Raw genomic sequence first — 63049 nt, forward strand, 5'->3', positions numbered from 1 at the left:
AAAACTTTAAATTTTGAAAAAATAAATAAATAAGTCAATAACATTAGGTATCGCCCTGTGCAGCACACCATGTAAGCAAAAAAATAAAATAATATATATTAATATAATAAATAATAAAAATAAACTAAAAAAATAAGTAGTGCTGATTTTTGGTCACATCACACCCCAGGAAAAAATATAAAATAGGAAAAGAATGTAGGATCATAACCCTGCTCACTGTGCTTGCTGACAAGTGGTTGAAAATAAGTGGAGTTTAAAAAAGGAGTTGTTGGTGATTCTGTGGGTTTGGAGTGACTGATATATTGTTGTTTTTGTGCAATTGTGTGGTGTGCATTGCTGCAGTGCATAGATAGCTAGTGCCATAGTTGCTTAGTTAAACAGGTCCAAACAGTTTTTTTTTTCTCTGGTCTGCTCTGCACCTGGGGGTGGGGTTAATTGATCTCAGGTGCTTAAATCAAGGCTCAGCACTCACTGTGTGTGCTTGCTCACTGTGCTTGCTGACAAGTGGTTGAAAATAAGTGGAGTTTAAAAAAGGAGTTGTTGGTGATTCTGTGGGTTTGGAGTGACTGATATATTGTTGTTTTTGTGCAATTGTGTGGTGTGCATTGCTGCAGTGCATAGATAGCTAGTGCCATAGTTGCTTAGTTAAACAGGTCCAAACAGTTTTTTTTTTCTCTGGTCTGCTCTGCACCTGGGGGTGGGGTTAATTGATCTCAGGTGCTTAAATCAAGGCTCAGCACTCACTGTGTGTGCTTGCTCACTGTGCTTGCTGACAAGTGGTTGAAAATAAGTGGAGTTTAAAAAAGGAGTTGTTGGTGATTCTGTGGGTTTGGAGTGACTGATATATTGTTGTTTTTGTGCAATTGTGTGGTGTGCATTGCTGCAGTGCATAGATAGCTAGTGCCATAGTTGCTTAGTTAAACAGGTCCAAACAGTTTTTTTTTTCTCTGGTCTGCTCTGCACCTGGGGGTGGGGTTAATTGATCTCAGGTGCTTAAATCAAGGCTCAGCACTCACTGTGTGTGCTTGCTCACTGTGCTTGCTGACAAGTGGTTGAAAATAAGTGGAGTTTAAAAAAGGAGTTGTTGGTGATTCTGTGGGTTTGGAGTGACTGATATATTGTTGTTTTTGTGCAATTGTGTGGTGTGCATTGCTGCAGTGCATAGATAGCTAGTGCCATAGTTGCTTAGTTAAACAGGTCCAAACAGTTTTTTTTTTCTCTGGTCTGCTCTGCACCTGGGGGTGGGGTTAATTGATCTCAGGTGCTTAAATCAAGGCTCAGCACTCACTGTGTGTGCTTGCTCACTGTGCTTGCTGACAAGTGGTTGAAAATAAGTGGAGTTTAAAAAAGGAGTTGAAAGAAGGAGTTACAAGTTCTGGTAAGTGCTGAATCTCTTTCTTTTTCACTGTTTTTGTTGCACTGAGGATGATGGCTAGCAGGATGGAAGGATTCATTCAGTGCGCAGTCTGCTGCATGTACGCACAACTGGAGCAGGTGTTCCAGGGTGAGTACCGCTGTGACAGATGTGAGCATGTTGCCCATCTAGAAGCTCGAGTTAGAGATCTGGAGAAGCATATTGCAACACTGAGGGAACTTGGCCACCTTGAGAGGGAACTTCGGCTCACTGAGCAGGAAGTTAGTGGGTTAGAGATGGAGGGTGGTGATATAGATCAGGAGGCCCAAGTAAGTAGCTGGGTTAATGTAGTTAGAGGGACCAGTAAGGGATCCAAGAAAAGGAAGGCCACTTCTCCTACTATATGCCCAAGCAAAATTGCCAAGTTAGGTGATGATGCAAGGGCATCCGTGTCAGAAATGGCAGCTCTAGTGGAACCTGTTCTCCCTAACAGCCGGGGGAACAGTCCAACTAGTAGTGGGCGGGATGGTATTGTAGGTAGGCCTAGACAGCTAGTGGTTGTAGGGGATTCTATAATCAGGAAGACGGATAGAATAATTTGTCGCCAAGACCGCCTCAACCGAATGGTTTGCTGTCTCCCTGGTGCCAGGGTTCGGCATGTGGTGGAAAGGGTGGATAAATTACTTGGGGGGGCTGGGGATGACCCAGCTGTCGTGGTCCATGTGGGAACCAATGACAGGATACAAGGTAGGTGGAGGTCTATTAAAAATAATTTTAGAGAAATAGGTGCTAAGTTGAAGGGAAGGACCTCCAAGGTGGTATTCTCTGGAATACTGCCTGTGCCATGCGCATCGCAGGAAAGACAGCGGGAGCTTAGGGAGTTAAATGCATGGCTCAAGTCATGGTGTAGAGGAGAAGGGTTTGGGTTTTTAGAGCACTGGGCTGACTTTTCATTGGGGTACAATCTGTTTTCCGCAGATAATTTGCACCTTAATGGAAGGGGGTCCGCTGTGCTGGGGGAGAGAATCCTAGAAGGGGTGGAGGGGTTTTTAAACTAGGGATGTGGAGGGAGGACAATGTAGTATGTAATGTAGTAGCAGATAGGTTAAAGAGGGGACAGAACAATGAGGAGGGAGGAGAAGGGTCCTGTGGGGGGAGGATAAGAGCAGTGGATAGGGAGATCCATATGTTGCGGATGAACAGTGAGGATGATTGTAGCCACAGCACAGTAATAAATCCCATTTCTTATAATGAAGCGGTTAAACTCGATGGTAATATAAAGTGTATGGTTACTAATGCCAGAAGTCTAGCCAGCAAGATGGGGGAGCTAGAGGCCTTGGTTCTGGAGGAGTCCATTGATGTGGTTGGTGTGACTGAGACATGGCTGGACTCCTCACATGACTGGGCTGTCAATATTCAGGGATTTACGTTGTTCAGAAGGGACCGGGTGGGCAGAAGGGGAGGAGGAGTATGTCTGTATGTCAGAAATGATATTAAAGTGAGTGTAATAGATGCAATAGTGGGAGATGACTGTGATGATGTGGAAGCATTGTGGGTAGAACTACAGAAGGAGGAAAAGAGGGAAAAAATTATTCTTGGTGTAATCTATAGACCCCCCAACATTACTGAGGAGGTAGATGGCCAGTTGAATAGACAAATAGAGCGGGCTGCCCGGGAGGGAACAGTAGTGATAATGGGGGACCTCAACTACCCAGATATAGATTGGGGTCACGGTTCAGCTAAAACCACAAAGGGGAGGGAATTTCTTAACCTCCTGCAGGATAATTTTCTGGGCCAGTTTGTGGAGGAGCCAACTAGAAGTGATGCCTTGTTGGATCTGGTTATTTCTAAGGCTACGTTCACACAGAGCAAAAGGAGCGGATTACGCAAGGAAATATTTCCGCCTGAAATCAACTGACGCTGAATTCCGAGCAGAATATAAGCAGAATGCAAGCAGAATCCCTGCGTATTCTGCTAGGAAAGTGTTCAGCTCGTAATCAGCTCTTGACAAATTCAGCGCGGAATACTCGAGGAATCCGCGCTGAATCCGCATGCATTCAGCGCTGAAATTCAGCGAGTATTTGGTGAGTAAACTAGACTATACCAGAACATATACTAGAATCCTCCTCCCCCCCCCTTTTCCCCATTTCCGCGCTGATTCAGCGAGTAATTTCCGCTTGTATTCCGCTTGTATTCCGCGCTGAATCCGCGCTGAATCCGCGCTGAAACAGAAAATCAGAGCCCCATTGATTTGTATAGGCTTCCGCTAGCGGAAGAATGAACATGTTCATTCTTCTGGCGGAAAGCGGATTAGTTCAGTGTGGAAATTCCACTGTGTGAACTGCAGAGCAGAATTTCCATTCAACACAATGGAAATTAGCTCTGCACCTATTTTAACGGCTGAAATTTCAGCGCTGATTCAGCGCAGAAATTCAGCTGCTTTTGCTCAGTGGGAACGAGCCCTAACAACGCTGAGCTGGTTGGGGATGTCACTGTCCATGAACACCTGGGTAATAGTGACCACAATATAGTGACTTTTAGCTTAAAGTGTAGAAAAGAAAAGCATGTTGGGAGGGCAAAAACTCTTAATTTTAAAAGGGCCAATTTTCCTGGGTTAAGGGCAGAACTTCAGGGCATAGACTGGGAGCGGCTGCTGTCGCATACTGATACAGCTAATAAATGGGAAATCTTCAAATCCACATTAAATAACTGTACTGCCAAATATATTCCTATGGGTAACAAATATAAACGGTTAAAATCCAATCCCACATGGCTTACAACCGAGGTTAGAAGGGCTATAAATGAGAAAAAAGGGGCATTCAAAAAATATAAATCAGAGGGGTCAGCTGTAGCATTTAAACATTACAAAGAAGTCAACAAAACCTGTAAAAATGTAATAAAAGCAGCAAAAATTCACAATGAAAGGCAGGTAGCTATAGAAAGCAAAAGAAACCCCAAAAAATTCTTCAAATATATTAATGCAAAAAAACCAAGGTCAGAGCATGTAGGACCCCTAAATAATGGCGACGGGGAATTAATAACTGGGGATCAGGAGAAAGCTGAGTTACTTAATGGGTTCTTCAGTTCTGTATATACAAAAGAGGATGGAGCTGTGGTGGGTGGGGCCAGTACTGAGGTGGGTGGGGCCAGTGCTGCTAACACATGTAATGTACTGAACTGGTTTACTATAGATATGGTCCAAGATAAATTAAACAAACTCAATGTAACCAAAGCTCCAGGGCCTGATGGATTGCACCCCAGAGTTCTTAGGGAACTCAGTTCTGTAATTTCACTTCCCTTGTATGAAATATTCCGTGATTCTTTGCTTACTGGTATTGTGCCGAGGGACTGGCGTAAGGCAAATGTAGTGCCGATCTTCAAAAAGGGCTCTCGAACTTCCCCAGGTAACTATAGACCCGTAAGCTTAACGTCCATTGTGGGGAAACTATTTGAGGGGCTTATAAGGGACTACATCCAGGAATATGTGGTGGCTAATAGTATTATAAGTGATAACCAGCATGGTTTTACTAAGGACAGAAGCTGTCAAACCAACCTAATATGTTTCTATGAAGAGGTAAGTAGAAGCCTGGATGGCGGCGCGGCTGTGGATATAGTGTACCTGGATTTTGCAAAAGCGTTTGACACAGTTCCTCATGGACGTCTGATGGGTAAGTTAAAGTCTATTGGTTTGGAAAATTTAATGTGTAACTGGATTGAAAACTGGCTTAATAATCGTACCCAGAGAGTGGTGGTCAATGATTCCTACTCCGAATGGTCCCCGGTAATAAGTGGTGTACCCCAAGGGTCAGTACTGGGCCCTCTTCTGTTTAACTTGTTTATTAATGATATTGAGAATGGAATTAACAGCAATGTTTCTATCTTTGCAGATGACACCAAGCTTTGTAGTACAGTACAGTCTATGGAGGATGTGCAGATGTTACAGGATGACTTAGACACACTGAGTGTTTGGGCGTCCACTTGGCAAATGAGGTTCAATGTGGATAAATGTAAAGTTATGCACCTGGGTACTAATAACCCACATGCATCATATGTCCTGGGGGGAGTTATTCTGGGAGAGTCACTGATGGAGAAGGATCTGGGTGTACTTGTAGATAATAGACTACAGAACAGCACACAATGTCAGTCAGCTGCTTCTAAGGCCAGCAGGATATTGTCATGCATTAAAACAGGCATGGACTCTCGGGACAGGGATATAATATTACCGCTTTATAAAGCTTTGGTGCGGCCTCATCTGGAGTATGCTGTCCAGTTTTGGAACCCGATTCATAAAAAGGATGTTCTAAAGCTGGAGAGGGTACAAAGACGGGCAACTAAACTAATAAGGGGAATGGAGCATCTTAGTTATGAGGAGAGATTAAAAGAATTACATTTGTTTAGTCTGGAGAAGAGACGTTTAAGGGGAGATATGATTAACTTATTTAAATATATAAATGGCCCCTACAAGAGATATGGGGAAAAGATGTTCCAGGTAAAACCCCCTCAAAGGACAAGAGGCCACTGCCTCCGCCTGGAGAAAAAAAGGTTCAATCTCCGGAGGCGACAAGCCTTCTTTACCATGAGAACTGTGAATCTGTGGAACAGTCTACCACAGGATCTGGTCACAGCAAAAACAGTAGAGGGCTTCAAAACCGGCCTAGACAAGTTCTTAGAGCAAAATAATATAAATGCATATGTATAGAACCTATCACCCCTCCCCCTTCCCTGTATCCATCCCCTCCTTGGTTGAACTTGATGGACATGTGTCTTTTTTCAACCGTATTAACTATGTAACTATGTAACTATGTAACCTCATTTCACACTAAGAATTGACAGTGTGTATATGAGATATATGTCAGGGGGCTCATAAACAAGCAGGAGGTCAGGTAACGAGTCAGGGTATGAAGCCTAATTGCAAGCAATCAGGAAATGACCGCTGGCCCTTTAAATACAGGACCAGGAGCCCGGACCAGAACACAATTGGTCCAGACTCCTGAGTCCTGATCACAAACACATGTAGCGCTGCAGGCTGGGTGGCAGCAGCGTCTGCAAACGGAGCTTAGCTAAGTAGTGAGCGGAGCCCGCGGCATCCCTGATTACCAGGGACACCATTGGGTATCCGTGATGTCACCCGGGAGGAAGCTGGGAGGCGGTGCTGCACTCTGGGAGCTGAGAGTGGCGCTGGATACTGACACATATATGGTATATGACCAGGTGGTCCGCTGCATCACACACCCCAATGGAGCCTGACAGACCCCTGACAAAGCAGTTGTGGAAGGAGCAGAAGATGGCTAAAGCCCTCTGTTCCCTGCCCCCACTGTGCTTCCAGTATACATACAGAAGGGGGTGGCTGTATATCCTGATCATCATGTATGGACTAAACCTCTTATGCATGCGATGACAATACCTGCAGAATGTCACCGATGCTACTGCTAGAGCGGTCTTTTGTTCCCCAGAGCCAAACTAGCGCCTACCCTCAACCCCCGCCTACCCCCTGTTTGATGCACTGTTAATGCGGGTCTCTATCCTATCACGAATTCCCCCATTCCAACCAGCCCCACGATTACCAAAGAAGAAGAAAAAGACAACCCGTTAAGGTCCCTAACCGATCCATTACACATTTTCCCGATCCAGCCAATCATTAACCACCCATGCAGAGCGAAAGAAGTACTTTCTATCGTTGTGTGTTACCCTAAGACAAGTGGGGAAGAGAAGCGAGAATTGGATCTTGGAATTATATCATCTCCTTTTAACCTCTCTAAATGACTCTTTCTGCTTCTGAGTGGCCCAGGAAAAATCAGAATACCATTATATGTTGCATCCAGGGACTCTCTCATCTTTTGAGAATAATATCTTTGTCTTTAGAGATGACAATTTTAACCAGAGCGGTACAAGGAGGGGCTCCAGGTGGGGGAGCCCGCCCAGGTACTCTATGTCCACTTTCAATATCAAAATTCCTGGATAAACTTTCACCACCTATCCTATTCAAGATCCAATACTGCCAAAAAGTAACCGCATTCTTTCCTCCAGCTCCCTCTGGGAGCCCCACTATGACGAGAGCGATCTTCCAAATTGTTAATTTTATCCTGCAGGGCCCCATTTTCAATTGCTAATGCATCAAGTTTATCTACCACAGTATTCATCTATACTTCCAAAGCAGGCACTGTTTTCTCCATTCCTCCTACCCGCTCCCAGATTTTGTTCAAATCAATCCATGTAAGTGATGTATCCACTGCCAAACCACCAATCTGGTTTTGGACTTCCAATAAGCCAATGTTGCCTTTCTGTACTTCTAAGAGTATTTGATCAAGCACCGAGGCTGATTCACCCTCCAGCTCCACCCCCTCTCCTGCCCCCTCCTCCTCCATTACTAAAGAGCTGGAACCAGCTGCCAATTCAGCTATAGCTAAATTATTAGACCTTCTTACTTGGGATTTGGCGGTTGGTAGTATACTAGGGGATTTCAGATACTTATCTATTTTAGAGGGTGTAGTGGCTTCCAAAGTAGTAGTAGACGATTGCACAGCAGATTTTTTTAGTGCTTTTAACTGGCGGTCGCCCTCCTCCCATATTGAGTTTATCAATTTAGAGTGCTATGTCACCAGCCCTTCAGCCACAATTTTAGTTTACTTTCCCCTACCCTATTAACACCACAGACGGAAGGCAATTAATGCACATTTCAGTACAATACTTATCGCCTTGAATTAGAACTTACAACCAAATACAAACACCTGCAAATATAGTACAAAAGAGATCAGTGTCAGACTAGCCCACCAGAATACCAGAGGATCCTACGGTAGACCCCAGCTTTAGAACCTGCACTAGCACTGACTGACATGTCGTTTCTCACTGGTTTTTCATTGGTTGGCCCCCAGGATCATTTCCTCTGGTGGGCCCCAGATACCCCAGTCCGACACTGAAAGAGATCTCAAATAGCATCTCACAAAGCGGCCATATAGCTCCAGTGAGAGGTTCCAAATCTGCATTTCACAGTTTCATATACACAGTTCATGCATTTTCTTAGCTGTTAGCAGGGTCCCCAAAGTGTTGGAGTTGGAAAGATCTGCGGCCCAGCTGGATGCGTAGGACCAATAGATGTTCATACAGCATGTTACTGCTATATAAAAGAGAATAAAATGTGCACATCAATTCATTGCTTTGTAGGGAGCTAAAAGACATGAGCCGTAATTTGAAGCGCTCTTCACATGACTCCGAGACATGCCGAGCGCCCATCAGAGTCGGCCCAGAGAGCCTTCGGAGGCCTCTCCATAAACAATCCCGCCCCAAAGTCCGAGGCCCGGGGCCCTAATGAATCCGGGATACCCTCCATCAGGTTGGCCGAAGAGACGCGGCAAGGCTGTCGTGTGGAGGCGGAGAGCCGATGGCCGCATGATCACCGTCACATGATCCCCCAGAGCGGTCTTTAGTTCTCTGCATAATCCCTTTATCTGCAGGGCCGCTTCTCCAATAAGATATTCTCTGGTCACTGAGGGGGCGGCAACTTCTTCCCTGTAATTTTGGTAAGTCAGTCAAACTTAGCTAAGTGACTGGGCCCAAATGACTTAATGGAACCTTTGCAATGGCGCCCTCACTTTGGCCAGCCTCATAGCTGAGGTTGATCTGGTTCAGGACCTTTGTGTGAGATGAATGCCTCTCACACCCTGCTCCAGAATCAGACTAATAGCCCAGCCACTGCGGGTCCTGTATTCTGCTGGGCTTACTGGCAAGCGGACAGTGACACAGGAAGGAACCGCAAGAGGCCTCACTTCCGTAACTGTGCACTCCTGCTGATAGCTCTCCCACACCTGCTGACAGCTCTCCCACACCTGCTGACAGCTCTCCCACACCTGCTGACAGCTCTCCTACACCTGCTGACAGCTCTCCCACACCTGCTGACAGCTCTCCCAACCAACACACACAAGCTGCAGTAAGGTACTACTAGCTCTGTTAGGGATCCCTGAGGTGGCCACTGTCAGGGCTGGCATTAGGTAGGGGGGCAAATGTCCTGGGCCCCCAACCCCAAAGAGTAACCCTAGAACTGCTCTGGCACCTCTTCTACATTATTGCAGTTTGCTGAATTTGTGCAAAATCGCAGTAATTTTAATTTTGCACAAATTCAGCAGACTGCAACAATGTAGATGAGGGGCCAGAGCTGATTCCCCTGCTCAGAGACCATAGAGGGATCTTTATCTGAAAAAAAAAGGAAAAAATTGGTCAGCTCTCCTAGAACACTGTTCACACTAGGCAGGAGCACGTTGCCATGGCTGAAATTGCAAACACACAGAGGCCATAGTGTACATACAGTGTAGGGTCTGCCTCGATATGAGTCCACCTTATCGTGGTGAGGCAGTTTACGCTGTTTGCAAATAGTAACCAAGAGACTCATTATTTTTGTGGGAATTTTTTGGGCAGTTGGGGGGGCTGCTTTTAATTATTTTCATGTCTATGGTGGGTCTGTATCTTGCTGTTGCGGTGAGCTGTTGCATTTTTCTGTGTTTTTGAGGGATCTTTATCTACCTGCAAGGATCTGAAGTGACCTTCTTCATGATATCATCAGCTCCTTGCACGCAGGACACAGTATGAGGAAAAAGGTAATAGGGAAAGGGTGGTGGTGGTGGTGCTGGGGGGGTTTAGTATATAGGAAGAATTATATGTGAGACTAGAGGGCCATAGGGGCTCTATATTAGTAAGCAGGAACTGTATGTTATCAGAGAGCAGGGCTATGGGAGCAGTAAAAATGGGAGAGAAGCCATGGGAGCAGTGTATGGCTTTCCAAGACTATTCCTGTAAATGGACAGTGGGATTATTCCTATAAAATTATGTCTTTTGTTATATCTGTTATTAAATGGCTTGTTAGGCTAGTTTCACACTACTGCGAGTTCTGCAGCGAAATCCACTGTGATACTCTGTAGTGTGATGGTCTATGGCGCTACATACTAGTTCCTGCCCATTTAACCCTGTGCTGCCGGGCTAATATATTACCTGCCCGCTCTCCACCTGTTTCTCTGGCTCCCGACTCCCTGACGTCCCGCTCAGTCATCAGTGGCTGCGGTGGGAGAGCGAACTGATTGGCTGAACGAAATGCTGCAAAAGTTCCACAGCAGAAAAAAAACATCAAATTGTGCAGACTGCAGATTTTGTTGTTATTGTATTTAATTCTTCTAACACCAGGCCACAGTGTTTTGAGCCAGCTTTGAATAATATGCATACCTCCCAACCGTCCCGGATCTAGCGGGATGGTCCCGATTTCGGGGTCAAGTCCCGCTGTCCCGGAACGGGCCCCAAGTGTCCCGCTTCCCAAAACGTACCTGGCCCTTTAATTGCGAGCGCGCCTGATGAGCAGATACGGGCTGTGCACAGCTCCCTCTAGTGGCCGGAAGCTGCATTCTGCCTCCGGTCACTAGAGGTCTCTCTCATCCCCTGCTTTCCCGCGCGGAGCAGGGGAGTGACGTCACCGGCAGAGCTGAGAGAAGAAGGAGACGCTGGAGCCGGCAGAAGCACAGAACCTGAGTGAGTATGTGCTTATTCTTATTTTTAATCAAACGAGGGATGGTGGGGGGAGGTGTTCATCATGAGAGTGCTGGGGGAGGGGGTCTTCATCTCTCTGCAGTCTGACTACTCTGCATTCCGGCCGGGGACGGAGGGGGGAGGCGGTGCAGTCACACAGCAGAGTGATCAGCAGTGACCAGGGGTAGGGGGCCGCAGTTACAAGCAGGAGAGGGGGGGAGGGGGGGAGGGGGGGAGGGTGGTGCCGCTGCTGCCACACACTGACCACTGACTGACACTGAAGGCCATCTGACACTCAGCAGCTGCGGCCTTCAGTATCAGTCAGTGGCCGCTGACAGGTCACATGCTCTGTCCCTTTCAAAGCCCTGAGCTCACATACCTCCCAGCCCCCGAAGCTCTTATCTCCAGCCCCGCGGCACTGGCATTCATCTTCCCCACTGCTGCTGATGACGTCACATGTCTGGGACAGACAGGAGTGAAGAGAGTGCAGGGGCCGCGGGACTGGAGATAGGAGCTGCGGGGGCTGGGAGCTGTGTGTGAGGCTGTGCACATAGCCACTACTGGGGAGAAAGCCACTGCTGTGCTGCCATGTCAGTATGCTTTTTTATTTTTCTGGTACACATCTATCTATCTATCTATCTATCTACCTATCTATCTCCTATCTATCTATTATCTATCTATCTATCTCCTATCTATCTATCTATCTATCTATCTATCTATCTATCTATCTCCTATCTATCATCTATCTCCTATCTATCATCTATCTCCTATCTATCTATCTATCTATCTATCTATCTATCTCCTATCTATCTATCTATCTATCTATCTATCTATCTATCTATCTATCTATCTCCTATCTATCTATCTATCTATCTATTATCTATCTATCTATCTATCTATCTTCTATCTATCTATCTATCTATCTATCTATCTATCTATCTAGTAGATAGATAAATACATGATTGCTAGATAGATAGATAGATAGATAGATAGATAGATAGATAGATAGGAGATAGATGATAGATAGATAGATAGATAGATAGATAGATGGATAGATGGATAGATAGATGGATAGATAGATAGATAGGAGATGGATAGATAGATAGATAGATAGATAGATAGGTAGGAGATAGATAGATAGATAGATAGGAGATAGATAGATAGGAGATAGATAGATAGATAGATAGATAGGAGATAGATAGATAGATAGATAGATAGATAGATAGATAGACAACAAATGTCAGCAGCACAAGCCATGATGTTGGTGCCAGCAAATTAAATCTTCACCAGAGATAGATGTCTATACTATACGGATACTTCACGGCACTCCAACTTCTATATTGCAAAAGAAGTGTTTATTCCATCAACGTGCAAAGCATTAACAAATAGTGCAGCACAGCAAACAGTCACAAACGCGAGGTTTCGGTGAGTCAATCACCATTTTGAAGCGTGAAAATGGCGATCGACTCGCTAAAACGGCGCGTTTATGACCGATTTAGGGGCGTGTCTTGGGTTTAGGGGTGTGTCGTTGGGTGGGGTTAGGGGCGTGTCCATGTCCCTCTTTCCTCTCAGCTAAAGTTGGGAGGTATGAATATGTGCCTCTCCGGTTTGGCGCCTCTTTCTCCTTTTCCTTGTGCCAGACTTACAAATCCCTTCCAGTTCATTACTGGGGTAACTGAGACATTACAGCCCCCTCCCACTAAACTCCACACATACAGATCAATTATGACCAGCACAGCCTTAAAAATCATGGGGTTAGATACTGTACATTATAGAGTAGCACTATCCGGAATATTTTTGGATTAGATACACGGGTGTCACAATAACAATCAGACTGTAAGCTGTGACCCTGGTGCTGTGACTGCAGTGCACACAAACCTGGAATTCTTGAGCACACAAGCTTGGGATTCTGGTGGGTACTAAGTGCCTCAGTTATACTGGATATAACGCTATTAACCCTTTGAAATTAGTTACTATGTTGGGTGGGGGCATATGCTGTTGTTTATTGGGCTATTGTTTAGGATTGCAAAAGGACGCTGGTTGACCTCAGGGAGATCAACCAAAACACAGCAGAGACACCATCACGTGTCTCAACATCAGTGTATTCTAGAACATTCCCCCCTGGGAAATCAAATATGCAAAAGAACACTGCAGAGACACCATCACGTCTCAATGTCAGTGAACCAGCCAGACCTTCCCTCCGGGAAGGAACAACCAAGCCAAAGGCGTTCTCCAGTCAAGGAAACCACCTCAGCAAAGTATCCATCCACAGACAGCTGTTTCAGGGTTTTTGCCCCTCTAGCCAGAAACCTACTCCACACTGATGAGGGGCAAAAACCCTGAAACAGCTGTCTGTGGATGGATACTTTGCTGAGGTGGTTTCCTTGACTGGAGAACGCCTTTGGCTTGGTTGTTCCTTCCCGGAGGGAAGGTCTGGCTAGTTCACTGACATTGAGACATGTGATGGTGTCTCTGCAGTGTTCTTTTGCATATTTGATTTCCCAGGGGGCAATGTTCTAGAATACACTGATGTTGAGACATGTGATAGTGTCTCTGCGGTGTTTTGGTTGATCTCCCTGAGGTCAAAAAGCGTCCTTTTGCATGCACTTACTAGTCATTGCTCCCACTAGCCAGAAACCTACTCCACACTGATGAGGGGCAAAAACCCTGAAGCAGCTGTCTGTGGATGGATACCTTGCTGAGGTGGTTTCCTTGACTGGAGAACGCCTTTGGCTTGGTTGTTCCTTCCCGGAGGGAAGGTCTGGCTAGTTCACTGACGTCGAGACATGTGATGGTGTCTCTGCAGTGTTCTTTTGCATTGTTTGGGATTGGGCGCATACAGGCTCAGTCAGGCAGAGGAGTCCCGGTTTTTTGTTTGCCCCAGCCTATAGGCTTCTGGTTATGTCTCCTCTGTGGATGATTCTCTGCCAGACTGAAGGGATTGTACTATAGTTGTGTCTATGACGTCTGTACAAGTAACAATCGGCAGGAACACACAATGTATCTCCAAAGTGTTCAGGAGATTTTATAATGAGCGACACCACACAGTAAAGAAGACACCGACACAATGAATGGGATTAAATACATTTATTACTAGTGATAAGAAAATCCCAAATCTCCCCATCCAGTCGAATTTATGGGATTTACTGCAATAAAAGGTGTGAACCAGAGGAAGGCGAAACAACCCCCATGCAAGGGGGAAAAATTCCTTCCTGACCCCAAGAGCTGGCGATCGGCTACTCCCTGGTTCACTGCAGTGATGACACTGGATGGGGCCCTATCCCCCCCACACAGTATATATTTATATATCTATAAAGTCTCTATAATATCTTATGCATACTTACAGTATTTATAGCTATACTTATACTATTCTTTTTTTTTCTTTTTGTATATAGCTTATCTCTTATGTCTATGATCCTATATTTATACTATTCTTTTTTTTTCTTTTTGTATATAGCTTATCTCTTATATCTATGATCCTATACTTATACTATTCTTTTTTTTCTTTTTGTATATAGCTTATCTCTTATATCTACGATCCTATACTTATACTATTCTTTTTTTTCTTTTTGTATATAGCTTATCTCTTATGTTTATGATCCTATCCTATACTATACCTTTACTCTCTTAGAGACCTCCACCCCAAATTTCTTTAAAAATGTGGTCTTATAGGGGGGGGGGGGGGCTTCTCAAGGAAGATAGCCAGTATGTGTAATATATGATGGAACATTGCCAGAGAAAAGCTGGTCTGGCTAAGAAAAGATTCTCCTTTAAGAGGTTTTACTGTAAAGATTTTTCTTGAAAAAAGTTTTTTTTTTTTTTTTTTACTACTTATAGGCACTATACCTACAGTATACTATTATTTGATTCCCCCCTCTCTTATCTAACATGTAAGTTAAGTACTATTCCTACTACATTACTTATGTTACATTCCTACTCTTTTTTTAATTTTTTCAATTGTTTTTTAATTTTTTTTTTATTTTTTTTTTTAGTTCTATACCTATATTATAATTTTATTTCTTATCAATCCTATAACAAATACATATACTCTAGCATTTTTAAGCCTCTATAAGTTTTAAAGTTTTTTTTTTTTTTTACCACTCATTACCTTATCGATATTATTTAATCTTATTACTAATCTAGCTTACATATATCTTAAAGCTTTCTGTCACCCCTCCCGCTCCTCAACCCTTAACTATCTTTAATACTTACCTTAACTTACATCAACTTACCTAAATACTGAATGAATGAAGGAGGCGATCCTGGCCCTGACTCTTCTTGGTATGCAGCACCAGATGCAGCAAGATGTTTCCTCCTCCTCTGCTGCTTCTTCTCCTGTCTCCTCTGGTATCTCTGAGGTCTCTTCTGAAATTTCTTCCGTCGCTGTTTCCTTATCTTTAATTTCTTCCTTCTCCTTTGCCTCTTCTTGCTCTTCTCTTTCCTCTTCCTCTCGATCTTCCTCTTCCTTTTCCACACACTCTTCTACCTTTTCCTCCTCCTTTTCTTCATTTTCTTCCTCCTCTTTCTCCTCTTCTACTTCTTCCTCCTCTTCTTCTTTCTCTGCTTTTTCCTCCTCTTTCTCCACTTCCTCATCTTCATATTCTCCATAGTAGAAATCGTCTTCCTGCAAATATAATGATATCCCTCCATCAGTAATGTAATATCATACAGTATGCCAGGTAGGGTTGGTCTGGACCACCACAGCACCAGTTTATCCTATGAATGGCCATGGTACATGTTCTGTATATATGGAGGGTGGGTCCTTAGTATAATCCTCTGGTAGGACCACCATCCTGAGAACCGTCACCCAACACTGATACCAGGAAACTACCGCACTGATAATGATATCTGTAATACTGTTCACCTCTCACTTAACTATTCAACATCATAGTTCTCCATCATCCTATGGATTATTGTAAAGGATGTTTCTGTATGAGCAAAATATATATCATCAGCCTTTCACTAAGGGAATATTTTATAACATTATATTTCCGTAATATAAGACAATGGAGGCTGATATAGGGATGGATATTATAATATTGCAGTGTCCATTGTCTTATATTCAGGAAATAAGGTTCTGTAATAGGAGATTTCAATGTTTCACGCAGCATTTCCCATCACTTACGTCGTCCGTCCACAATTCGTCATCCAGCTTCATGAAGATGGGCTACAATAAAACACAGAAGAATAAGTTTCTCCCTTATTGCCATTGCCGATCCTTGTTAGAAATAATTCACAATGGAGAAAATAAATAAGTCTCTTACTCCGTCCTCAGAATCCTCTTCCCCATATTCATCCTAGAATATATAAAGGAATGAGAATAAAGTTATATATTATATATACGGAGGGGTCCAGGTCTTTGCTGTGTATTTTCTACAGTTTATCAGATTTAGTACATACAGTAGTACAATATTACATTTTCCCATAAATCACTTTAATATGGGTATTTGTGATATCACTTACGTAGTATGCGACGATCCTCAGTCCTTGTTCTCTGCTCTGTCCACACAGAATATCACAAAGGAGAAATAAAGAAGCAATAAGTCACAGTCACCTCCATCTAGTGCAGGTATCCAGGACAGGAGAATGATAACCTTGTCAGCTGTCACAGAAATGACTTGTGTATTGGAGGGGAGATGTAATGAGTAATATAGCTGTAATAACTGAGCCCATGTAGTAGCTGCCTCTTCCTACAATACTGGAGCATTCTGGGCTATTCCATTCAGTATACTGGAAACCTGATGAGATGTGATAAGACAATAAGGTCTGATACAGAATGTTTTATAACAAATCCTTCTTATCCATCATGTCTGATTTCTGTAAGTTATGGAGCAGACACAACTTTAGGCTCACACCATCACTGCACCATAATAACATGGACCAACCTGGAAGCATTGGAATATTATTATAGTGGAGTAGGAAGGGGTTAAATGCTGTTCATAATAATGGATTGTGCTCAGAAGAAGAACAGCAGCGGGATGAGGACTGAAGGTTCTTCTACCTTGGACAGCTCCTTATTCCCCAGGAGGGAAGGAGGGGCGTCCGGTGCCAGTATCAGTGATGGAGACAATGGGGCAGGCAGTCACCTATACTATCTGTGTCCAGGGACATTGGGGTATACTGGTTATATCCACATAGACATCAGATCGCTGACACATCCCATCAACACTGGTGGTAACAGTGAAACTATGTCCTACTGTGCTATAACTCTGACTGCTGACTCTGCTACATCTGTATATGTATACTATTATGTAACAGATGTGATTATCTGCCGACACCACTTACTTCTTCATGGAACGTCAGAATTATGTCTATGGCCTCCGTCATGGTGTAAATCTAGAACAGAAAAGATTAGACTTGGTGATACTCTGTTCATAAAGAATATTTTGGTGCTGAGTAATTTATTTTATTTATATCCTATAAAATATAATTATATTGTCATATTTGTTTTGTTTATAACATGAAATGTTAAATGTTAAACAAGATCATGGGTGGTCTAAAGGTTACAACCATGTAATCATTCCCTATCCTGTGCATAGTATATGAGCCTTAATGGAGGGATGAAACCTTAAAGGGGTATTCCGGCAAAAATATTTTTCTTTTAAATCAACTGTTATCAGAAAGTTATATAGATTTGTAATTTACTTCTATTTAAAAAAGAAATCTCCAGTCTTCCAGTACTTATCAGCTGCTGTATGTCCTGCACGAAGTCATGTTGTCTCTCCACTCTGAAACAGTGCTCTCTGCTGCCACCTCTGTCTGAGAAAGAAACTGACCAAAGCAGCAGAAAATCCCTTTCCTGCTCTGGACAGCTCCTGTTTCGGACAGAGATGTCAGCAGAGAGCACTGTGTCAGACATTTCCTGCAGGACATACAGCAGCTGATAAGTATTGGAAGACTGAACTTTTTTAAATAGAAGTAAATTTCAAATCCATATGAGTTTCTGGAACCAGTTGATTTAAAAGAAAACGATTTTTGCCATAGTACCTTTTTAATGCGTCATCCCTCCATTAACGCCCATATACTATGCACAGGATAGAGGATAATTACATGGTTCTAACCTTTAGACCCCCCATGATCTGAAGAATGGAGCAGCGGTCACATGTACACAATGCGTCTCCATTCATTGACTATTCACTGGGAAGCTGCTAGGTTTGGTTTACATTAGGGGATTAATAGGGAAATCTGTATTTCCAGACCTTAATAGAAGAATTATTATTTGCAGCTATAGGAGGAATGACAGTCAGGCGTGGGATTTACCTCTTCATCCGTGAAGTCAGGTGATGGCATCCTCTGCAACGGGGCGCTGTGGTTCTCCATCGCTAAACATGCAGAGAGATACAGGTCGGTTTCTGGTTTCTTCTTTATACACTACAGACATTGTGTACAGTAACAGAGACCCCTGTACAAGAACAGCATAGGTGCCCGTGCTCAGCTATAGCTCATCATAGAGCTGCCCCTTAATGTTGCAATCCAATAGTATCTGCAAGTTATTACATTTATTATTACATGTAATCTAATGGACAGTATGAAGCTGTTGTTAAAGCCAATGTAGCACTAGGCACACCGCTTTGGCGGTTTTACATGAATAGAGCGGCACCGGTGCGGGGATGCTGGTGGCGTGGTCCTTTTTTTTGAACCACTGTCCTTTTTCCACGCACGGCGCCAGTCTATTCCCGACCACCAGCCGGGCATGAAGCACTGGTGGCTGGTCCGCCGCCCCCCAGGGTGACGAACTCCCCTCTGTGTAAGCGACTCTATTGATTCTAAAGGAGCCACATCACAGAGGGGAGCGGGTTTTGGCGTGAATTTTTGGAGGATTTTCAGACCAGAGTAAACTCACCTACTTACCCCTATACCTGAGCAGCAAGTGGCCACTATATCCCCCCCCCCCCCCTTTCCATTGTGTAATTGTGCGTTTACACAGACAGATTAATCTGGCAAATTATTGAAGCCAAAGCCAGGAATGGATTTGAAAAGAGGAAAAATCTCAGTCATTCCTTTGTGACCTGTTCTCTGTCTATAGTCTGGCTTTGGCTTCAATAATCTGTCAGATAAATCTGCCTGTGTAAACACACCTAAGAAACAGTTTCAACCTAATGTGTGTGTATATGGCTATGTTCACATTAACGTTTTTTTTTTTTTTTTTTTAATCCCAGCCATCATTTTGAGTTAAAGAAAAGTGTTAGATTTCTATATTACTTGTTCAGGAGGGATAGCTGTTGGTCTGACAAGCATTTGGCTGACAATGACCTATAGCTGTGATCTTACATTTGTGCCCCCCATATGGCTGATACCACACACGCCCCCATGTGGGCACCAGGAGCTGCACAGTACTGGGATTAATGTGTGCGGGGACCTCAATGTGGGAACCTGGCCTGAGGTAGATTTCACAGGGGAAATACTCCAATTTCTGGAGATTTTACTATGGGCTTTTTTATATTCCGCAGCATAAAGTCACATAATCCGGCCTTACTGTCAGCATCACAGGTCAGTTCTCACAGGTTACAGGCAGGTTTTGTCTTCACATCTCATTCACATTACCGGTGTTGTAATACGCTGCTGATTTTATACATGGAAGCTGGTTACAGAAATTACTCCGTATCTGAACTGTGGGAAAGTGTTTCTAAAGTATATGGGCTTCATTTACCTGGACTTATATATCAGGGATATGAGCACTTAAAGTGCCTGGGGGGAAATTAAAGGGGTTATCCAGCTCTACAAAAACATGGTGACTTTCTTCCAGAGACAGCACCATTCTTGTCTCCAGTTTGGGTGCAGGTTTTGCTGCTCAGTTCCATTGAAGTGAACGGAGCTTAATTGCAAACTGCACCTGAACTGGGGACAAGAGTCGTGTTGTCTTTGAAAGAAAGTGACCATGTTTTTGTAGCACTGGATAACACCTTTAGGTCTAAATCCATCCCTGCCCATTCTCCATTTTGAACTCCATTGCTTTCTATTAGAAAACTTTTGGGGATCCCATATACATTTTACCATAAGAAGAATCCAATGTTGTTTCCCACAAATAAATGCTAATAAAGCTATAAGATAAATCTCTTATATATGATCGGTCCCTGTAGAATGAGGAAGGAGAAGACTCATTGGTGAACAATAATCTGGCTATTGTGCAGGTCTCATGGAAAGACTACTAGGCGGCAACAAGTAACACTGCGTCCTCCTCCTTCACCTCTCCTGCCTGCACCCCTAATAGCAGTGCCTCTAATACTGGCCTGATGGTGGCGCTCTTCTTATTACTGTCCAACAAATAACGCTACAAAGTAAATGAAACACCAAATACCATATAACAGTTTATTGTATATTATACACAAGGACATTGGTTATGGTTTTTACAAATTAAAGTATTTCAATAAATTATACATTCAGATTTGTTAGATTCTGTATGAGGAACATGTGAGGTGAGAATGTACCTTATAAAAGCTTATTATATGGTGTAAGTGGTGTTCTGTGATATGTATTATACCAGTGATCTCCTGCACAATGTAACCTCATACATTACTGGGGTTAGGAAAATCTGACACTAATTTGGTAAAAAGTTGATAAAAGTTCAATAGAAATCAGAGCTGAAAACTAAAATTATTAACTTTCTTGACGCTCAAGTTCAACATTGTAAGAAATGTTTCCTGAAGTCTTTGCAGTGATTTCTAGTTATATAATCCGGGCAGATAGTATATAGGAACCAGTTCTAATAAGAATAAGATGACATGTGCCAGTCAGTGCCCAGTAACTGCCCATCACATGCCAGTCTCAGCTTTAGCCAACTAGTATCTCAGGAATATATATTACAAATGGAGCAACATACAGCTATAATATACATGGGATGTGTAACTGAGCAAAAATAATCAGACTTGGTATAACTTACCACTAGATGTCCTGGATGGTGTAACCTGCAAGAAAAAGAGACAGACACACACACACACACACACACACACACACAATAAGACACACAAACTCACACACGCAGAGAGTCACACAACAAGAACTGACACCAGAACAAGATATAACACAGAACAGATAACAATAATTTGCCTATGCGGCTCCGAAATCACCAAGTTGCTCCTCGTATAGCACGAGATGCTGCGATCGCTCCAATCTCCACTGACTGGCAGTTGGTTGAAGGGTAAACAACTACGAATCAAAATATTCTGTGCAGCGATGAACCGGCCAATCACAGGCCAGCTTACATGTATACAGCTGGTTGCTAGGATACATATTGGAGGCACACATATGATACACATATATATATATATATATATATATATATATATATATATATATATATATATATAGTATTATCAATAAATGTCCTTGGTGAAGATATATTTTCTGGGTAAATGAGTATAAATGACCAGTGATTTTAATAGAGCAAACACATTCTAGTAATAACTACGTTAGGACACTTGTAATTGTGTACAGTTTTTTGATGGAGCTCAAAAGTGTGTCCGCATGTCCATTTATCTCCTGCAAAAAAAACTATATACATTGTGGAACGTGGTCACTGCTCGGCTATGCTCAGTCTGTTAAAATCAATTGATCCAGCCCTGATATGCTGTGGTGTACGCTGACTTATCCTTATAGCAGTTGTCCATTGTATTCCACAAGCATAGGATAGTTTACTGCTATAAACTAGTAAGAGCTATGCTGCCTCGGTATACAGCATTACGCACATTTATGTCTCCTCTCTATTATCCATTTCTTCCTCATTAATCCTCGTATATTGCCCAAATATCACATTGCCTCTATTATCAGGGCCTTGTGGGATAGGGAGCTCTGCATTCATAGTGTCCTTCCCAGTAATAATCATATATATGTATACATGAATGTATGTAGTGAGGGTGTATGTGCTAGAATATATATGTAATTGCTCATGTGGGAGCGTATATGTATGAAGGGATCATATGTGTATATAATGACTATGGGGAACAGACTGACCATCTATACAGCGGGTGGAGTTGCACAGGGGCCGCAAGATTGTAGACAGGGCCAGAAAAACAGGCAGGAGAGGGTATGTGACTCTGCCTAGATCACGACCATTCACTCACCCAAGGAATAGGGGTTAGTGATGACTAGTACAAGGAGTCAAGGGCACTTACCCCTGATTCCCAGACAAGCAAGCACAAGTTCCAATAGCAAGCTCATCCTTAGGAACACTGATGGAACAATGGGGCATTGGCTTCCCATTTCATCACTTATCCTGTAGGTGCGGGCTATACTAAGCCTTTATTCTACAGGGGGCCGGGGGCCGTGCAGGAGTTCTGGGCCTTGCTTGCTGTGAGTCACACACATGTGTCTTGCAGTACAGCAGAGTTGGGGAAGAGGAGCAGACCTGTCACCCTGCCAGCAAGGGAATGGAGTGGAGGTATCAAATGTACAGGTAATATTTGCATTCTTACAATAGGGTGTTTTATGGATGCACTTTCAGGGCAAGGGAAGTAAGGAGCGGAAACTGTATCACACAAAGCAGTAGGAAATCTAGTATTGCTGGGTTGTATATTACATGTCTTTATGTCTATGGATGTGGTAAGCAGCTTGAATTTGTTAGGACTGTATAAATGAATCAGCAAGTGAAGGTGTTCTGCATTAGAACAGTATGAACCTGTAATCCAGGGGTGCCATTTTCAGAAATGTCATTGCATTTGTAGTGTTGCAGGTCTAGCATTCTTAGGCTCCTTTTACAGTAAAAGATTTGTCGGCCACGGGCTGCTGCAAACACACACCATTCAGCGAGATGCAGAGCCTTTACATGGCATAAAGTGGCAGGGCTGCATGAATGATCCTTCTAACCTTCATGGGGCCGTATGCATATATCCATGCTGTCAGTCTCTAGATCACAAGCAGTGCATACTTACCTTTTTTGCTGCTTGTAATTCGGCATCCTGCTTTTTCGGGTCTCCCCTCCTGCATTATCAGTCCCTGCCTCCCCTGGCTGTCAATGATTCTGGAGGAGGTGTGGCGGCCTAAAGATAATGCAGTGGCGGGAGGACAGGAGAGACCGGTGCCAAATCACAAGAAGCACTGATGGTAAGTATGCAATGCTTGTGATCTGTAAACTGACAGCAAGGATATATACATGTCTGTGCTGTCAGTTTCCCTTTACTGTTATCAGCAGCACATCCCGTTTACACAAGAAGATGTGCGACCCATAACAATAAATTTGGAAGTCTGCTCTAAAGACATGATCAGCCGACAATTGGGTGCATTGCCGGTCCTCAGCTGATCGCTGTCACTTTTACTCTTTATCTCGCAATGTTCCTGTGTAAAAGACCCTTTAGGCGTGCAGGAGTTACTGGCTGAGGATTTCTTGGATGTGAGGTTGGGTCCTTGATACCCAATATCTAAGATTTGCTTCAGTGACATCAGTATAGGGCCACTAGAGTCCAACACAGGGTGGGAGAAGGTTCCAAGCCTAACAGTAATGACCTGTGTCTGGGATGAGTGTACAGTCCCTGTTGGTGAGATAGTACATTGTGTCCCACAGTGGGTGTATGAGTGGGCAGTTCCATGTGAGGTAATGTACCAGGTTGGCCACATCTCTTCCAGTAGTACGGTGAGGTTGAGGAAAACATTAGATGGAGTCTAGAGGGGTGTAGTACCACCTCAGGCCTTCTTAGAGGAAGTGTACCTGAAGTTCTTGTAGATACCGACAAGTTCTGATCCCCATTGCTCATGTGAGAAGTTTACATTCTATACAACATACACGGTAAACCTGACATAAGTTTATTTTTAATAAGTTATGTTAATGTTTAGGAAAAACATCCATCATTACGCTTTATACTTTATTTACACAGTGTGAATAAAGTGCAAATCCATCTGCATTCCTGATTTTTGTTTTTCTGATTTCTCTTATGTGACGGTTGTGGAGATGCTGGTAGGAGCAGAGAGGCTGATCGTGTCAGGTCTGATGTTTGGGAAGCTCCGCCTCCTTCAGCATCTGAAATTAATACTTCCTTTTATACTCATGTGCTTGTCTCTTGGCTTCTTAGTCTTCTACCAGAGATAAAAAATAAGTGCAGTGATAAGATGCAGTGCAGATTCCCATCTGAGTCAGGGATTGGTCTTGGTGAAGGTCTTCTTGTCTCTGATAGTATGGCAGAAAAAAAACAGCATTTTGTTTTTTAGTTATAAGGAGTACTCTGAGCATTCATGTTGTACAGAAAATAAAAACCAACTCATACTCACCTAACACACTGCCTTGGCGGTCTTCCTGTCACGTTTGGGTCCTCTTCTAAATACTCTGCCCACCACATCAGAGATGGACTCGTTCCAGCAGTTACAGCCCGCTCAGCCAATCATTGCCACCGTGTTCTCCCACTTTAGTCAGTGATTGGCCGAGCAGACTGTCACTGCTTGATGAGATACGTTTGTCTAGAATGTAGTGGCCTGAGCGTTCAGCAGGGAACCAAAAGATGTCACTATACAGTGTATATACAGTATATATATATATACACACACATAGAACCCTGAGTGGTGGATGAACACTCCCACTGAATGTCTTACTACAGTTCCTATTACATGATTACATTTTTTGGAAGGCTGTTCCAGAACCGAGCTGTAAGTTCCTGTAATATACACAGGGCCGATTCTGGGGTCTGTGCCGCCTGAGGCAAACCTCAGGCCGCCGCCCCCCTCTCTGGCACCCGAACCCCCCCCCCCCCCCCCCCCCCGCGAGCGCGGCAAGCCCAACAACCACCATACATTACCAGCCCTACTCGCGCCCCCACCTCCCTGGAACACCCAGGGGCCGCGGCCGCCGGAGCTCTTCAAGGCTGCTCTGCCCCTTTAAAAGCAGGGGGCTCCGCTACCACTAGCTGTTCTAACCAGTCTACTGAGCTTCCGGGACAGGTCACCTGATGCACGCTGGCCCCGGAAGCTGCAGTCCCGCGCACCACATCAGGTGACCTGTCCCGGAAGCTCAGTGGACTGGTTAGAACAGCTAATGATAGCGGAGCTCCTTGCTTTTAAAGGGGTAGAGCGGCCTTGAAGAGCTCTGGCGGCCGTGGCCCCTGGGTGTTAAAGGGAGGTGGGGGCGCGAGTGTATGTTCCGGAGGGGCCCAGGCTGGCAGAGTGGCAGGCAGCCCTTCAACTGATAATCTGGGCGGCCCAGCGGGCATTTGCCTGGACCGTCAGATTATCAGTCCGGGCATGATTATGCCGCCCCCTGCAGGACCGCAAAATCTGCTGCCTGAGGCGGAGTACTCATTACGCCTCATGGCAGAAGCGGGCCTGAATATAAATCTTATTACTTAGTTTTTGCACTCCATGGGTCACCCTGCTCACAGAGCATGAAAACTAGCAGTAAGTAGCCATGCATCTTACACAACTACTTACTGTAAAGAGAGGGGATTCCCTTCATTATGACGGGATTATGTTCCCAGCAACAGGGAGAGAGGCAGGAGCAGGCGGCTATTTAAACTTGCCGTCCTCATTATGATAGGAATCCCCGCTTCTTTACAAGGTGTCCCCTGTAGCTGAGAGAAGCAGGAGCAGGGCAGCACGTTTAAAAAGCCACCCGCTCCTGCCTCTCTATCAGGAACACCTTATAAAGAAGGGGGATTCCCATCAATACGATGGGAATCCCCCTTCTTTACAAGGGGATCCCCAGAGAACCCCTGCTGACTTGCACTGCTCAACTATCATATTCCCCTGCTCCCTGCCAGCAGTTACCTGTTTCCCCAGATCCCCCACGCAGAGCACCTCCCCCACTCTTCGCCAGCCTCCTGGCACCCATGCTGTTGCATTGGCAGCCCCGCTCACCAACTCCTCAGTTGCTCCTGCTGCTCCCGGCTGCATCTGCGGGGTGTTGGGGAGTCTGCAGAGGCGGCAGGGAGCAGCAGGAGCAAGCAGCTTAGGAGTTGTTGAGCGGGGCTGCCGGTGCCTGTGCTGTTGTGCTGGGAAATGGTGCGGGAGATGCTCTGGGCCTGCAGGAGGGATCCAGGGAGAGAGGTCACTGCTGGCAGGGAACAGGGGAAGATGATAGGGGAGCAGTGCAGGTCGGCAGTGCAGGGAATTCTTATCAGTATGATGGGAATCCCCCTTCTTTACAAGGGGTTCCCCAGAGAGAGGCTGGAGCAGGCGGCTATTTAAATTTGCCGCCTTGCTCCTGCTTCTCTCAGCTGCGGGGAATACCCCATAAAGAAGCAAATATTCCCATTATAATGAGGGGAGTCCCCGCTTCTTTACAGGGTGTCCCCCGCAGCAGCGAGAAGCAGGAGCAGGGTGGCAAGTTTAAACAGCCGCCTGCTCCGGCCTCTCTCTGTATTGCAGGGAACGTGGAGCGGGGATTCCCATCATTATGACGGGAATCGCTGCTACTGTCCCGAACATCTCTGTCAGCTGAACAATAGTTGAATATGGGCTACCTCTCCACACTTCCCCGGAGTCCTGTCGTGGTTCCTCCGCTGTCCCTGCTGAGAAGTATATTACTGGATAGTCAGAGTATATCATTGGCTACTGGCATTTAGGAGCCAGTGACAGATTAAATGTACCCGGGTCCCCGGGCTGTATTACATTCAAGTTGATATCTGCATCAGTTATTAGGACAATCCACTTCCAATGCAAGTGCATATATTTTCTCATCCTCTTTTATATGCATTGGAACTGTTCATTGTGAATTTCAAAGAAGCTTTTTTCCCACTTGTATAGCACATTATAGGCTATTCTCAGAGACTAATGTAGAGGTTATTGTGTATACCGTGTACTTAGCTGTTTTAGCTGATGTAGCCGGCATGCTTTTTTGAGCAGATTTTCACACTGCATGCAGGTTAATCTAGTTTAACACCATTGTGTGATATAAATCCTCTCACACCCTGCTCCAGAATCAGACTGAAGGCCCAGCCACTGCGGGTCCTGTATTCTGCTGGTCTTACTGCCTCCTCTCTCCCCTGCCAAGCGGACAGTGACATAGGCAGGAACTGCAAGAGGCCTCACTTCTGTGACTGTGCACTCCTGCTGACAGCTCTCCCACACCTGCTGACAGCTCTCCCACACCTGCTGACAGCTCTCCCACACAGCCCCCAACCCCAAAGAGTAACCCTAGAACAGCTCTGACACCTCATCTACATTATTGCATTAGATGGCCGAATGCATGTGGGATCAGTATTACTATTATATAACAGTGTAATATAGTGTAGTGTCCCACTATGTGTTTTCTTCTTATCTATACACCTAGACAAAAGTGTCTCTATCATTTGTCACAGTAAGTGCTGTGACGTGTTGTGCCCTACTCCAGCCACTAGGTGTCACACTCCCATAGAGCACAGCTGTAGTTCACCAGGAAGGTTTAGCTACACACACCCTCTCTCCTACACTCCACTTGCTATAGTTAGTTACAGTATATAACAGTGTAGTATAGGCTTCTCTATCATGTATGGGATCAGTATTACCTCAGGGATCCCTGCAGTCACCAGGTCTCCTCATGGCTCTGCTCCCATTTATCTTACACACTTCAGCCGGAACTGTGTACAAACGCCCTGCAAGTATGGCTGATAGATCACTGCTTGTACAGATATCTGCTATTACTGTGCTCTAAGAGGAAGTTGGGGAGATCACATGTAGTGGGGACCCTGAGGAGTGGTAGTGTATCAATGAGGTAGGTTTAAGATTTAGGGCCCATTCACACTGAGGAAAAGTGGCAGAATGTCAAGCAGAGCCTGCACCGCCGACGCCATTTGGAATTCCACCTGTCTCATTGATTCAATGAAATTTCTCACCTGCCTCTACTCTCCGCCCAAAGAACGGACATGTCATTTCTATGGGCGGAGAGCAGAGGCGCATGAGAAATCCCATTAAAACAATGGGACAGGCGGGGAGTAAGAGCAGGTGACACGGGTCCATCAGAAGGATAACCCTGGAAATGGCCTGGTGAGTACGGCGGAGGGCAAGGGCGAGATCTGAGTTGGAGTGATGGGCTGTATATAACACATATATTCGATCTGTGTATCCTTAGGTCAGGCATGTGTGGCTAAAGGTAAAAGGATATCCGCTACACTGAACGTGATTGATGGGTGGAGCAACGTATTGCGTTCCAAGACTATTCCTGTACATGGACAGTGGGATTATTCTCATAAAATTATGTCATTTGTTTTATCTGTTATTGAATGGCTTGTTAGGCCAGTTACACACTACCGCATCGCATCGGATTTGACGCTGAATCCCGCGGCGAAATCCACTGCGATACTCTGTAGTGTGATGGTCTATGGCGCTATATACTAGCTCCTGCCCGCACTCCACCTGTTTCTCTGGCTCCCGGCTCCTTGACGTCCCGCTCAGTCATCAGTGGCTGCGGTGGGAAAGCGAACTGATTGGCTGAACGAAATGCTGCAAAAGTTCCACAGCAGAAAATACACATCAAATTGTGCAGAGTGAATTGCAATACGTTTTAATTTAATTATTATTTTTTTCCATACACCAAAGCAGAAACAGTGACAGGCTTCCCTCACACACAGATTTTGCACATTTTTCAGTGCAAGTCATGTGATTCTTTATTATGTGATTCCAGGATTTCTATGAAAAATTGGGCTAAAAATGCCAGAAAAAATTCCAATAGACATAAAGTCCCCCTCCCCCCACCATAGACTTCGATGGGAGGGTGCCACCAAAACTGCCCTGCTGTGACACAAAACTACAAACACGCAGAAAACATCATGTGGGTGTTGTATTTCATTCTTCTAACACCAGGCCACAGCGTTTTGAGACAGCTTTGAGTAATATGTGCCTCTCCGGTTTGGCACCTCTTTCTTCTTTTCCTTGTGTCAGACTTACAAATCCCTTCCAGTTCATTACTGGGGTAAGATATGTTAAGGCCACCGGGACATTACAACCCCCCCCCCCCCACACACACACACACACACACACACACACACACACAACCACACTAAACTCCACTCATACAGATGAATGATCACCAGTACAGCCTTAAAAATCATAATTTCGTAATTTATAGTATGTTTAGCTAAAATTACCTCCTCCCTAATATAAGCTAATGTGCCTGATGGTGATAGGGCCTCTTGGTGGATACTAAGTGCCTCAGTTATACTGGGTATAACTCTTATTAACCCTATAAAATTAGTTACTGTATTGAGTGGGGGCATATGCTGTTGTTTATTGGGCTATTGTTTGGGATTGGGCGCCTACAGGGTTAGTCAGGCAGAGGAGCCCCGGTTTTATGTTTGCCCCGGCCTATAGGATTCTGGTTATGTCTCCTCTGTGGATGATTCTCTGCCAGACTGAAGGGATTGTATTATAGTTGTGTCTATGACGTCTGTACAAGTAACAATCGGCAGGAACACACAATGTATCTCCAAAGTGTTCAGGAGATTTTATAATGAGCGACACCACACAGTAAAGAAGACACTGACACAATGAATGGGATTAAATACATTTATTACTAGTGATAAGAAAATCCTAATTCTCCCCATCCAGTCTAATTTATGGGATTTACTGCAATAAAAGGTGTGAACCAGAGGAAGGCGAAACAACCCCCATGCAAGGGGGAAAAATTCCTTCCTGACCCCAAGAGCTGGCGATCGGCTACTCCCTGGTTCACTGCAGTGATGACACTGGATGGGGCCCTATCCCCCCCACACAGTATATATTTATATATCTATAAAGTCTCTATAATATCTTATGCATACTTACAGTATTTATAGCTATACTTATACTATTCTTTTTTTTTTGCATATAGCTTATCTCTTATGTCTATGATCCTATACTTATACTATTCTTTTTTTTTTGCATATAGCTTATCTCTTATGTCTATGATGCTATATTTATACTATTCTTTTTTTTCTTTTTGTATATAGCTTATCTCTTATGTCTATGATCCTATACTTATACTATTCTTTTTTTTTCTTTTTGTATATAGCTTATCTCTTATATCTATGATCCTATATTTATACTATTCTTTTTTTTTCTTTTTGTATATAGCTTATCTCTTATATCTATGATCCTATACTTATACTATTCTTTTTTTTCTTTTTGTATATAGCTTATCTCTTATGTCTATGATCCTATCCTATACTATACCTTTACTCTCTTAGAGACCTCCACCCCAAATTTCTTTAAAAATGTGGTCTTATAGGGGGGGGGGGGGCTTCTCAAGGAAGATAGCCAGTATGTGTAATATATGATGGAACATTGCCAGAGAAAAGCTGGTCTGGCTAAGAAAAGATTCTCCTTTAAGAGGTTTTACTGTAAAGATTTTTCTTGAAAAAAGTTTTTTTTTTTTTTTTTTTTTACTACTTATAGGCACTATACCTACAGTATACTATTATTTGATTCCCCCCTCTCTTATCTAACATGTAAGTTAAGTACTATTCCTACTACATTACTTATGTTACATTCCTACTCTTTTTTTAATTTTTTCAATTGTTTTTTAATTTTTTTTTAATTTTTTTTTTAGTTCTATACCTATATTATAATTTTATTTCTTATCAATCCTATAACAAATACATATACTCTAGCATTTTTAAGCCTCTATAAGTTTTTTGTTTTTCTTTACCACTCATTACCTTATCGATATTATTTAATCTTATAACTAAACCAGCTTACATATATCTTAAAGCTTTCTGTCACCCCTCCCCCTCCTTAACCCTTAACTATCCTTAGTACTTACCTTAACTTACATCAACTTACCTAAATACTGAATGAATGAAGGAGGCAATCCTGGCCCTGACTCTTCTTGGTATGCAGCACCAGATGCAGCAAGATGTTTCCTCCTCCTCTGCTGCTTCTTCTCCTGTCTCCTCTGGTGTCTCTGAGGTCTCTTCTGAAATTTCTTCCATCGCTGTTTCCTTATTTTCAATTTCTTCCTTCTCCTTAGCCTCTTCTTGCTCTTCTCTTTCCTCTTCTTCTTCCTTTTCCACACGCTCTTCTACCTTTTCCTCCTCCTTTTCTTCATTTTCTTCCTCCTCCTGCTCCTCTTCTACTTCTTCCTCCTCTTCTTCTTTCTCTGCTTTTTCCTCCTCTTTCTCCACTTCCTTATCTTCATATTCTCCATAGTAGAAATCGTCTTCCTGCAAATATAATGATATCCCTCCATCAGTAATGTAATATCATACAGTATGCCAGGTAGGGTTGGTCTGGACCACCATAGCACCAGTTTATCCTATGAATGGCCATGGTACATGTTCTGTATATGTGGAGGGTGGGTCCTTAGTATCATCCTCTGGTAGGACCACCATCCTGAGAACCGTCACCCAACACTGATACCAGGAAACTACCGCACTGATAATGACATCTGTAATACTGTTCACCTCTCACTTAACTATTCAACATAATAGTTCTCCTTCATCCTATGGATTATTGTAAAGGATGTTTCTGTATGAGCAAAATATATATCACCAGCCTTTCACTAAGGGAATATTTTATAACATTATATTTCCGTAATATAAGACAATGGAGGCTGATATAGGGATGGATATTATAATATTGCAATGTCCATTGTCTTATATTCAGGAAATAAGGCTCTGTAATAGGAGATTTCAATGTTTCACGCAGCATTTCCCATCACTTACGTCGTCCGTCCACAATTCGTCATCCAGCTTCATGAAGATGGGCTACAATAAAACACAGAAGAATTAGTTTCTCCCTTATTGCCATTGCCGATCCTTGTTAGAAATAATTCACAATGGAGAAAATAAATAAGTCTCTTACTCCGTCCTCAGAATCCTCTTCCCCATATTCATCCTAGAATATATAAAGGAATGAGAATAAAGTTATATATTATATACACGGAGAGGTCCAGGTCTTTGCTGTGTATTTTCTACAGTTTATCAGATTTAGTACATACAGTAGTACAATATTACATTTTCCCATAAATCACTTTAATATGGGTATTTGTGATATCACTTACGTAGTATGCGACGATCCTCAGTCCTTGTTCTCTGCTCTGTCCACACAGAATATCACAAAGGAGAAATAAAGAAGCAATAAGTCACAGTCACCTCCATCTAGTGCAGGTATCCAGGACAGGAGAATGATAACCTTGTCAGCTGTCACAGAAATGACTTGTGTATTGGAGGGGAGATGTAATGAGTAATATAGCTGTAATAACTGAGCCCATGTAGTAGCTGCCGCCTCCTACAATACTGGAGCATTCTGGGCTATTCCATTCAGTATACTGGAAACCTGATGAGATGTGATAAGACAATAAGGTCTGATACAGAATGTTTTATAACAAATCCTTCTTATCCATCATGTCTGATTTCTGTAAGTTATGGAGCAGACACAACTTTAGGCTCACACCATCACTGCACCATAATAACATGGACCAACCTGGAAGCATTGGAATATTATTATAGTGGAGTGGGAAGGGGTTAAATGCTGTTCATAATAATGGATTGTGCTCAGAACAAGAACAGCAGCTGGATGAGGACTGAAGGTTCTTCTACCTTGGACAGCTCCTTATTCCCCAGGAGGGAAGGAGGGGCGTCCGGTGCCAGTATCAGTGATGGAGACAATGGGGCAGGCAGTCACCTATACTATCTGTGTCCTGGGACATTGGGGTATACTGGTTATATCCACATAGACATCAGATCGCTGACACATCCCATCAACACTGGTGGTAACAGTGAGACTATGTCCTACTGTGCTATAACTCTGACTGCTGACTCTGCTACATCTGTAAATGTATACTATTATGTAACAGATGTGATTATCTGCCGACACCACTTACTTCTTCATGGAACGTCAGAATTATGTCTATGGCCTCCGTCATGGTGTAAATCTAGAACAGAAAAGATTACACTTACTTATACTCTGTTCATAAAGAATATTTTGGTGCTGAGTAATGTATTTTATTTATATCCTATAAAATATAATTATATTGTCATTTTTGTTTTGTTTATAACATGAGATGTTAAATGTTAAACAAGATCATGGGTGGTCTAAAGGTTACAACCATGTAATCATTCCCTATCCTGTGCATAGTATATGAGCCTTAATGGAGGGATGAAACTTTAAAGGGGTATTCCGGCAAAAATATTTTTCTTTCAAATCAACTGTTATCAGAAAGTTATTTAGATTTGTAATTTACTTCTATTTAAAAATGTCCAGTCTTCCAGTACTTATCAGCTGCTGTGTGTCCTGCAGGAAGTGGTGTTTTCTTTCCAGTCTGACACAGTGCTCACTGCCGCCACCTCTGTCTAAGAAAGAAACTGTCCAAAGCAGCAGCAAATCCACTTCCTGCTCTGCATAGTTTCTGTCTCGGACAGAGATGTCAGCAGAGAGCACTGTGTCAGACTGTTAAGAATACAGCATTTCCCTCAGGACATACAGCATCTGATAAGTATTGGAAGACTGGGCATTTTTAAGTAGAATTAAATTTCAAATCTATACAACTTTCTGGAACCAGTTGATTTAAAAGAAAAAGATTTTTGCCGAAGTACCACTTTAAGGCTTCATCCCTCCATTAACGCCCATATACTATGCACAGGATAGGGGATAATTACATGGTTCTAACCTTTAGACCACCCATTGTCTGAAGAATGGAGCAGCGGTCGCATGTACACAATGCGTCTCCATTCATTGACTATTGACTGGGAAGGTGCTAGGTTTGGTTTATATTAGGGGATTAATATGGAAATCTGTATTTCCAGACCTTAATAGAAGAATTATTATTTGCAGCTATAGGAGGAATGACAGTCAGGCGTGGGATTTACCTCTTCATCCGTGAAGTCAGGTGACGGCATCCTCTGCAACGGGGCGCTGTGGTTCTCCATCGCTAAACATGCAGAGAGATACAGGTCGGTTTCTGGTTTCTTCTTTATACACTACAGACATTGTGTACAGTATTCCCATAACCTGACTCCTTAGTCCCTGACATACACCGTCCTCCTCTATATATCTGCTACATTGAGAGGGATCACACTTCAGTCTGTCAGATGGGAACTAACAAGACGTCTTCATCTGGTGTCCACACATATAGGTGATTGTTTGTGTAATGAGAAGTTATAGGACATTTTCCCATGTGTTCTGCCCCAATTCCTCCTGGATTTCTGCTGCTACTTATCATCAATAGAAACCTTCAGGGGTGGCCATAGACAGCAGAGACCCCTGTACAAGAACAGCATAGGTGCCCATGCTCAGCTATAGCTTATCATAGAGCTGCCCCTTTATGTTGGCATCCAATAGTATCTGCAAGTTATGACATTTATTATTACATGTAATCGAATGGACAGTATGAAGCTGTTGTTAAAGCGAATGTAGCACTAGGTACATTGTTTTGGGGTTTTTACATGAATAGACCTGCACCGGTGCGGGGATGCCGGTGGCATGGTCCTTTTTTTTGAACCATCGTTTGGTTTCCACGCACGGCGGCAGTCTATTCCCGAGCACCAGCCAGGAATTAAGCACTGAGGGTTGGCCCCCCCGGCCCCCAGGGTGACGATCTACCTTCTGTGAAGCGACTCTACTGATTCTAAAGGAGCAACATCACAGAGGGGAGTGGGTTTCATTGTGAATTTTTGGAGGATTTTCAGACCAGAGTAAACTCCCCTACTTACCCCTATACCTGAGCAGCAAGTGGCTCTAGTAGAGCGAGTGGTGATAGTTGCCAGGCTCTGGTATAATGTTGGATAGCCACCATATCCCCCCCCCCCCCCTTTCTGGTGTGTAATGGTGCGTTTACACAGACAGATTAATCTGGCAAATTATTGAAGCCAAAGCCAGGAATGGATTTGAAAAGAGGAAAAATCTCAGTCATTCCTTTATGACCTGTTCTCTGTCTATAGTCTGGCTTTTGCTTTAACAATCTGTCAGATAAATCTGCCTGTGTAAACACACCTAAAAACAGTTTCAACCGAATGTGTGTGTATATGTTGTTGTTTTTTTTTTTTTTTTAAATCCAATTCCTCATTTTGAGTTAAAGAAAAGTGTTTCCATATTACTTGTTCAGGAGAGATAGCTGTTGGTCTGACAAGCATTTGGCTGACAATGACCTATAGCTGTGATCTTACATTTGTGCCCCCCATATGGCTGATACCACACACGCCCCCATGTGGTCACCAGGAGCTGCACAGTACTGGGATTAATGTGTGCGGGGACCTCAATGTGGGAACCTGGCCTGAGGAAGATTTCACAGGGGAAATACTCCAATTTCTGCAGATTTTACTATGTGCTTTTTATATTCCGCAGCATAAAGTCACATAATCCGGCCTTACTGTCAGTATCACAGGTCAGTTCTCACAGGTTACAGGCAGGTTTTGTCTTCACATCTCATTCACATTGCTGGTGTTGTAATACGCTGCTGATTTTATACATGGAAGCTGGTTACAGAAATTACTCCGTATCTGAACTGTGGGAAAGTGTTTCTAAAGTATATGGGCTTCATTTACCTGGATTTATATATCAGGGATATGAGCACTTAAAGTGCCTGGGGGGAAATTAAAGGGGTTATCCAGCTCTACAAAAACATGGTGACTTTCTTCCAGAGACAGCACCACTCTTGTCTCCAGTTTGGGTGCAGGTTTTGCTGCTCAGTTCCATTGAAGTGAACGGAGCTTAATTGCAAACTGCACCTGAACTGGAGACAAGAGTCGTGTTGTCTTTGAAAGAAAGTGACCATGTTTTTATAGCACTGGATAACACCTTTAGGTCTAAATCCATCCCTGCCCATTCTCCATTTTGAACTCCATTGCTTTCTATTAGAAAACTTTTGGGGATCCCATATACATTTTACCATAAGAAGAGCCTAATGTTGTTTCCCACAACTAAATGCTAATAAAGCTATAAGATAAATCTCTTATATATGGTCGGTCCCTGTAGAATGAGGAAGGAGAAGACTCATTGGTGAACAATAATCTGGCTATTGTGCAGGTCTCATGGAAAGACTACTAGGCGGCAACAAGTAACACTGCGTCCTCCTCCTTCACCTCTCCTGCCTGCACCCCTAATAGCAGTGCCTCTAATACTGGCCTGATGGTGGCGCTCTTCTTACTACTGTCCAACAAATAACGCTACAAAGTAAATGAAACACCAAATACCATATAACAGTTTATTGTATATTATACACAAGGACATTGGTTATGGTTTTTACAAATTAAAGTATTTCAATAAATTATACATTAAGATTTGTTAGATTCTGTATGAGGAACATGTGAGGTGAGAATGTACCTTATAAAAGCTTATTATATGGTGTAAGTGGTGTTCTGTGATATGTATTATACCAGTGATCTCCTGCACAATGTAACCTCATACATTACTGGGGTTAGGAAAATCTGACACTAATTTGGTAAAAAGTTGATAAAAGTTCAATAGAAATCAGAGCTGAAAACTAAAATTATCAACTTTCTTGACGCTCAAGTTCAACATTGTCATAAATTCTCCCTGAAGTCTTTGCAGTGATTTCTAGTTATATAATCCGGGCGGATATTATATAGGAACCAGTTCTAATAAGAATAAGATGACATGTGCCAGTCAGTGCCCAGTAACTGCCCATCACATGCCAGTCTCAGCTTTAGCCAACTAGTATCTCAGGAATATATATTACAAATGGAGCAACATACAGCTATAATATACATGGGATGTGTAACTGAGCAAAAATAATCAGACTTGGTATAACTTACCACTAGATGTCCTGGATGGTGTAACCTGCAAGAAAAAGAGACAGACAGACAGACACACACACACACACACACACACACAATAAGACACACAAACTCACACACGCAGAGAGTCACACAACAAGAACTGACACAAGAACAAGATATAACACAGAACAGATAACAATAATTCGCCTATGCGGCTCCGAAATCACCAAGTTGCTCCTCGTATAGCACGAGATGCTGCGATCGCTCCAATCTCCACTGACTGGCAGTTGGTTGAAGGGTAAACAACTACGAATCAAAATATTCTGTGCAGCGATGAACCGGCCAATCACAGGCCAGCTTACATGTATACAGCTGGTTGCTAGGATACATATTGGAGGCACACATATGATACATATATATATATATATATATATATATATATATATATATATATATATATAGTGTTATCAATAAATGTCCTTGGTGAAGATATATTTTCTGGGTAAATGAGTATAAATGACCAGTGATTTTAATAGAGCAAACACATTCTAGTAATAACTACGTTAGGACACTTGTAATTGTGTACAGTTTTTTGATGGAGCTCAAAAGTGTGTCCGCATGTCCATTTATCTCCTGCAAAAAAACTATATACATTGTGGAACGTGGTCACTGCTCGGCTATGCTCAGTCTGTTGAAATCAATTGATCCAGCCCTGATATGTTATGGTGTACGCTGACTTATCCTTATAGCAGTTGTCCATTGTATTCCACAAGCATAGGATAGTTTACTGCTATAAACTAGTAAGAGCTATGCTGCCTCGGTATACAGCATCACACACATTTATGTCTCCTATCTAATATCCAATTCTTCTTCAATAATCCTCGTATATTGCCCAAATATCACATTGCCTCTATTATCAGGGCCTTGTGGGATAGGGAGCTCTGCATTCATAGTGTCCTTCCCAGTAATAATCATATATATGTATACATGAATGTATGTAGTGAGGGTGTATGTGCTAGAATATATATGTAATTGCTCATGTGTTAGGGTATATGTATGAAGGGATCATATGTGTATATAATGACTATGGGGAACAGACTGACCATCTATACAGCGGGTGGAGTTGCACAGGGGCCGCAAGATTGTAGACAGGGCCAGAAAAACAGGCAGGAGAGGGTATGTGACTCTGCCTAGATCACGACCATTCACTCACCCAAGGAATAGGGGTTAGTGATGACTAGTACATGGAGTCAAGGGCACTTAGCCCTGATTCACAGACAAGCAAGCACAAGTTCCAATAGCAAGCTCATCCTTAGGAACACTGATGGAACAATGGGGCATTGGCTTCCAATGTCATCACTTATCCTGTAGGTGCGGGCTATACTAAGCCTTTATTCTACAGGGGGCCGGGGGCCGTGCAGGAGTTCTGGGCCTTGCTTGCTGTGAGTCACACACATGTGTCTTGCAGTACAGCAGAGTTGGGGAAGAGGAGCAGACCTGTCACCCTGCCAGCAAGGGAATGGAGTGGAGGTATCAAATGTACAGGTAATATTTGCATTCTTACAATAGGGTGTTTTATGGATGCACTTTCAGGGCAAGGGAAGTAAGGAGCGGAAACTGTATCACACAAAGCAGTAGGAAATCTAGTATTGCTGGGTTGTATGTTACATGTCTTTATGTCTATGGATGTGGTAAGCAGCTTGGGGTGAATTTGTTAGGACTGTATAAATGAATCAGCAAGTGAAGGTGTTCTGCATTAGAACAGTATGAACCTGTAATCCAGGGGTGCCATTTTCAGAAATGTCATTGCATTTGTAGTGTTGCAGGTCTAGCATTCTTAGGCTCCTTTTACAGTAAAAGATTTGTCGGCCACGGGCTGCTGCAAACACACACCATTTAGCGAGATGCAGAGCCTTTACATGGCATAAAGTGGCAGGGCTTCATGAATGTTCCTTCTAACCTTCATGGGGCTGTATGCATATATCCATGCTGTCAGTCTCTAGATCACAAGCAGTGCATACTTACCTTTTTTGCTGCTTGTAATTCGGCATCCTGCTTTTTCGGGTCTCCCCTCCTGCATTATCAGTCCCTGCCTCCCCTGGCTGTCAATGATTCTGGAGGAGGTGTGGCGGCCTAAAGATAATGCAGTGGCGGGAGGACAGGAGAGACCGGTGCCAAATCACAAGAAGCACTGATGGTAAGTATGCAATGCTTGTGATCTGTAAACTGACAGCAAGGATATATACATGTCTGTGCTGTCAGTTTCCCTTTACTGTTATCAGCAGCACATCCCGTTTACACAAGAAGATGTGCGACCCATAACAATAAATTTGGAAGTCTGCTCTAAAGACATGATCAGCCGACAATTGGGTGCATTGCCGGTCCTCAGCTGATCTCTGTCACTTTTACTCTTTATCTCGCAATGTTCCTGTGTAAAAGGCCCTTTAGGCGTGCAGGAGTTACTGGCTGAGGATTTCTTGGATGTGAGGTTGGGTCCTTGATACCCAATATCTAAGATTTGCTTCAGTGACATCAGTATAGGGCCACTAGAGTCCAACACAGGGTGGGAGAAGGTTCCAAGCCTAACAGTAATGACCTGTGTCTGGGATGAGTGTACAGTCCCTGTTGGTGAGATAGTACATTGTGCTCCACAGTGGGTGTATGAGTGGGCAGTTCCATGTGAGGTAATGTAGCAGGTTGACCACATCTCTTCCAGTAGTACGGTGAGGTTGAGGAAAACATTAGATGGAGTCTAGAGGGGTGTAGTACCACCTCAGGCCTTCTTAGAGGAAGTGTACCTGAAGTTCTTGTAGATACCGACAAGTTCTGATCCCCATTGCTCATGTGAGAAGTTTACATTCTATACAACATACACGGTAAACCTGACATAAGTTTATTTTTAATAAGTTATGTTAATGTTTAGGAAAAACATCCATCATTACGCTTTATACTTTATTTACACAGTGTGAATAAAGTGCAAATCCATCTGCATTCCTGATTTTTGTTTTTCTGATTTCTCTTATGTGACGGTTGTGGAGATGCTGGTAGGAGCAGAGAGGCTGATCGTGCCAGGTCTGATGTTTGGGAAGCTCCGCCTCCTTCAGCATCTGAAATTAATACTTCCTTTTATACTCATGTGCTTGTCTCTTGGCTTCTTAGTCTTCTACCAGAGATAAAAAATAAGTGCAGTGATAAGATGCAGTGCAGATTCCCATCTGAGTCAGGGATTGGTCTTGGTGAAGGTCGTCTTGTCTCTGATAGTATGGCAGAAAAAAAACAGCATTTTGTTTTTTAGTTATAAGGAGTACTCTGAGCATTCATGTTGTACAGAAAATAAAAACCAACTCATACTCACCTAACACACTGCCTTGGCGGTCTTTCTGTCACGTTTGGGTCCTCTTCTAAATACTCTGCCCACCACATCAGAGATGGACTCGTTCCAGCAGTTACAGCCCGCTCAGCCAATCATTGCCACCGTGTTCTCCCACTTTAGTCAGTGATTGGCCGAGCAGACTGTCACTGCTTGATGAGATACGTTTGTCTAGAATGTAGTGGCCTGAGCGTTCAGCAGGGAACCAAAAGATGTCACTATACAGTGTATATACAGTATATATATATATATATATATATATATACACACATAGAACCCTGAGTGGTGGATGAACACTCCCACTGAATGTCTTACTACAGTTCCTATTACATGATTACATTTTTTGTAAGGCTGTTCCAGAACCGAGCTGTAAGTTCCTGTAATATACACAGGGCTGATTCTGGGGTCTGTGCCGCCTGAGGCAAACCTCAGGCCGCCGCCCCCCTCTCTGGCACCCGAACCCCCCCCCCCCCCCCCGCGAGCGCGGCAAGCCCAACAACCACCATACATTACCAGCCCCACTCGCGCCCCCACCTCCCTGGAACACCCAGGGGCCGCGGCCGCCGGAGCTCTTCAAGGCTGCTCTGCCCCTTTAAAAGCAGGGGGCTCCGCTACCACTAGCTGTTCTAACCAGTCCACTGAGCTTCCGGGACAGGTCACCTGATGCACGCTGGCCCCGAAAGCTCCAGTCCCGCGCACCACATCAGGTGACCTGTCCCGGAAGCTCAGTGGACTGGTTAGAACAGCTAATGATAGCGGAGCTCCTTGCTTTTAAAGGGGCAGAGCGGCCTTGAAGAGCTCTGGCGGCCGTGGCCCCTGGGTGTTAAAGGGAGGTGGGGGCGCGAGTGTATGTTCCGGAGGGGCCCAGGCTGGCAGAGTGGCAGGCAGCCCTTCAACTGATAATCTGGGCGGCCCAGCGGGCATTTGCCTGGACCGTCAGATTATCAGTCCGGGCATGATTATGCCGCCCCCTGCAGGACCGCAAAATCTGCTGCCTGAGGCGGAGTACTCATTACGCCTCATGGCAGAAGCGGGCCTGAATATAAATCTTATTACTTAGTTTTTGCACTCCATGGGTCACCCTGCTCACAGAGCATGAAAACTAGCAGTAAGTAGCCATGCATCTTACACAACTACTTACTGTAAAGAGAGGGGATTCCCTTCATTATGACGGGATTATGTTCCCAGCAACAGGGAGAGAGGCAGGAGCAGGCGGCTATTTAAACTTGCCGTCCTCATTATGATAGGAATCCCCGCTTCTTTACAAGGGGATCCCCAGAGAACCCCTGCTGACTTGCACTGCTCAACTATCATATTCCCCTGCTCCCTGCCAGCAGTTACCTGTTTCCCCAGATCCCCCACGCAGAGCACCTCCCCCACTCTTCGCCAGCCTCCTGGCACCCATGCTGTTGCATTGGCAGCCCCGCTCACCAACTCCTCAGTTGCTCCTGCTGCTCCCGGCTGCCTCTGCGGGGTGTTGGGGAGTCTGCAGAGGCGGCAGGGAGCAGCAGGAGCAAGCAGCTTAGGAGTTGGTGAGCAGGGCTGCCGGTGCCTGTGCTGTTGTGCTGGGAAATGGTGCGGGAGATGCTCTGGGCCTGCAGGAGGGATCCAGGGAGAGAGGTCACTGCTGGCAGGGAACAGGGGAAGATGATAGGGGAGCAGTGCAGGTCGGCAGTGCAGGGAATTCTTATCAGTATGATGGGAATCCCCCTCCTTTACAAGGGGTTCCCCAGAGAGAGGCTGGAGCAGGCGGCTATTTAAATTTGCCGCCTTGCTCCTGCTTCTCTCAGCTGCGGGGAATACCCCATAAAGAAGCAAATATTCCCATTATAATGAGGGGAGTCCCCGCTTCTTTACAGGGTGTCCCCCGCAGCAGCGAGAAGCAGGAGCAGGGTGGCAAGTTTAAACAGCCGCCTGCTTCGGCCTCTCTCTGTATTGCAGGGAACGTGGAGCGGGGATTCCCATCATTATGACGGGAATCGCTGCTACTGTCCCGAACATCTCTGTCAGCTGAACAATAGTTGAATATGGGGTACCTCTCCACACTTCCCCGGAGTCCTGTCGTGGTTCCTCCGCTGTCCCTGCTGAGAAGTATATTACTGGATAGTCAGAGTATATCATTGGCTACTGGCATTTAGAAGCCAGTGACAGATTAAATGTACCCGGGGCCCCGGGCTTTATTACATTCAAGTTGATATCTGCATCAGTTATTAGGACAATCCACTTCCAATGCAAGTGCATATATTTTCTCATCCTCTTTTATATGCATTGGAACTGTTCATTGTGAATTTCAAAGAAGCTTTTTTCCCACTTGTATAGCACATTATAGGCTATTCTCAGAGAATAATGTAGAGGTTATTGTGTATACCGTGTACTTAGCTGTTTTAGCTGATGTAGCCGACATGCTTTTTTGAGCAGATTTTCACACTGCATGCAGGTTAATCTAGTTTAACACCATTGTGTGATATAAATCCTCTCACACCCTGCTCCAGAATCAGACTGAAGGCCCAGCCACTGCGGGTCCTGTATTCTGCTGGTCTTACTGCCTCCTCTCTCCCCTGCCAAGCGGACAGCGACATAGGCAGGAACTGCAAGAGGCCTCACTTCTGTGACTGTGCACTCCTGCTGACAGCTCTCCCACACCTGCTGACAGCTCTCCCACACAGCCCCCAACCCCAAAGAGTAACCCTAGAACAGCTCTGGCACCTCATCTACATTATTGCATTAGATGGCCGAATGCATGTGGGATCAGTATTACTATTATATAACAGTGTAATATAGTGTAGTGTCCCACTATGTGTTTTCTTCTTATCTATACACCTAGACAAAAGTGTCTCTATCATTTGTCACAGTAAGTGCAGTGACGTGTTGTGCCCTACTCCAGCCACTAGGTGTCACACTCCCATAGAGCACAGCTGTAGTTCACCAGGAAGGTTTAGCTACACACACCCTCTCTCCTACACTCCACTTGCTATAGTTAGTTACAGTATATAACAGTGTAGTATAGGCTTCTCTATCATGTATGGGATCAGTATTACCTCAGGGATCCCTGCAGTCACCAGGTCTCCTCATGGCTCTGCTCCCATTTATCTCACACACTTTAGCCGGAACTGTGTACAAACGCCCTGCAAGTATGGCTGATAGATCACTGCTTGTACAGATATCTGCCATTACTGTGCTCTAAGAGGAAGTTGGGGAGATCACATGTAGTGGGGACCCTGAGGAGTGGTAGTGTATCAATGAGGTAGGTTTAAGATTTAGGGCCCATTCACACTGAGGAAAAGTGGTAGAATGTCAAGCAGAGCCTGCACCGCCGACGCCATTTGGAATTCCACCTGTCTCATTGATTCAATGAAATTTCTCACCTGCCTCTACTCTCCGCCCAAAGAACGGACATGTCATTTCTATGGGCGGAGAGCAGAGGCGCATGAGAAATCCCATTAAAACAATGGGACAGGCGGGGAGTAAGAGCAGGTGACACGGGTCCATCAGAAGGATAACCCTGGTGAGTACGGCTGAGGGCAAGGGCGAGATCTGAGTTGGAGTGATGGGCTGTATATAACACATATATTCGATCTGTGTATCCTTAGGTCAGGCATGTGTGGCTAAGGGTAATAGGATATCCGCTACACTGAACGTGATTGATGGGTGGAGCAACGTATTGCGTTCCAAGACTATTCCTGTACATGGACAGAGGGATTATTCTCATAAAATTATGTCATTTGTTTTATCTGTTATTGAATGGCTTGTTAGGCCAGTTACACACTACCGCATCGCATCGGATTTGACGCTGAATCCCGCGGCGAAATCCACTGCGATACTCTGTAGTGTGATGGTCTATGGCGCTATATACTAGCTCCTGCCCGCACTCCACCTGTTTCTCTGGCTCCCGACTCCTTGACGTCCCGCTCAGTCATCAGTGGCTGCGGTGGGAAAGCGAACTGATTGGCTGAACGAAATGCTGCAAAAGTTCCACAACAGAAAATACACATCAAATTGTGCAGACTGTGAATTGCAATACGTTTTAATTTAATTATTATTTTTTTCCATACACCAAAGCAGAAACAGTGACAGGCTTCCCTCACACACAGATTTTGCACATTTTTCAGTGCAAGTCATGTGATTCTTTATTATGTGATTCCAGGATTTCTATGAAAAATTGGGCTAAAAATGCCAGAAAAAATTCCAATAGACATAAAGTCCCCCTCCCCCCACCATAGACTTCGATGGGAGGGTGCCACCAAAACTGCCCTGCTGTGACACAAAACTACAAACACGCAGAAAACATCATGTGGGTGTTGTATTTCATTCTTCTAACACCAAGCCACAGCGTTTTGAGACAGTTTTGAGTAATATGTGACTCTCCGGTTTGGCGCCTCTTTCTTCTTTTCCTTGTGTCAGACTTACAAATCCCTTCCAGTTCATTACTGGGGTAAGTTATGTTAAGGCCACCGGGACATTACAACCCCCCCCCCCCACACACACACACACACACACACACACAACCACACTAAACTCCACTCATACAGATGAATGATCACCAGTACAGCCTTAAAAATCATAATTTCGTAATTTATAGTATGTTTAGCTAAAATTACCTCCTCCCTAATATAAGCTAATGTGCCTGATGGTGATAGGGCCTCTTGGTGGATACTAAGTGCCTCAGTTATACTGGGTATAACTCTTATTAACCCTATAAAATTAGTTACTGTATTGAGTGGGGGCATATGCTGTTGTTTATTGGGCTATTGTTTGGGATTGGGCGCATACAGGGTTAGTCAGGCAGAGGAGTCCTGGTTTTATGTTTGCCCCGGCCTATAGGATTCTGGTTATGTCTCCTCTGTGGATGATTCTCTGCCAGACTGAAGGGATTGTATTATAGTTGTGTCTATGACGTCTGTACAAGTAACAATCGGCAGGAACACACAATGTATCTCCAAAGTGTTCAGGAGATTTTATAATGAGCGACACCACACAGTAAAGAAGACACTGACACAATGAATGGGATTAAATACATTTATTACTAGTGATAAGAAAATCCCAAATCTCCCCATCCAGTCTAATTTATGGGATTTACTGCAATAAAAGGTGTGAACCAGAGGAAGGCGAAACAACCCCCATGCAAGGGGGAAAAATTCCTTCCTGACCCCAAGAGCTGGCGATCGGCTACTCCCTGGTTCACTGCAGTGATGACACTGGATGAGGCCCTATCCCCCCCACACAGTATATATTTATATATCTATAAAGTCTCTATAATATCTTATGCATACTTAAAGTATTTATAGCTATACTTATACTATTCTTTTTTTTTTGTATAGAGCTTAGCTCTTATGTCTATGATCCTATACTTATACTATTCTTTTTTTTTCTTTTTGTATATAGCTTATCTCTTATATCTATGATCCTATACTTATACTATTCTTTTTTTTTCTTTTTGTATATAGCTTATCTCTTATATCTATGATCCTATACTTATACTATTCTTTTTTTTTCTTTTTGTATATAGCTTATCTCTTATATCTATGATCCTATACTTATACTATTCTTTTTTTTTCTTTTTGTATATAGCTTATCTCTTATGTCTATGATCCTATCCTATACTATACCTTTACTCTCTTAGAGACCTCCACCCCAAATTTCTTTAAATATGTGGTCTTATAGGGGGGGGGGTGGGCTTCTCAAGGAAGATAGCCAGTATGTGTAATATATGATGGAACATTGCCAGAGAAAAGCTGGTCTGGCTAAGAAAAGATTCTCCTCTAAGAGGTTTTACTGTATAGATTTTTCTAGAAAAAAGTTTTTGTTTTTTTTTTTGTTTTTTTACTACTTATAGGCACTATACCTACAGTATACTATTATTTGATCCCCCCTCTCTTATCTAACATGTAAGTTAAGTACTATTCCTACTACATTACTTATGTTACATTCCTACTTTTTTTTTTTTTTTCAATAGTTTTTTTTTTTTTTTTTTTTTAGTTCTATACCTATATTATAATTTTATTTCTTATCAATCCTATAACAAATACATATACTCTAGCATTTTTAAGCCTCTATAAGTTTTAAAGTTTTTTTTTTTTTTACCACTCATTACCTTATCGATATTATTTAATTTTATTACTAATCTAGCTTACATATATCTTAAAGCTTTCTGTCACCCCTCCCCCTCCTCAACCCTTAACTATCTTTAATACTTACCTTAACTTACATCAACTTACCTAAATACTGAATGAATGAAGGAGGCGATCCTGGCCCTGACTCTTCTTGGTATGCAGCACCAGATGCAGCAAGATGTTTCCTCCTCCTCTGCTGCTTCTTCTCCTGTCTCCTCTGGTGTCTCTGAGGTCTCTTCTGAAATTTCTTCCGTCGCTGTTTCCTTATCTTCAATTTCTTCCTTCTCCTTTGCCTCTTCTTGCTCTTCTCTTTCCTCTTCCTCTCGATCTTCCTCTTCCTTTTCCACACGCTCTTCTACCTTTTCCTCCTCCTTTTCTTCATTTTCTTCCTCCTCCTTCTCCTCTTCTACTTCTTCCTCCTCTTCTTCTTTCTCCGCTTTTTCCTCCTCTTTCTCCACTTCCTCATCTTCATATTCTCCATAGTAGAAATCGTCTTCCTGCAAATATAATGATATCCCTCCATCAGTAATGTAATATCATACAGTATGCCAGGTAGGGTTGGTCTGGACCACCACAGCACCAGTTTATCCTATGAATGGCCATGGTACATGTTCTGTATATATGGAGGGTGGGTCCTTAGTATAATCCTCTGGTAGGACCACCATCCTGAGAACCATCACCCAACACTGATACCAGGAAACTACCGCACTGATAATGACATCTGTAATACTGTTCACCGCTCACTTAACTATTCAACATCATAGTTCTCCTTCATCCTATGGATTATTGTAAAGGATGTTTCTGTATGAGCAAAATATATATCACCAGCCTTTCACTAAGGGAATATTTTATAACATTATATTTCCGTAATATAAGACAATGGAGGCTGATATAGGGATGGATATTATAATATTGCAATGTCCATTGTCTTATATTCAGGAAATAAGGTTCTGTAATAGGAGATTTCAATGTTTCACGCAGCATTTCTTATCACTTACGTCGTCCGTCCACAATTCGTCATCCAGCTTCATGAAGATGGGCTACAATAAAACACAGAAGAATTAGTTTCTCCCTTATTGCCATTGCCGATCCTTGTTAGAAATAATTCACAATAGAGAAAATAAATAAGTCTCTTACTCCGTCCTCAGAATCCTCTTCCCCATATTCATCCTAGAATATATAAAGGAATGAGAATAAAGTTATATATTATATACACGGAGGGGTCCAGGTCTTTGCTGTGTATTTTCTACAGTTTATCAGATTTAGTACATACAGTAGTACAATATTACATTTTCCCATAAATCACTTTAATATGGGTATTTGTGATATCACTTACGTAGTATGCGACGATCCTCAGTCCTTGTTCTCTGCTCTGTCCACACAGAATATCACAAAGGAGAAATAAAGAAGAAATAAGTCACAGTCACCTCCATCTAGTGCAGGTATCCAGGACAGGAGAATGATAACCTTGTCAGCTGTCACAGAAATGACTTGTGTATTGGAGGGGAGATGTAATGAGTAATATAGCTGTAATAACTGAGCCCATGTAGTAGCTGCCGCCTCCTACAATACTGGAGCATTCTGGGCTATTCCATTCAGTATACTGGAAACCTGATGAGATGTGATAAGACAATAAGGTCTGATACAGAATGTTTTATAACAAATCCTTCTTATCAATCCTGTCTTCTATAGAGACTGAAACCATGTGGCCAGAGGGAAGGAAGCCTTCCTTATATCTACAACATAGAGATAGCAGTCTGTACATCTATACTGTACATATAGGAACAGGGACTGCTGTCTATCCCCAGACTCTATGCTCCTGTACCTTGAGTGGCAATGCATACGTTCCGGTACAGTAAGTGAGCCATGATGCATATGGTACTGTGTGTATAGACGCTCACCTATTGCAGCCGGCCCAGTGACGTCTCCAGACAGGGTGGGAAAACCTCAGTGTGTGGGTGCACAGAGCTAACAAGCTATACAGCGTCTCTGCTCTAGGTAACAGATCCTATATCTGTACTAGGTAACGGAATAATAAATTCGGTAGATTGCCCCTCTCTCTTTCATATTCCCTAGATGGTGCAGTCCTCTGTATCTAAGGGGTTAAATGGTTGGGATGGGAGGTTTTCTTATTCCAGCCACTAGAGCAGGATGGTGGCGTATAATACCGCTGATTTCTGTAAGTTATGGAGCAGACACAACTTTAGGCTCACACCATCACTGCACCATAATAACATGGACCAACCTGGAAGCATTGGAATATTATTATAGTGGAGTGGGAAGGGGTTAAATGCTGTTCATAATAATGGATTGTGCTCAGAACAAGAACAGCAGCTGGATGAGGACTGAAGGTTCTTCTACCTTGGACAGCTCCTTATTCCCCAGGAGGGGAGCCAGTAACAGCAATCTCTGCAAGCTAAGTGCTTTTTATATTGTATTGTGAGCGAGTTTTGGAGCGTGCGAGTTTTTGATCTGAAGTGTGTTTTTGTCTCAAGTGTGGGACTTTAATATTCTGGGACTTTAGATTCGGGGAGTTTTAGAGGAAAACAAATTGTTTACTTGCTTCTGAATACATTGTTTGCTTTTGTTGCTTTTTGTTTTGTTTAGTTATACATAATATCCCCATAAAAATGTTTGACAATGCGGCCCAATGTACATCTTGTGCGATGTATGCAATCCTTGATCAACCGATCGAGGGTGCATACCATTGTGGGAGATGTGTGCATGTTGCTGGTTTGGAAGCTTAGATCCTGGATCTAAATGAGCAGCTGCGACGTTTGAGATACATTGGCAAACTGGAAAGGGGTCTGCTGCTTACTGAGCAAACGCTCCAAGGGGTAGATGGGGGAGAGAGTGATAGCATGGAAGTACAGGAGGAAGAGGCAAGTAGTTGGGTCACAGTTAGAAAACGGGGTAGAGGGAAGAGTGTGAGGGAGGCCAGTTCTGATCTGGCACTCCCCAACAAGTTTGCCAAATTGGCGGATGAGGGGGATGTTGATTCAGGGGTGGCATTGCTGCAGCAGGACACTGCCTCTGAAAGCCAGGGGGGTGTCTGCTCCAGTCAGGTGGGAAACAGGAGTTCAGGGCAGGCCAGGCAGGTACTGGTAGTGGGGGACTCAATTATTAGGGGGACAGACAGGGCAATCTGTCACAAAGACCGGGATCGTCGAACGGTGTGTTGCCTTTCTGGCGCTCGAGTTCGTCACATCGCGGATCGGGCTGACAGATTACTGGGAGGGGCTTGCGATGACCCAGCAGTCATGGTGCACATTGGCACCAATGATAAAGTTAGTGGTAGGTGGCGGGTCTTTAAAAACGATTTCAGGGACTTAGGCAGGAAGCTTAAAACTAGAACCTCCAAGGTGATATTGTCCGAAATATTACCTGTACCACGAGCCACACCTGAGAGACAGCGGGAGATTAGGAAGGTAAATAAGTGGCTCAAGAGCTGGTGTAGGATAGAGGGGTTTGGGTTCATGGAGAACTGGGCCGACTTCTCGGTCGGTTACAGGCTGTACGGTAGGGACGGGCTGCATCTCAATGGGGAGGGTGCAGCCGTGCTGGGGGAGAAGATGGCTAAGAGGTTGGAGGAGTGTTTAAACTAGGGACCAGGGGGGAGGGCAACTACAATATAGTAAGTGAAGACAGAGTAGATGGAGAGCTGGGCCTAGATTATGGAACTGGGGGTGGAGCGGCGGGAGGGGTTAGAACAGTCACTAGTGACAAGAGGAAAGGGAATATGGACAAACATATTAAATGTATGTATACTAATGCTCGAAGCCTCACTAATAAAGCTGAGGAATTAGAACTCATAATGGTTGAAGAGAAATATGATATAGTGGGGATAAGCGAGACATGGCTGGATGAGAGTTATGACTGGGCTGTTAATATCCCCCCCATGGTCCTTATGCCCGCAAATTGAGATATTTACAAAGATGGTAGAAAAGGATTTGAAAGGTGTGACATCTACCCTCCGCAATGACAATCTAACAAAGGCCCAGTGGCAGGCATTGAAGGAGTTACAATCTTTTAATGACGTTGTCATCAAGGCTGCGGACAAAAGGGGGGGAACGTCGTACTATGGCCCACTGAGAAATATGAGAGGGAAGCATTGCGACAATTGCGTGATAAAAGTACATATAGAAAACTCACATCCAACCCCGTAGTGCCATATTCGATAGAGTTGGAAAAAATATTACAGGCAGCCCTGGATGAGGGTATTATCCCTAAAAAGATATTTGATGGGTTGATTCAGAGATTTCCGCAGATCTCTACATTTATTTACTTCCGAAGATCCATAAAGATCCCCTCAATCCTCCGGGGCGTCCCATTGTATCAGGCATAGATGGGTTATGTGACCCGATATGCAAATTTGTAGATTGCAAGATTGTAGATCTAAAACCCTTGGTGGAGAATTTACCATCGTATATTAGAGATACAACGGACGCCCTGGCAAGGATTGATGGGATCTTTATGGAATCAGATATGATTCTAGTCACTGCGGACGTAGAGTCCCTGTACACGTGTATAGGACCCCAGCATGGACTACGTGCCGTAGAATATTTCCTTCGTATGAGCAGCTGGGATTCCGACACCTGCACATTGATTCTTACGCTGTTGAGATTCATTTTGACTCATAATTTTTTTGTTTTCAAGGATTTTTTTTACTTACAGCAGCGCGGCACTGCCATGGGGGCGGCCTGTGCGCCCTCGTATGCCAACCTCTTTCTGGGACTGTGGGAGCGGGAGGTGTTCCAGGAGGGGGGTGGCGGGGTTGGGTGGGCCATTCCCCATGTGCAGTGCTGGCATTGTTACATTGACGATGTGCTTATGATTTGGCAGGGGTCGGTCTCCCAGCTGGAGGATTTCACGAAGGAGTTGAATTGTAACCAGTACAATATCAGGTTAACATATAAATACAGCAGACAACAGATAGATTTTTTGGATGTGTCCATAGAATGTGACTGTAGGGGACAATTACAGACAGACGTATTCCGCAAACCTACATCTGTAAACTCTGTTACACACCACCTCAGCCTATGTACCCTCGACAATCAGAGCGATCCCTGTGGGTCAGTTCCTGAGGATGAGAAGGATCTGCTCCACAGAGGACCGTTTCCAAGCACAATCACAAGATCTTAGAGATAGATTAAAAAAAAAGGGGATATGGCAAAAAAACGATTGAGAGAGGATATAGAAAGGCTGCAAACACACAGAGAGGGGAATTATTACAATGATGGTAACATTGAGACTGTGTGCTGTAATACAACTAGGTAATGCGCTATGACTCTGACTGCTGACTCTGCTACATCTGTATATGTATACTATTATGTAACAGATGTGATTATCTGCCGACACCACTTACTTCTTCATGAAACGTCAGAATTATGTCTATGGCCTCCGTCATGGTGTAAATCTAGAACAGAAAAGATTAGACTTACTTATACTCCATTCATAAAGAATATTTTGGTGCTGAGTAATGTATTTTATTTATATCCTATAAAATATAATTATATTGTCAATTTTGTTTTGTTTATAACATGAAATGTTACATGTTAAACAAGATCATGGGTGGTCTAAAGGTTACAACCATGTAATCATTCCCTATCCTGTGCATAGTATATGAGCCTTAATGGAGGGATGAAACCTTAAAGGGTTATTCCGCCAAAAATATTTTTCTTTCAAATCAACTGTTATCAGAAAGTTATTTAGATTTGTAATTTACTTTTATTTAAAAATGTCCAGTCTTCCAGTACTTATCAGCTGCTGTGTGTCCTGCAGGAAGTGGTGTTTTCTTTCCAGTCTGACACAGTGCTCACTGCCGCCACCTCTGTCTAAGAAAGAAACTGTCCAAAGCAGCAGCAAATCCACTTCCTGCTCTGCATAGTTTCTGTCTCGGACAGAGATGTCAGCAGAGAGCCCTGTGTCAGACTGTTAAGAATACAGCATTTCCCTCAGGACATACAGCATCTGATAAGTATTGGAAGACTGGGCATTTTTAAGTAGAATTAAATTTCAAATCTATACAACTTTCTGGAACCAGTTGATTTAAAAGAAAAAGATTTTTGCCGAAGTACCACTTTAAGGCTTCATCCCTTCATTAACACTCATATACTATGCACAGGATAGGGGATAATTACATGGTTCTAACCTTTAGACCACCCATTGTCTGAAGAATGGAGCAGCGGTCACATGTACACAATGCGTCTCCATTCATTGACTATTGACTGGGAAGGTGCTAGGTTTGGTTTACATTAGGGGATTAATAGGGAAATCTATATTTCCAGACCTTAATAGAAGAATTATTATTTGCAGCTATAGGAGGAATGACAGTCAGGCGTGGGATTTACCTCTTCATCCGTGAAGTCAGGTGATGGCATCCTCTGCAACGGGGCGCTGTGGTTCTCCATCGCTAAACATGCAGAGAGATACAGGTCGGTTTCTGGTTTCTTCTTTATACACTACAGACATTGTGTACAGTAACAGAGACCCCTGTACAAGAACAGCATAGGTGCCCGTGCTCAGCTATAGCTCATCATAGAGCTGCCCCTTAATGTTGCAATCCAATAGTATCTGCAAGTTATGACATTTATTATTACATGTAATCTAATGGACAGTATGAAGCTGTTGTTAAAGCGAATGTAAAACTAGGTACATCGCTTTGGCGTTTGGACATGAAGAGACCGGTGCCAGTCTATTCCCAAGCACTGGCCCGGTGTGAAGCACTGTGGGCAGGCCCGTCAACCCCCAGTGTGATTATGCCCCCTCCCCTCTGTGACGTGACTCCATTGATTTTAACGGAGCAGCGTCACAGAGGGGAGGGGATTTTGTTGTGAATTTGTTGAGTATTTTCAGACCAGAGTAAACTCACCCACTTACCCCTATACCTGAGCAGAACGTAGTGATAGCTGCCATGCTCTGCTATAATGTTGAGCAGCCTCCGATCCCCCCCCCCCCCTCCTTTCAGGTACTATAAAGGTACCTTTATTCAGACAGATTTATCTGATAAGTTATTGAAGCCAAGGCCAGGAATGGATTTAAAAACAGGAGAAATTTCAATCTTTCCTTTATGACCTGTTCTGTTTATAGTCTGGCTTTGGCTTCACAAATCTGTCAAATAAATCTGACTGTGTAAGCAGACTATAAGAAACAGTTCCAACCTAATTTGTGTGTATATGGCTATGTTCACATTCTATTTTTTTCTTCCTGATTTTTAAGTAACAAAAACGTGTTAGATTTCCATCTTACTTGTTGAGGAGGGATAGCTGCTGGTCTGACAAGCATTTGGCTGACAATGACCTATAGCTGCGATATTACATTTGTGGCCCCCATATTGCTGAAACCACGCACCCATGTGGTCACCAGAAGCTGCACAGTACTGGGATTAAAAGGGGTTGTTCAGCGAAAATCTTTTTCTTTGAAATCAAGTGATATCAGAAAGTTATATAGATTTATAATTGACTTCTATTAGAAAATCTCAAGTCTTCCCATTCTTATCAGCTGCTGTATGTTCTGTAATGTCTGCTGCTCCAGTGCATTCTTTCCTTCGCCAGTAATCAGTGTGGGTACATACCCTTTTAAAGGGGTACGCCAGCGAAAATCTTTTTCTTTTAAATCAACTTGTATATAGATTTGTAATTTACTTCAATGTAAAGTCTTCCTATACTTATTAGCTGCTGTATGTCATGCATGAAATTTTGTTTTATATTCAGTCTGGCACAGGGCTCTCTGCTGACATCTCTTGCCGATACAGGAACTCTGTCTCGGTTTTCTATGAATCCTCATAGAAAACCTCTCCTGCTCTGGACAGTTCCTGTCTGGGCCAGAGATGTCAGCAGAGAGCACTGTGTCAGACTGAATATAAAACAAAATTTCATGCATGACATACACTAGCTGATAAGTATGGGAAGACTTGAGATTTTCTAATAGAAGTCTATTACAAATCTATATAACTTTCTAACACCAGTTGATTTGAAAGAAAAAGATTTTCGCTGGACAACCCCTTTAATTTGTGAGGACCTCAATGTGGGAACCTGGCCTGAGGAATCTTTCACAGGGGAAATACTCCAATTTCTACAGATTTTACTATGGGCTTTTTTATATTCTGCAGCATAAAGTCACATAATCCGGCCTTACTGTCAGTATCACAGGTCAGTTCTCACAGATTACAGCCCGGTTTTTTATTTTTTTTATTTTTTAAATCTCATTCACATTGGTGGTATTGTAATATGCTGCAGATTTTACAAGTGGAAGCTGGTAATAGAAATTACTCCGTATATCTGACCTGTGGGAAAGTGTTCTAAGGTACAGTATATGGGACGCATTTAGCTGGGCTCATATATAAGGGACACGAGTACTAAAAGTGCCTGGGGGAGAATTAAGCCTAAATCCATTCCTGCCCATCCTCCATCTTGAACTCCATTTCTTTCTATTAGAAAACTTTTGGGGATCCCATATACATTTTACCATAAGAAGAACCTAATGTTGTTTCCCACAAATAAATGCTAATAAAGCTATAAGATAAATCTCTTATATATGGTCGGTCCCTGTAGAATGAGGAAGGAGAAGACTCATTGGTGAACAATATTGTGGCTATTGTGCAGGTCTCATGGAAAGACTACTAGGAGGCAACAAGTAACACTGCGTCCTCCTCCTTCACCTCTCCTGCCTGCACCCCTAATAGCAGTGCCTCTAATACTGGCCTGATGGTGGCGCTCTTCTTACTACTGTCCAACAAATAACGCTACAAAGTAAATGAAACACCAAATACCATATAACAGTTTATTCTATATTATACACAAGGACATTGGTTATGGTTTTTACAAATTAAAGTATTTCAATAAATTATACATTAAGATTTGTTAGATTCTGTATGAGGAACATGTGAAGTGAGAATGTACCTTATAAAAGCTTATTATATGGTGTAAGTGGTGTTCTGTGATATGTATTATACCAGTGATCTCCTGCACAATGTAACCTCATACATTACTGGGGTTAGGAAAATCTGACACTAATTTGGTAAAAAGTTGATAAAAGTTCAATAGAAATCAGAGCTGAAAACTAAAATTATCAACTTTCTTGACGCTCAAGTTCAACATTGTCATAAATTCTCCCTGAAGTCTTTGCAGTGATTTCTAGCAGGGGCGAAGCTAGGTTTCAAGGGGCCCTATAGCAAAAAACTTTAAGGGGCCCCCCTCCACTACGCACAACACAAAGCACTGCGTATGTATATATACATATATATACATATATATATATATATATATATATACACAGTATATATATATATAATTTTTTTTTTTTCTTTACTGCTGGTTCACTGATAACCCCTGACCTCTGCATAGAGCTCCGCACATTTTCCTTTCCTACTTGATTGCCAGCTGGAGAACAGAGGTCAGAGGTTATCAGTGCCATGAAGCAGAGATCTCTGTCTTCACTTTGTGAACCCTTTTTTTGTGTTGCAGCATGTAAGTAAACATTGGGTCACTTACACACTGCAGTACATAAGGGGTTAAGCAGAAGGACACATGCTCTTACCTTCTCCCCCCAGGCCCCCCTCCTGCACGGGCCCCATAGCAACTGCCTACCCTGCCTCTATGGTAGCTACACCACTGATTTCTAGTTATATAATCCGGGCAGTTCTAATAAGAATAACATGACATGTGCCAGTCAGTGCCCAGTAACTGCCCATCACATGCCAGTCTCAGCTTTAGCCAACTAGTATCTCAGGAATATATATTACAAATGGAGCAACATATAGCTATAATATACATGGGATGTGTAACTGAGCAAAAATAATCAGTATTGGCAAGACTTACCACTAGATGTCCTGGATGGTGTAACCTGCAAAAAAAAGAGACAGACAGGCGCACACACACACAATAAGACACACAAACTCACACACGCAGAGAGTCACACAACAAGAACTGACACAAGAACAAGATATAACACAGAACAGATAACAATAATTCGCCTATGCGGCTCCAAAATCTCTAAGTTGCTCCTCGTATAGCACGAGATGCTGCGATCGCTCCAATCTCCACTGACTGGCAGTTGGTTGAAGGGTAAACAACTACGAATCAAAACAGTCCGTGCAGGAGACATGAACCGGCCAATCACAGGCCAGCTTACATGTATACAGCTGGTTGCTAGGATACATATAGGATGCACATATGATACATATATATCATTTATTTTTGTATCAATAATCAATGTCCTTGGTGAAGTTATATTTCATAGGTAAATGAGTATAAATGACCAATGATTTTAATAGAACAAACATATTCTAGTAATAACTACGTTAGGACACTTGTAATTGTGTACAGTTTTTTGGGGAGACTCCAAAGTGTGTCCGCATGTCCATTTATCTCCTGCAAAAACCATATACATTGGAAAGGTGTGAAACTTGGTCGCTACTGAAATTGATAGATCAAATCAATTGATCCAGCCCTGATATGTTATGGTGTACGCTGACTTATCCTTATAGCGGTTGTCCATTGTATTCCACAAGCACAGGATAGCTCTCTGATATATACTGGTAAGATCTATGCTGCCTCGGTATACAGCATCACACACATTAATGTCTCCATTCTAATATCCAATTCTTCTTCATAAATCCCTATATATTGCCCAAATATCACATTTCCTCTATTATCAGGGCTGGGGTGAGGGGTGGGGAGCTCTGTATTCATAGTGTCCTTCCCGGTAATAATCATATATATGTATACATGAATGTATGTAGTGAGGGTGTATGTGTTAGTATATATATGTAATTGCTCATGTGGGAGCGTATATGTATGAGATCATATGTGTATATAATGACTATGGGGAACAGACTGACCATCTATACAGCGGGTGGAGTTGCACAGGGGCCGCAAGATTGTAGACAGGGCCAGAAAAACAGGCAGGAGAGGGTATGTGACTCTGCCTAGAGCACGACCATTCACTCACCCAAGGAATAGGGGTTAGTGATGACTAGTACAAGGAGTCCGGGGCACTTACCCCTGATTCCCAGACAAGCCAGCACAAGTTTCAACTTCAAGCTCATCCTTAGGAAGTGCATGCAGGTAAACACTGATGGAACAATGGGGCAATGGCTTCCCATGTCATCACTTATCCTGTCGGTGCGGGCTATACTAAGCCTTTATTCTACAGGGATGCGGGGGCCGTGCAGGAGTTCTGGGCCTTGCTTGCTGTGAGTCACACACATGTGTCTTGTAGTACAGCAGAGTTGGGGAAGAGGAGCAGACCTGTCACCCTGCCAGCAAGGGAATGGAGTGGAGGTATCAAATGAACAGGTTATATTTGTATTTTTACATCAGGGTGTTTTTTGTCAACACATTCACAAAGTCAAATATATATACAGTGGTCCCTCAACATATGATATTAATTAATTATTGTATGTTGAGACCAAAATTCTATGGAAAACTGGCCCAGGTAAAGAGCAGCACAGGACATAGTATAGTATCGCACTATACTCAGAGAATCACTACTAGACAGCCAACCAGTGCATGCATTTCAGTATTACTGGGGTTTTACCAGTAAAATGGCCACTTTCATTGGTTGATCATGTAGTTATTCACATGTGCTGCAGATCCTGACTGTTTATAGCATTGTATGTTGTGTCTGGTCTCAAGTAACGATGGTCCAGAAAGGAACATTGTGGGGGGGATTTACGAAGACCGGCGTACTAGCACGCTGCTCTTATATACGGCCCCACCTCCTTTTCCCCGACAGGATTCATTAAGAGGCACACGTGAATCCGGGCGCCTGGCATACGAAATCTACACCTGCTTCCCGCAGGTGTAGATTTTGATCATGATCTATGCCTGTGAGCAGGCATAAATCATGATAAATGAGGCGCAGGATAAATGACGCCCCCACAAGCTCTGCCAGCCCACCCATCCGCCAGCCCACCCATACTGCAGTACCGGCCGGATGATCTTTCATGCCGCTATTCAGGTCCGATATTCTCCTTTCAGGTCTGGGGAGGGGGGGGGGAGCCTCTGGGGCATTGAGGAGGATGGTCCTGGGAGCTGCAGGGGAGGGTGCTGCCCCAGGGACCCTGCAGGGAAGGGGGATGACCCTGGAACACTGCAGCTACGGCTGCTATGGCTGTAGTTCCACCACTGAACCCAGCCTCACATCCAAGAAATCCTCAGCCAGTAACTCCTGCACGTCTAAAGGGTCTTTTACATAGGAGCATTGGTAGAAAAGCTTCTTTGGCTGATAATTGGCCTGTGTAAAAGTGACAGCGATCAGCAGAAGACCGCGAAAACACCCAATCATCAGCTGATCGTGTCTTTAAAGAAGGCTTTAAAATGTATTGTTATCAGTTGCACATCTTCCTCTGTAAACGGGATGTGCTGCTGATAACAAAAAAGGGAAACTGACAGCACAGACATGTATATATCCATGTTGTCAGTTTCTAGATCACAAGCAGTGCATACTTACCATCAGTACTGCTTGTCATCTGGCACCCGGCTTACCTGTCCTTCGGCCGCTGCTGTATCTTTCGCCGCCACACCTCCTCCAGAGTGATTGACAGCCAGGGACTGAGGATACTGGAGGGGAGAGTCTGTAGAGCTGGATGATGGATCACAAGCAGCGCAGAATCTAAGTATGCTCTGCTTGTGATCTGGAGACTGACAGCATGGGTATATGCATATATCCATGCTGTCAGTTTCCATGGCTGCATGAAGGTTACAAGGAATATTCATGCATGTAAAGGCACTGCACCTCGCTGATTGGTGCGTGTTTGTGGCCGACAGTGTCCCCTGAGGCGCCCCCCACCACCACCACACAGCGCCCCAGAGCCAGGCTAATGACCCCTCCCTCCCCTGCAGTCAGGGGCGGATTAACTTTACCATAGGCCCCGGGCTGTTCACCAAGCCTGGGCCCCCCACCCCACTGTAACTATGGAAGCACTAGCCTGGCGTTCATAGTACAGGATAGATATTGTCATGATGTCCTGATTTGTGCAAAATTGGCATAAAAAAACAGTGATTTTTTGCAAATCATGGCAGAAGTGTAGCCAGGAGACAGTACACCATTGAAAGTATAAGTCTTTTTGCCCCTATTATAATCCACTACTGCCTGCAGTGTTCCAGGGTCATCCCCCCTCTCCTGCAGTGTTCCAGGGTAACTCCCTTCCCTGCAGTGTCCCTGGGACAGCACTCCCCCCCCCCCCAAAGTCCCAGGGTCATCCTCCCTTCCCCTGCAGCTCCCAGGACCATCCTCCCCAATGCCCCAGAGGCCTGCATGACCCCCCCCCCCAACCTGAAAGGAGAGCAGAGGAGGCCAGCACAGCAGCCATACAGCACCAGAGGAGGACAGAGCAAGGTGAGATTAAATCCAGAGAACTACGACCCTTACTATGTCCTGCCAACAGTTCATGGTGGGAGTTGTAGTTTTCCAGCTTGTGGACATTTAGCTCCTGATGAAGTGAGCAAAACGTGCGTCGGGCTGGTGGGCCGGACGGGGGTAAGATCTCAGTAATGATTTGTTTTCACTTTTGTGTGGTCGCATAGGAATTGAAATCTGTAGGGCCTTACTTGGGCTGGTCTATTAGTTACCTGGCCGGCCACTGAGGGGTTACAAACAGTCTCTCCTCCATTATACTATATTATATTATACTACATCTATGCTGTAACTGCATTGCAGGTTAAATACTTGTCATCTGCTAGAATTTCAGTGACCACCAGATGGTAGTGTTGCAATTGGTACACATAATATTGCAGCACTTATCATTTCTAATTTTATATTGATTTACCACACTTTCTCCCCCTCTGGCCTTGTGTTATTTGTGTCATTTCCCATGAAATTCCCTAGTTTTTATCAATTTTTGTAAATCATGTATATGTAAATAAAGGACATTTTGTTATACTTCTAAATAATTGTGCATTTTTATTTCCGGTTTTCTTGTGGACATTTAAGTTGCAGAACTACAACCCCCATCAGGACCTATTGACAGTTCATACTGCGAGTTGTTGTTCTGCAACAGATTAGAGGTTGAGACGGTATAAGAGGGGGGAGGCAGTGGCACAGAAAAACTACATTTCCCAGCAGGCTGTGTGTGGTAATATACAGGACTACATCTCCCAGCATGGTGTTTGGGGTAATATACAGGACTACATCTCCCAACATGGTGTGTGGTAATATACAGCACTACATCTTCCAGCATGCTGTGGGGTAATATACAGGACTACATCTTCCAGCATGGTGTGTGGGGTAGTATACAGGACTACATCTCCCAGCTTGGTGTAGGGTAATATACAAAACTATATCTACCAGCATGGTGCATGGTAATATGCAGGACTACATCCCCCAGCATGATGTGTGCAGTAATATACAGGACTACATCTCCCAGCATGGTGTGTGTTGTAACATGCAGGACTACATCTCCCAGCATGGTGTGTGGTAATATACAGGACTAGATCTCCCAGCATAGTGTATGTGGTAATATCCAGGACTACATCTCCCAGCATGGTGTGTGGTAATATACAGGACTACATCTCCCAGCATAGTGTGTGTGGTATTATGCAGGACTACATCTCCCAGCATGGAGTTTAGGTTAATATACAGGACTAGATCTCCCAGCATAGTGTATGTGGTAATATACAGGACTTCATCTCCCAGCATGGTGGGTGGGTAATATTCAGGACTACATCTCCCAGCATAGTGTGTGTGGTATTATGCAGGGCTACATCTCCCAGCATGGAGTTTGGGTTAATATACAGGACTACATCTCCCAGCATGGTGTGTGGGGTAATATACAGGACTACATCTCCCAGCATGATGTGTGATAATATAGAGGGCTACATATCCCAGCATGGTATGTGCGGTAGTATACAGGACTACATCTCTCAGCATGGTGTGCAGTATATGCAGGACTACATCCACCAGCATAGTGTGTGTTAACATACAGGACTACATCTCACAGCATGGTGTGTGGTAATATACAGGACTTCATCCCCCAGCATGGTGTGTGGTAATATGCAGGACTTCATCCCCCAGCATGGTGTGTGGTAATATGCAGGACTATGCGGGGGGGGGGGGGGCATACAAAGTTTTGCTATGGGGCCCCATGAATCCTAGTTACCCCCTGGTTGGGTCATTTATACCCAGTATCTAGGATTTGCGTTGGTGACATCAGTATTGGGGCCACTATAGTCTGAGACAGGGTGGGAGATGACTCCAAGCCAAAGGGCCGTATTACATGTTAGATTGTTTGGATTCCTGTTGGTGGGATAGTACATTGTGTCCCACAGTGGGTGTATGAGTGGGCAGTTCCATGTGAGGTAATGTACCAGGTTGGCCGTGGCTGATCGTGCCAGGTCTGATGTTTGTGAAGCTCCGCCTCCTTCAACATCTGAAATTAATACTTCCTTTTATACTCATATGCTTGTCACTTGGCTCCTTAGTCTTCCATCATAGATAAAAGTCCAGTGATAAGATGCAGTGCAGATTCCCATCTGGGATTGGTGTTGGTGAAGGTGGTCTTGTCTCTGATAGTATTGCAGGAAAAAAAACCAAAAAACATTTTTTTTTTTAGTGAAATGGGTATTCCGGGCATTCATGTTGCACAGAAAATAACAACCAACTCATACTCACCTACCACACTGCCTTGGAGGTCTTCCTGTCACATCTCTGGGTTTCCTTCTGAATGCTCTGGCGACTATGTCCAGCAGGGACAGCCCGCTCAGCCAATCACAGCCATGGTCGTCTCTCACTTTAGTCAGTGATTGGCCGAGCAGACTCTCACTATTCTCTGAGATATGTTTGTCTGGAATGTAGTGGCCTGAACGTTCAGCAGGAAAACTAAAGATATCACAGGAGGGGGCCCTGGGGAGTGTGTTAGGTGAGTATGGGTTTGTTCCCATTTTCTGTGCAGTCACAGCAATATATAAAACGATCCATGAATGGCCGATAAACACTCCCACTGAATGTCTTACTACAGTTCATATTACATGATCACTAATATATTACCATGAAACTAAACTGAATAGACCAAACCATTTCTCCCACATAGGCCAAAGATTGTGCTCATTGCTTAGTTTATAAAGCATTCTGTCTGTCTGTACAAACATTGACTATTACAGGGAACCTGTCACTGTGAAACGATCCAGTCTGCAGACATGATGTTATAGAGCAGGAGAAGCTTAGCAGATTAATATACAATATTCCCATATATTAGAGAAAAAGTAAGCAGCCAAATTTAACAGCTCCGTACAATCCAATGTTTTATTGGTGGCTTAAAAGGGTACTCCGGCGCTGATAAAAAAAGGCCCCTGAAGCTCCAGTTGGTGTCTTCATTTTTTCTTTACTTCCTGGTTTGGGCTTTCCCATGATGCACTTTGTCTCTTGTGATGTCTAACTGACTCTGTAAAACTGTTAGATGGCTAACATCTGGCTCATCCAATCAGAGCTGGGTAACCTGGGTCATCTGACAAAGGGAGGCTGGCTTAATAGAACTTAGACCCAAAGGACATCAGAAGAAATTGCACAAATAAATAGTTGAAAAAATATAACAAAATTTTTTATTAGAGATTATGAATAAAATTACACAGAATTAAACAGAATTTGATCCCCTTGAGTGAGATATATATATATATATATATATATATATATTTTTTTTTTTTTTTTTTTTTTTTCTATCTATTTTTGCCCCCCATATACCTCTGGGGTGCAACAATATTATTATACCTCATGTGAGATCATAAACATTTATATGTTTTCCCCGTTTTCTCCTTTTTTGCTTTTATCCGGTTCTTCCCGGTTTCATTAATTTTAAAAGGAAAAAAATGTTTAACTTACATGGATGTATATGCGCATTGGACACGGATGCACAGAACCTTTCACATTTTTAATGATCTTTTTTTCATTTTTATTCCTCTTTTTTCTCCTCTTTTCTCTAGGTCTAAATTTCCCTTCTACTTCCCACATTGTCTCATCTTGTTTTTTCTTCTCCTTTTTTCCTTTTTTATATTTCCCCTTTTTCCCTCCTATTCCCCTCTTTGCTTTTCTCCCTTCTTTCCTTCTCTTTCTTTCAATTATTCTGTTCTTCTCCCCCCCCACACACACACACTTTTTTTTCTTATTCTTTTTTCTTTTTCCTTTCTTCTTTCCTTTTTCCTCCCTTCCACCTTCTCTTTTTCTCTCTGGTTTT

At 43.5% G+C, this 63049-nt stretch overlaps 2 protein-coding genes across 5 annotated transcripts; both read right to left on the reverse strand.

The window, feature by feature from the left end:
* Window positions 1-30352: 30352 nt before the first annotated feature.
* Window positions 30353-36499, reverse strand: LOC138798736 (cilia- and flagella-associated protein 251-like). 2 transcript variants are annotated; one of them, XM_069979304.1, is made up of 7 exons: window positions 36439-36499; window positions 33535-33596; window positions 32550-32600; window positions 31728-31763; window positions 31529-31561; window positions 31390-31431; window positions 30353-30888 (listed from the first exon to the last, which is right to left on the reverse strand). In XM_069979304.1, the coding sequence occupies exons 2-7, from the start codon at window positions 33592-33594 to the stop codon at window positions 30505-30507; spliced, it is 606 nt and encodes a 201-aa protein (XP_069835405.1). In that variant the 5' UTR covers window positions 33595-33596; window positions 36439-36499; the 3' UTR covers window positions 30353-30504. The 2 variants fall into 2 exon arrangements, with proteins under 2 accessions (XP_069835405.1, XP_069835406.1); XM_069979305.1 differs by lacking the exon at window positions 31728-31763.
* Window positions 36500-45942: 9443 nt separating this feature from the next.
* On the reverse strand, window positions 45943-55940 carry LOC138798737 (neurofilament light polypeptide-like). 3 transcript variants are annotated; one of them, XM_069979307.1, is made up of 7 exons: window positions 55701-55940; window positions 52233-52294; window positions 51248-51298; window positions 47219-47254; window positions 47020-47052; window positions 46881-46922; window positions 45943-46379 (listed from the first exon to the last, which is right to left on the reverse strand). In XM_069979307.1, exons 2-7 carry the CDS (start codon window positions 52290-52292, stop codon window positions 45984-45986), a joined length of 618 nt encoding a protein of 205 aa, XP_069835408.1. In that variant the 5' UTR covers window positions 52293-52294; window positions 55701-55940; the 3' UTR covers window positions 45943-45983. The 3 variants fall into 3 exon arrangements, with proteins under 3 accessions (XP_069835408.1, XP_069835410.1, XP_069835409.1); XM_069979309.1 differs by lacking the exon at window positions 52233-52294; XM_069979308.1 differs by lacking the exon at window positions 47219-47254.
* Between the last annotated feature and the right edge of the window lie 7109 nt (window positions 55941-63049).

This window comes from Dendropsophus ebraccatus, chromosome 8 (genome assembly GCF_027789765.1).
Source record: "Dendropsophus ebraccatus isolate aDenEbr1 chromosome 8, aDenEbr1.pat, whole genome shotgun sequence".
Lineage (NCBI taxonomy): Eukaryota > Metazoa > Chordata > Amphibia > Anura > Hylidae > Dendropsophus > Dendropsophus ebraccatus.

Bases quoted from the DNA above. Each gene is read 5' to 3' on its own strand.
- LOC138798736 (XM_069979304.1), bottom strand. From the start codon at position 33,594: ATGGAGAACCACAGCGCCCCGTTGCAGAGGATGCCGTCACCTGACTTC. The intron at 32,601-33,534 runs GTAAATCCCACG...TTTCTGTTCTAG, and splicing joins CTGACTTCACGGATGAAGAG to ATTTACACCATGACGGAGGC. The intron at 31,432-31,528 runs GTAAGAGACTTA...GTTTTATTGTAG, and splicing joins AAGAGGATTCTGAGGACGGA to CCCATCTTCATGAAGCTGGA.
- LOC138798737 (XM_069979307.1), bottom strand. From the start codon at position 52,292: ATGGAGAACCACAGCGCCCCGTTGCAGAGGATGCCATCACCTGACTTC. The intron at 47,053-47,218 runs GTAAGTGATATC...TATATATTCTAG, and splicing joins TGAGGATCGTCGCATACTAC to GATGAATATGGGGAAGAGGA. The intron at 46,923-47,019 runs GTAAGAGACTTA...GTTTTATTGTAG, and splicing joins AAGAGGATTCTGAGGACGGA to CCCATCTTCATGAAGCTGGA.